General features: G+C 36.9%; 3 protein-coding genes across 3 annotated transcripts; 1 reads left to right on the top strand and 2 right to left on the bottom strand.

Annotated features, from left to right (window-relative positions):
* Nucleotides 1-1,989: 1,989 nt before the first annotated feature.
* On the top strand, nucleotides 1,990-3,114 carry LOC109172960 (protein FAR1-RELATED SEQUENCE 5-like). The gene has a single exon (XM_019322210.1). The coding sequence runs from the start codon at nucleotides 1,990-1,992 to the stop codon at nucleotides 3,112-3,114; it is 1,125 nt and encodes a 374-aa protein (XP_019177755.1).
* Nucleotides 3,115-52,680: 49,566 nt separating this feature from the next.
* On the bottom strand, nucleotides 52,681-53,310 carry LOC109172959 (actin cytoskeleton-regulatory complex protein PAN1-like). Its single transcript, XM_019322209.1, has one exon. It carries the CDS (start codon nucleotides 53,308-53,310, stop codon nucleotides 52,681-52,683), a length of 630 nt encoding a protein of 209 aa, XP_019177754.1.
* Nucleotides 53,311-63,695: 10,385 nt separating this feature from the next.
* LOC109172958 (WD-40 repeat-containing protein MSI1-like) lies at nucleotides 63,696-68,645 on the bottom strand. Its single transcript, XM_019322208.1, has 10 exons — nucleotides 68,382-68,645; nucleotides 67,719-68,045; nucleotides 67,480-67,629; nucleotides 66,977-67,088; nucleotides 66,774-66,870; nucleotides 66,400-66,576; nucleotides 65,873-65,927; nucleotides 65,416-65,742; nucleotides 65,177-65,326; nucleotides 63,696-63,890 (listed from the first exon to the last, which is right to left on the bottom strand). The coding sequence occupies exons 1-10, from the start codon at nucleotides 68,643-68,645 to the stop codon at nucleotides 63,696-63,698; spliced, it is 1,854 nt and encodes a 617-aa protein (XP_019177753.1).
* Nucleotides 68,646-72,089: the final 3,444 nt, after the last annotated feature.

Below are 72,089 nucleotides of genomic sequence, written 5' to 3'. Positions count from 1 at the left end.
ATATATGTTCTTCTTCTTCTTCGAGCGTTTTCAAAATTCACCATTGATTCCTAATCTTCTATATTTCCTAATCTCAGACGAATTTACGATCTCTACGGAATTGGCAATAAGATCTATTCTCTTCGTCGTTCAATATCATATTCGTCAAAATAAACCCTAAACCCATCAAAAACGTCAACCGAAGAACAATGGAAGAATTCGATCGAGGTATTACCCAAATTCTGTTGCTTTTCTGGAATTAATTTTATCTGCATTTGTATTGGCATCATTCTTGTCTTAATTACACGCACATTAAGCATGCAACTTAACCACCGAATTACTGAGCTACTTTAATTAATCCAAGCCTAGAACCTTACGCACGTAGATGATTAGGTAGCCGCATGATAATTTTTAAAAATGCACATATTACTGTTTGCCTCACACATGTTATACGTTGATCACACGCACATTAATTCCTCTCCAAACGCATGTTATGTTACTGGACTCTCTGACGCACGTTAAGTAATGACATAATATTTTAACAAACACTCACGCATGTTAACTGTTACACATGCGCACATTAACTATTACCCTGAAGCACGTTAATTTCTCACTTGCCGCACATACTCTAGTATTTTTTAAATCTTCCATATTGACAATGATCTGATTAACTTAACGCATATTAAGTATTCACATTACGCACGTAGAGGCTTGCAACAACACGATCGTAACTTCATGCTTATATGTTACAGTTCCAATTGACATTCAATCTACCAACAACCCCAGTTTGAGTCCCAGCAGCAGCAGCAATGGTCATACATTGACCATATCTCCTGGAATGACACAGTATTGGACTCCTCACTGTGAAGATGAAATAAAACCAGCAGTAGACATGATTTTTAAAACATTGGATGCTGGTATTGAATTCTACAAACATTATGCTGCCAAAGTCGGGTTTGACACAAGGTCTAGTTCTGTCGTTACAGCACGTGACGGGTTAAAAATTCAAAAGCCAATCGTTTGCAACAGAGAAGGATTTAAGAATACAGGAGCTCAACATTGTCCCTCGCACTTAAGTGCAGATGCAGGAGAAGGTCTTTCCCGTCCAAAGTGGCGAAGGGTTTCAAACAGAACTAGTTGCAGAGCTAGGATTATGTTTAAGTACATTGGAGCAACTGGGTACCAAATTACCACTTTTATTGAAAAACATAATCACAACATGTCTTCGGTTCTGTCAAGGCAGTTTCAAAAAGGAAATAGAAACATCTCCAGTGTTCACCAAAAGTTTATACTCGACTGCGCTAAAGCAAATATTAGAGCATCAAAATCACACGGTTTATACAGTAATATTGTGGGGGATTACTCTGAAGTTGGAGCAACTGTAGTGGACTTTAAAAATGTCAGAAGGGATCTCAGAGCATACATATTGGGAGCTGATGCACAAATACTGGTGCATAATCTTATTAAGAAACAAGAGATGTGCCCTGCATTTGCTTTTGACTACGAGGTTGATGAAGATTAGCAGATGAGCAGACTGTTTTGGGCAGATCCAATGTCAAAAAAGAATTTTGCTGCATTTGGAGATGTTGTCTCTTTTGATGCCACGTACTCAACAAACAGGTAGATACTATTCTATTCACATTCTTGCGTACGTTTCATTAATTAATACACATTTAGCATTGCCTGATCTGTTGAGACATGTTAAGATTTAGACACGTTCATTGTTCTATTGAAAAAGAATTGAAATACAAATGTGGAATTTCCAAAATTAGACCTCAATTACATACGTGTGCTATTTTAATACTTACTGTGCGTTACTATAATTCTCTAAGTGTGGCAGTTTGACACCTGCATACTGTGATGACGCTTTCTGTCTTGTAGGTACGATCTGGTTTTTACTCCCTTCACCGGAGTTGATAACCATAAAAATGTATAACATTCGGTGCTGGACTACTGTTGAAAGAAGACATTGAGTCTTATGTTTGGCTCTTTGAAAAATTTAAAAAGGCAATGGGTATGGAACCAAGAATAATTGTGACCGATCAAGATCCAGCTATGAAAGTGGCGATTCCAACAGTTTTCAAGCAAGCCAGGCATCGTTATTGCATGTGGCACATCATGTGTAAAGTTGGGGGAAAGGTGGGTCCTACGATGAACAAGGATGAGGAATTTAGGAACAAACTGAACTCAATCGTTTCGACGTCATCTTTGGAACCTCCTGATTTTGAGAACCAGTGGAGAGAGCTCATGGAAAAGTACAACTTAGTCGAACACAACTGGTTTAAAACTATGTTTGAGGCAAGAAAGCATTGGATCCCAGCGTATTTTAGAGATGTCTTTATGGGAGGACTACTCAGGACAACTTCTCGTTCCGAAAGTGAGAACTACACGTACAGCCGTTTTACTGGTCCCCAATCAAGCCTAGTTGAATTCATGATGAACTTTGTCACTGCTCTTAAATCACAACGTAACACAAATGCAAAGCTCAACAGTGACAACGAAGGGTACAATCCAGATACGAAGACGCCTCTGGGGATTGAAAAGCACGCTTCAATCATCTACACCATTACTGTTTTCTATCAAGTTCAGGAAGAAATATGTGCCTCCTGTTTCAAATGTATGGTGTTGAGTGTTAGAGAAGACGGTGGAATGTTGCACTATGATATTATGGATGGAAAGAACAAAAGATTTATTGTGGTGCACAATGTAAATAACCATGAGGCCAAATGCAGTTGCAAGATGTTTGACATGGTTGGACTGTTGTGTAGACACGTATTTGTGGTCTTTAGAGACCTTGAAAGGATCCCTCTGAAGTACGTGGTTAACCGGTGGACTAAGGATGCATCTTTAAAAGCTACATTTGAAATAGATGGTGTCATTTATGATCAGAACGGACCAAAGGATGAAAAGAAAATGCTGTTGAACAAAGTGTGGTCTGATATACACTGCTGTATGGATATGGCAGGTTCAAACATGGAGCAATTGACTGCATTTTCCCAAGTGATTAATGAACAGAAACAGCTGCTATTGTCAGGAAAAGAGAAATTGTCCCCTCAGCAAAGTAGGAGAACTGTTATAGAATCATATTGTGGATCAACAGAAATTTCAGAGATCAACATACTTCCACCGAAATAGGCAAGGAACAAGGGCAGCGGCAAGCGCATCAAAAGCAGCAAGGAGTTGGCAATGGAAAAATAAGAGGGCAGGAAGTGCAATTTTTGTGGTGTTAGAGGAGATCACCATGACACCAGGACTTGCCCACTTAACACCAAAAATAAGGACAAGCAAAAGGGTAAGAAAAAGGCAAAGCAGACTATTTTTTCAACGCCTTTACAGTCGAGAACGAAAATGGATAGCAAATATGAAACACAACTACTTAGTTAACTCATTTCAAAACGCTTTTTTCAGTTGAGATACTTGTTTTTGTTTTTATCACTGATTTGTTTTTACACAATCACTGCTACTAGCTTAATGTGCGTGTTATTACTACTTTACCTGCGTGCAGTTAATTCTTAATATGCGTTGATTACACTTTTAACGTGCGTTACATTAAACCTTAATGTGTGTAGTACAGAAACAGAATGTGCGTTGATTTATGTATAAAAACTTTGGTCCGTGGTAAACGTCTTTAATATGCGTACAAAGACAACATTTAACACTTTCTTTCTCTAATATGCGTTTAATTATTAGTTAATATACGATGCGTTAAAGATAATTCTAATATGCACGACTAGAAAACTTAAAGTGCATTTATTTAATTATGAAATAATTTGCAGACAAAATGATACAAGAACAACATCCGTGTAAATATAAATATAATTAATTTGCATCGAAATAAATGATTTTTTAAAGCCAAAAGTTTAAAGTGCATCGTGAAACCAATTAAAGTGCACGAAATACCAATCTAATATGCGATTATTATATATTATTAATAAATCCAAAAGTTTAATGTGCCTCGCGAATCCAATTAAGGTGCGCGAAATATAATTATAAGCTGAGTTTATTATATTTTATTAATAAATACAAAAGTTTAATGTGTGTCGCGAAACCAATTAAAGTGCGCGGAATATCATTCTAAGATGCGTTTATTATATTTTATTAAAAAAAAAAGCAAGTAGAATATGCGTTAATGATAACATAATAGACATAAAAGGATAATATATAAATTTTATTAATTAATAAATTGTATGACGAAAATAACAACAATTAGTCACATAATACACATAAAAATCTTGATATTTTCGTCAATATTCATCCTTATCACGCAGCCTCCTCATTGATTACATCCTCATTAGCCAAGTTTCCAACAGGAGCGTCAGGCACCTGTTCATCCATCAAATCGTGAAAGTTACTAAACTGTAAATACATCAATAAAATTATATAATAAAAAAAAGAGGGAAAAACAATGTAAGTATGCAGTAGATCACCTCTTGATCGAAATCATAATCTTCTCGATCATAAGCATATGTTGGGAACTCAGCATCGTCTTTCAGTAATACTGCACCAGTTCTCTCACAGAACATCAGCATATACCAGAAACTAGAGGTCTTGTTTCGGTAGGTACTATAGGCCACCTCAAATCTAATGAGTATATAAGCTTTTCCTTCCACAAATCTGTTGACGCGCCTTTGTGCAAACGGTTGTGGAATGTGCATATGAATAAACGTCCCCTGAAATTCTTTAAAAACAAAAAAAAAAAAACACAAAAAACATATGCATCAACAGTATATTTTATAAATATAAAATATTACTCCGTAAGATTTATATTACACTAAACAAAAATAATACCTCTACATCGTGAAGTACACACTCTATAGATCGGATTCTATCAGAACCTTTAGTTTCTGGCAAACGAACAACTCGTAGCACTCGAACCCTAATTAAATTCCAGCGCAGTCCTATGCGGAGTTGGTTTCCAACTATTTGGATGTGGGGTTCGGCTGCCATTGAAACTCTCTTTACAAGGTAGAGTAGAAAAGCAAAAATGTGTTTGAAGGAGACAGGTTTGGGTCGAGAATAATGGTGGATTTAAATAGCAAACTCTTAAACGAATGCGACTGTTCGTATGTGACAACTTTAAGTCTAGCAAAACGCGACTGTTGATATGAAAATGTTCGATCGGGTATTATTGAACGAAAATGCGTCAATTTATTCACTAATATGCGCACCTTAAACACGTTATTATGCGTATTATTGCTACTTTACCTACGTAAAGTTAATTCTTAATATGCGTTGATTACACTTTTAAAATGCGCTACATTAAGCCTTAATATGTGTAATACAGAAACAGAATGTGCGTTGGTTTATGTATATAAACTTTGGTCCGTGGTAAATGCCAACGTCTTTAAATGCGTCAATTAACATTTAACTTTCGTGACTTTAAAGGTTAATATGCGTACAAATGCAATATTTAACACTTTCTTTGCCTAATATGCGTTTAATTATTAGTTAATATAATGTGCGTTAAAGATAAGTATAATATGCGTGACTGCAAAACTTAAAGTGCGTTCGTTGAATTATGAAATAATTTGCAGACAAAATGATACATACATAAACGATTGCACATATTTATTTCTTCTAGTACTTTGAAAACATTTATTCTGGTTCCGGCATCATCCGACACATCACCAGCCACCCACAATTGCTCAACTCTCAGCCTTTGGATGTTGTTTGGAAACTAGACGATGAGCTTGAAGAAGAGAGTGACGAATGATGCTTCAGGTTTAGAATGTGTTATTTTTGTATTTAGTTAAAGTCACTGCAAGCTGGAGGGCGATGAAGATGAAAATGCCAGAGAAGATGAAGAATAAATGAAGAAGATTCTTCTCTACTTGCGGAAAAGTGAGAGATAGCCATTTCAATAACCTGATGCTCAGTTGTGTGTTGTTCCTTGTAATAATTTATATATAGGTGAATAACTTGGTCACATGCACTGATTTGAGATTTCAATGTTTCAAGATTTGCTTTAATGGGGGCATTTTTTAAGGCGTTGAATGACCATTCAATGTTATCCGTTTCCCCCACTAACTACAAATGCCTTAAAGTTCTGACATCAAATATCTTTGAATGTTACGTGGATTGGTATAAAAGACTTAATATGCGTTGCTTTGATCTGTTACATGCGCGACCAACAAGAACAACATGCGTGTAAATATATATCTAATCAATTTGCATCGAAAATAAATGATTTTTTAGAGCCAAAAGTTTAATGTGAGTCGGGAAACCAATTAATGTGCGGGAAATATCAGTCTAATATGCGTGTATTATATTTTATTAAACAAAAAACAAGTACGGAGTAAAATATAATAAAGACTTCAAATCTTTATGGGGGATCGATCCTGGGCGAAATCATTTTAATCAAAAACTTCTACCATTTCGCCAGTGGGCTCATCCATTACTTTAATTATAATATATTATTAATAACAACAACAGCGGCAGACATGAGAGCTTGTTTTTAATATGCGTAAGGCGTAGACATAATGTGCATTGGTTTTTTTATAAAATCTTTGGTCCGTCGTAAACACCAAAGTCTTTAGATGCGTTGATTACCGGCCAAAAATATTTTAAGTCTTTGGGGGGGAAGGAGGGGGATTTGATCCTGGACGGATCCGATATATTCAAAGACTTCTACCATTTCGCCAGTCGGCTCATCCATTTATTCCTTGTATACCAAAATATATGTTGCCTTCTTACTAATAACGAATCTAAAAGGAAGCAATATGCCTCTATTTAATTCTTAATATGCGTTGGTTTACACTTTAAAGGTGCACTACACTGCGGCTTATATATGCGTAACACGTAAACGTAATTTGCGTTGGTCTATGTATAAAAACGTAATTATTCAGACATTGCGTTGAAAATTAGTCCAGAATGCGCGATTGCAAAATTTAAAGTGCGTTTGTTTGATTGTGAAATAATTTTCATTTAAAATGACAAATACATGCTTTGAATTTAACATGCGCGACATATCAATTTAAAATGCGTGACATTAGAACACAATGAGCGTTGGTTTCTATATTAATAAAAATAATAATTTATAGTCTATTACATTAGTATTTGTAAATGTAAATATACATTGAAACAACACCAATAACATTCAATGCATCTTTTCTAGTGCTTTGAAGGCATTTCTTCTAGTTCTGGCATCATCCGACACGCTGCCAGCCTCCCACAAGCCTTGACAACCTCGATTTGGACATGAGCAAGGAGTGTGAATGCATGTAGGCTCGTGGTCTCTAAGCTTGCTGTGTATGATAGATTCCTGGCAGCCGTAGGTGTTATTTGGGATGTCGGATGTCCTCAACCCTCTCAGCCTTGAATGATGTTTGGTTGCAGCATGAGGAGCTTGCAGCTGAGGATGACGAGTTTTCTCTCAGGTTTAGAATGTGTTGTCTTTGTATTTCTTTACACTCACTACAATCTGGAGGGCGGATGGGGTGAAGAGGGCATGCAAGATGAGGAATAAAAGGAGATGGTTCTTCTAAACGTGCGGAGACGTGAGAGGTGGCCATTTCAATGAAAACTGATGCTCGGTTGTGTGTGTTCTTTCCAATTTATAGGCGAATAACTTGGTCCAATGAACTGATTTGAAGATTTCAATGTTGCGTTAATGGGGATAGATACAATATGCGTTCAAATATACGTTTAATTAACTTTTATCGAAAAACGATATTTTTTGAACCCAAAAGTTTAGAGTGCGTGGGGAAACCAATTTAAGAGCGCGAAATATCACTTTAACATGTGTTTATTGTATTTTGTTAAACGAAAAACAAATAAAATATAATAAAAAAATCAAGCCATTTTAATGGGCACGTGTTTTAAGGCATTGAATAACCCTTCAATGTTATCCCGTCTCCCCAACTACAAATGCCTTAAAGTTCTAACATCAAATATCTTCGAATATTAAGTGGATTGTTATAAAACACTTAATGTGCTTTGCTTTGCTATGTTACATGCGCGGAGGACAAGAACAATATGCGTTCAAATTTACGTTAATTAACTTTTATCGAAAAACGATATTTTTTGAACACAAAAGTTTAGAGTGCGTGGGGAAACCAATTTAAGAGCGCGAAATATCAATTTAACATGCGTTTATTGTATTTTGTTAAACCAAAAAAAAAATAAAATATAATAAAAAAATCAAGCCTTTAGGGCTTCGATCTTGGGTAGAATCGGTTTGATTAAAGACTTCTACCATTTCGCCAGTGGGCTCATCCATTGAATTAATTATATTAAACAATTCTTAAAGAGCCAATTCTTGAAAATTAAAAACAAAGAAAAAAGCTTGACATGCGCAATACGTACGCTCAATATGCGTAATACTGCAACAAAATTTGCATTTCGTTATCTACTTAAACTATAGTCCGTGGCAAAAAAAAAAAAAACTTAACATGCGCAATACAGTAACATAATGTGCATATTTTTTTTACGCATTGAATGACCATTCAACTTTAGAAAACTTTATTATTCATTAATTTTCTCATGTTAACACTTTATAGTGTGTATCTAAAATTCTTAATGTGCCTGAGATTGTAAACTCACTTACTTTATTATGCGTATCTATCATCATCTATTAATATGACAATGTGCGATGGGGTGATCTTAAAAGAAGATTCGTCAATAATGACATAATATATCACCATAATATATCATTCAAATAAAAATTGTTGGAGTACATTAATACAGAATAACAAAATAACATGAAAAACATAAAATGTTCACACATTCATCGTTATTCATCCTCATGCAGCCTCCTCGTTATTTCTGTCCTCATTAGGCAAATTTGCAACTGTGGCGTCCGGCACCTGTTGATCCATAAAATCGTGAAAGTTATGAAACTGTAAATACATCAATAAAATTATATTAAAAAAAATTGTAAGTATGCAATAGGTTACATCTTCGTCGAAGTTGTATTCTTCTCCATCATAAACATACGTTGGCAACTCATCATCTTTCAGCCGTCCTGCGCGAGTTCTATCGCAAAACACCAACATATACCTGAGAGGCGAAGTTTTGTTTCTATAGGTGTTATCCGCCACGTCAAACCTATGCATTAGATAGGCTTTGCCTACTTCAAATTTGTTGAGGCACCTTTGAACATGCGCTTGTGGAATGTGCATGTGTACAGCAGTTCCCTGCAATTATTAAAAAAAATGCATAAACACTAAATTTTAGAAATATAAAATATTAAAATTTATAATACGGTAAATAAAAAAATTCCTCAAAATCATGCAACACACACTCAATAGACTTTATGTTTTCAGAACCTCTTGATTCTGGCAGCCTAACAACACGAACCACCCGGACCTTCATGTAATTCCACCGCAGATCTATCCTAAGTTGGTTGCCAACAATTTGAGAATAAAGTTCAGCGGCCATTGAAAATTTGCCTAAAAGGGAAAATACAAATGCAAAATGTGTTTGTAAGTGACAGATTTGATACTAGCAGAATGGTGGGTTTAAATAGCAAAATGCGTAGATTCATTCACTCATACGCGCACCTAAACACGTTAATATGCGTGTCTTTCATCCTTAGTGTGTGTGATATTGTACGCTCGCTAACTTAGACGCAATAAAAAAAAAAATTCAATGGTTGCGTCTTTTTAAAATATTGAGTCACCATTCAACTTCGAAAGATTACCATTATGGGAAATATAAAAATCGCTGACACAGAAATTGACTTCTCACTTATTTCCAGTGCCAAGTACAAATCTATCGCAAATTATTGTTTTAATATGCGTTACATTTATACTTAACGTGCGTGTACGTGTATGGACAACATAAACTTCACGAAACAAATGTATATTTAAAATGCGTCTATTACTATTACAATGTGCGTTGGGATATTCTTAAAAGGATATGAGTCAATTTATTTATTAATATGCGCACGTTTATACTTTAATATGCATTATATTTACAATTAACGTGCGTGTACGTGTATGGACAACATAAACTTCACGGAACAAATACATACATAAAATGCGTCTATTACTATTACAATGTGCGTTGGGATATCCTTAAAAGGATATGAGTCAATTTATTTATTTATACATTGACTACTAACTGACTTAGTCCTAATAATATATATATATATATATATATATATATATATATATATATATATATATATATATATATATATATCAAATGGGTGCGTCTTTTCAAATATTGAATAACCATTCAACTTCGAAAAAGATTACCATTAATAGGTGGGTTTTTTTAGAAGTTGAATGACCATTCAACTTTAACAGATTTCCTTTATTGGAAATGAAAAAACTGCTGACAATGAAATACAGTTGTCACTTATTTTAACATGCATCGGTTCATTTCCATTTTCCATCACACCTTTGAAGAGCCTATATAAAGAATGGATCATCCATCAGTCCATCACACCTTATCATCTCAAATCAAAGATGGAAAAAACAAAAAATGCTGAGAAAGACAGCTAGTCCAGGCAACCCCTTAAACCACTTTCCAAAATACCAAAACACCATCTACCCGACCTGAAAAAGGATCTAAACAATCCAAATTTCAAAGAAAGGTTCAAGGCTTTTATTGATGACTTCCCTGGTGAGGACACCTCTGATGATTCCACAGGAACAGAGGTGTCTTACAACACCTGGAAAATGGAGGCTCTTGCCTACCTAGCAGCTGAGGAAGCTGCTGAAGAGGAAGAAGTCGACTCAAAAAACGGGCCAGTCTTCGTGAAGAAATAAAGGACATGTTAAGCTTGATCATGCATGTTATGGTGGACACATGTTATTAGTATTACGTTTTTATGTAATAAGTGTCCACTATTTAATATTTTAATAATATAAATTTTATGTTTATTATTGTGGTTAAGTTGGTTGTTTTCACGTTGTTTACATATGCGTTCATGAGCCCTTTAACTTGCGCAGCATTAAACCAACAAATGCGATAAAATATAATATATTAAAGAACAATTCTAGAAAATCAAAACAAAAAAAAGAAGAAAAATTGATTACATTTACTTGAAATGCGATACGAACGCTTAGGATGCGTAATACTGCAATATAATGTGCGTTGGTTTATGTTTTAAAAGTTTAGTCCGTTGGAAATACAAAAAAAGTTTAACATGCGCAATACAGTAGCATAATGAACTTTAAATAAGACGTACGTCTGGGTGTTTTTTTCCGGAGATATTAATATGCGTAGCATTTGATCTTAATGTGCGTTGATTGAATTTTGTCTAAAGGTACTCGGATTTGCATGTTTATTTACCCAATATGAAAAATAACCAATTGACCAAAAATGAATAAATTGCAATGGGATTTATTATTCACATTGCAATAACTTACACTTTGAACTGCTACTTCAACAAATATAATAATATTAATAATAACAACAACAAGAACATCAATAATAAAGGAAACATCCCACTTATTATCAACCACCAAACACAATAAAGAAGCCATGAGAGCTTATTTTAAATAACATAAAAAAAAAAAAAAAAAAAAAAAAAAAAAAAAAAAAAACCTAGGCAAACGACAGGATCCATCTATACCTTTAGAAGATATTTCTTTTGGATAAGCCTGCATTAAGGTACCAAAAGATATATCTACAAAAGGATTAGAGGATCCTGCCGTATGTCTGGGCTAAAACGATATATTCTAAACCTGAAAAGATCGACATTTGTGAAGCTAAAATCTAACCGATCCAACACATCCAAATCAGTTAGCGTTTAACTCCACAGAAGAAAATCTTCTCAGACATAGAATGTGCTGTTTTAGATGAAAACAACTAAAACATGTGCTTTGCGCGAAGAACGTCTGCTTCGCTCATATCTCCTGTAACTCCTCGTATAAACTTCCGGGTTTGTGGTATTTTGTAATTGATACATGGGATGTTTAGAATAAAGTTGCTATTGTTATCAACTACATTGACAAAAAAATAGAAGGAGGGCGAGTAAGATGAGAATATGTAAACATCGTTATGAATGCTCTGTAAAACTCAAATTACAACGTTTCAATATATATACAGTATGGTAATGAGATACTCCACTATTATAGGCGAATAACTCGAATGCGTACGTTTATTAACGAGTGGATTGCTTATCCGAAGCCTAATAACACGCACCCATTGAAGAATCTGTTTCCTATTATAATAAAGGGTATTATTATTATTCAAATAAATTTTTATTTTTATTTTTTTCGTTTTCAATTTATATTATTTCACATATTGAAATATTTTTGTTCCATTTTTATATAACTTTCTATTGTAATATGGCGTATGCATGTATTACTTAACATGTGCAGCAATATATTTTAAAATGCGCACGTTAACACGCTTTTGTGCGTGTCTTTCATACTTAATGTGCGAGAGATTATATACTCGTTTCAATATATATACAGTATGGTAATGAGATACTCCACTCTTATAGGCGAATAACTTGAATGCGTACGGTTATTAAGAGGTGGATTGCTTATACGAAGCCTAATAACACGCACTCATTGAAGAATCCGTTTCCTATTATAATAAAGGGTATTATTATTCAAATAAATTTTTATTTTTATTTTTTTCCGTTTTCAATTTATATTATTTCACATATTGAAATATTTTTCTTCCATTTTTTAAATACGTTTCCATTATTGTATGGCGTATGCACGTATTACTTAACGTGTGCAGCATTATATTTTAAAATGCGCACGTTAAAACGTTATTGTGCGTGTCTTTCCTACTTAATTTGCGAGACATTATATACTCGTTGACTTGGACAAAATAAAAATATAGATTAAAAAAAAATGGGTACGTCTTTTTAAAGATTGAATGACTAGACAACTTTAAAATATTCCCATTATGGGAACACCTTTGACGGGACTTATTGCCCTAATATGCGTTACATATGCACTTAACATGCGTGTTCTTTATGTATAACTTAACATATATTTTTGAGAAAAAAAAATTAAAATGTGTCTATTAATATTACATTTTGCTTTGGGGTGATCTTAAAATTAAAGCATATTTGTCAATTTATTCGTTAATATGCGAACTTTTATACTTTATTATTCGTGTTTTTCAAACAAAGTATGCATTAGACTGTATGCTAACTTACTTAGATCCAATGAAAATATAAAATGCGTTAACAAACCATAAAACTTGCGCAACATTAAACATTATCTGCGTTAAAAAAGGAAGACAATATGCTTATATTAAACTCTTTATATGCGTTGAATTGTATAACATGCGTATATAAATATTATATTGTGCGTACGAAAAATAAAGAAATAATATAAAATATATATATGTGTATATATTTAATTGGCGGAACATTAACGCTTAATATGCGTAACAAATAAACAATTTGCGAGTTGGCTTGTGTATTAAAACTTTACTTTATTAATAAATTTATCCAATGAAAATACATGCGTTACATAACATCTAACATGCGCAAACTGCCAAGATACAATATTATCCCCGTTCTTAATAAAAAAACACAAAAAAAAAAAACATTAAAAAAAAAACACCACGTTCATGTCCTCTGCGAGCTTGTAAGTTTCTTGGATCTGCTCAGAATGGGCGGGCAGACCACGTCTTTCAAACTGGAATCGGTGGCGGAGAACATCCCAAACTTCCATCGATCTCAGGATGGATGTTTGATTTCAGGTTTAGAATGTGTTGTTATTGAAATCAATTACAACGACAACACAAAGGAGAAGGAGGGCGAATATGATGAGGAGGGTACACACTATAAAGAAGGTACATAATACGACGATGAAGGACTGATGGTGGTTGTGGTAATGGAGTGAAAGACTCAAACAGTGCCATTATGACGTATGCTTTCTTGACGAGTGTTCCTCCCCTTTTATAGGCGAATAACTAGGTTAAATTGAATAATTTGAAAAATACAGTGTTACCCCGTTTTATAAAATAAATAATATATTCTTACCATCTTTAACACTGGAACCTATAATTGGTGTTGTATACAATTAATGATATAATCAAATATTATCCTTCCAAAAATAATAATATGTGCACCAAAAAATTATATAAAATGCGTATGTTAATATTTCAATGTGCGCGACTGATATTTAACACTATATTATAATGTCTGTCCATGAAAATATTAATGTGCGTGACCAGTTGTATAAACATGCGTGAATGCATACACCATTGACGGTACGCCAATACTTTAAAAAGCGTGCGTGATTTTCATCTCTAACATGCGCACAGAAATACTAATTTATTATGCGTAAGGTCAGGTCTTAGTGTGCGAACAAATGATCAAATACAATTTGCCTTATTGATTACTAACACTCTGAATTTCTTTATTTGAATAAAAAAAATTAAAGTCTTGTGGTGGGGGAAGGTTCAATCCTAGGCGGAGTCGATAAGGACAAACAACACTACCACTTCGCCGTTAGGCTCATCCGTCTATTTATTGTATCTTAAAACATATGTAACCTTTCAACTGATCACAGATTAATAAGCTTATGTGAAATGCACATTACGGCCTTAATGTATTTTATAGACTAACTTAATGAATATGCGTTAACTTAGTTCTTAATATGCAAACAGTAATATTTAGACGTTTAATAATTTAAGTATGCAACATTGTATTCTTATTGCATGCATTTAAAACACCAAATCAACGCATATTACAGATTTTGCACCACTCACGTTCAAAAAAAGGGTATTTACTCCTTCTGTGTTGATAATAATAATAAAAATATAACAATAACAACGCGCGTTTGAATTTTGTTATTTATTTAATGACTATCAAGTAAATAAACAGAAAAAATATATAACAACCAAAAAAACATTTATTATTTACATTGAACTAATTTATACATTGATCTGCCACTACCACTCACATAATGAAAATAATAATAAACAACATCCCCCTAACGATCTAAATCAACACCAACCAACACAACAATTCAAATTAAATGCCCGAAGATAGCTTATTTAATTGATAAAGAACCCCAGACAAACGGCAGGATCCGTTTACACCTTTTGGAGATATTTCTTTTGGTTAAGCCTGCATTAAGGTACCAAAGGATATATCTCCACGAGGAGTAGAGGATCCTGCCGTATGACTGGGCTAAAACGACACATTCTAAACCTGAGAAGATTGACTTCAATGAATGTAAACCCCAACTAATCCAAAAGTGTTAAATTGCTCCAACAGTTACATGCAACTTACTGGAGACCCACAATATCGGGATTTGTTACGGTTTAGACCCATAAAAGAACCTTCTCGGGTTTAGAATGTGCCCTCTTAGTTGATATAACCACACGGTCCGCCACAGCTACCACCGTCGAGCTCTACTCAAAGGATGTCGAAGCGTAGCAGTAACTGCTCAGCGACGTAAGGGAGTGGCAAAGTATGCTAACTTCCCGCTTTGGGGCCAGTGTGGGGAAAGATGGGGGCATCTGGGGACGGCTGAATTATTGTGGTGTTGTATTTCATTAATGGGATGTTTATTCTTAGGTTTAGAATGTGTTGTTTTTGTAACTAATTACAATCACAACCAGAAGAAGGGGGGCGAGTATGAAGAACATGAGGGTAAATATTATGAACAACATGAAGAACGCGACGAGGAAGAAATGATGCTTGTTGTTGAGATGGAGTGGGTAACTGAATTGATTCCATTTCAACATATAAAAATGTAAAGAAAACCCTTGATATTCAGTCGTTGAGTGTTCATTCTTTTTTATAGGCGAAATACCTGTACACATTCCCTGACTTGACACATTTTATTATTATTTTGACACTTCATAAACATTGAAATGAAATGGAGCTCAGACATTTAATGTGCTTCACATAAATTTATAAAGTGCGCCAAACATTAGTACTGCGTGCGTGAAAAAAATAATGTCCGTTTTTTTAGTCCTTTAAAGCATTGAATGACCACTATAAAAATAATGTACGTTTCGCCAACTACACATGCATAGTTAATAGTCATAAATGACAACTCAATGTTGGAAAACTCCCTTTATGGGGAAAAGGTAAACAACTGACACCGATTAGTCTTTTCACCTACCTTGCCCATACGACTGGTAATTGAATAGTGACAGTGTCCACCAATTTTTAATGTGCTTTAATTTACACTGTAACATGCGCGAATAAACAATACAATGTGCGTGTTGATAATAATTTATAATGTGAGATGACTTCAAAAAAGTTACATTTACCAAGATTTCCTTTATGGGAAGTAAATAAATTGCTGACAACGATTAGTCTTGTCGCCTGACCACGCAACCCCACCGTATGGGTGTGTGGTGAGCGAGGATTTTTAGGGGTGAGGTGGTTAATTTGCCTATGCATGACAATTATATATGTGCGTTGGATACACGCTTAATGTGCATGACAAAATACTTTAAAATGCTTTTATTGTTTACTTAATATCAGCTCATGAATACAATACAATGCGTATAGTAAACTTATATGTTGACGCACGCTGTATTATTTTGAAACGCACATAAGCAACTGAGTAAGCGCATGTTAAAATATGATGATCTATAAACACGAAAGTAAATGTCACCCACCCACACCCCGTACCATGTTATTATTGGATTATAAAAGGGAGGTAAGATGCAACAATCCAACATCAAAATTCATTACCTATATATATTGTCTATAATTGTTTATTACTCCTACTTGGTTTCTTTGCAATACATAGATATACACAATGCCATATGGTGACTCTTTCTCACCCACGCTGGATCCTTCATCTTTTCTTCATCTCCTTCTTATTCTTCGAAATCTTTATCCTCCTCATATTAACCACTCCCACCACCCCATCTCTTGTTGTTTTAAACATAATTAATAACTAAAGCGACACATTCTAAACCTGAAACAACCGACCTGGACAAAGAAGCCCAGGTGACGGTTTTCCCTACCCCGACAACGCTGGATTGTTCAAGTTGTGGAAGGGAATATCCACATTCCATTTTCGGAATTCAGCTTCCCAGGTATGAAGCATGCTTCGAAGGGTTATAATTACCAGATGGAAATCGGGGAAGAGCTTTATAAACGACTGGAGAAACACTATCGTGAGAGCGGGTTTTCCCAGTATTAGGCGCATGCGAGGCTATGCATCCCTTCCCACAATCAGACTGTAGCTTTTTCAGAATCTCGATGTGAGTATCCCCACCAATGTTTTAGCACAAGAACTCAAACCCCTCGTGTTGATGAAGATACACTGTTCCACACTGTCGTTCCACCATGTATTGAATTACAATGATTTCCAGAACCACCATCCAATCATTATTCAACTTTATATGCGTCTTGATACTTTGACAAATTGAAAACAAAACTATATGCCTGCATTTAATTGTTTATGTGCGTTACATTATTCTATCAATGCCTTTTAACAAAATCATTAAAAAATTCCATTACTTCGATTTATATTCATCCAAGTATCTCAATCGTAAAATGTAAAATGTACCCTTACGTATAACTTAATGATCGCCCGTATTTTAACGAGTGTACGTGAATTTAATTTTTAATATGCGCACACTAATACTTATATTCTGTTCTTGCTGTGCGAACAAACGGTAAGAAAACTTTTTAAGTCTTTTGGGGGGATTCAATCCTGGGCGGAGTCGATGTGTTCAAAGAATTCTACCATTTCGCTAGAGGGCTCATCCGTTTATTCCTTGTATACCAAAATATATGTTGCCAGCCAACTGTTCACAAATCTGAAAAAGAAACAACATGGCTGTATTTATTAGTTGTTTATGTGCGTTAGATTATTTATTCATTTCCCAAAAATACATAACCTTAATTAACAACTAATAACAAATTAATTATATATATCTTAATGAGCGTGTACACATGCATTACATGCGCGAGTCCACACACCACTGAACGTGCGCGATTACTTCAACGAGTGTGCGTGAATTTAATCTTTAATATGCGCACACTAATACTTTAATATGCTTATATTCTGTTCTAGCTGTGCGAACAAACGACCAGAAAAATTTTAAGTTTTTTGGGGGGATTCAATCCTGGGCGGAGTCCATGTGTTCAAAGACTTCTACCATTTCACCTGTGGGCTCATCCGTTTATTCCTTGTATACCAAAATATATGTTGCCTGCCAACTTTTCACAAAAATGAAAAGAAATAATATGCCTGCATTTAGTTCTTTATGTGCGTTAGATTATTCATTCATTTCCCAAAAATACATAACCTTAATTAACAACTAATAACAAATTAATTGTATATACCTTAATGTGCGTGTACACATGCATTACATGCGCGAGTCCACACACCATTGAACGTGCGCGGTTAATTCAAATAACGTGCGTGAAGTTTATCTTTAATATGCGCACACTAATACTTCAATATTCTTATATTTTGTTCTTGCTGTGCGAACAAACGGCCAAAAACATTTTAACTCTTTTAAGGGAGGGGTGCAGGGATTCGATCATGGGCGGAGTCGGAGTGTTCAAAGACGTCGATTAGAATTCCGATCAATTCAAATCAATTTCGTCCGATGTCAACGGAAATTAACTAAAATACGGGTATTAACTAAAAAAAAAGGAAATAAAATACGCAAACCTTTCTTCTTCCCCATGACCGGTTAGAAACTCATTATCAGAGCTTCTTACCTTTAACAACGCGATTTTCTAGTTTGTTTCACAGTCCCACTGCGCAACCTTTACAAGCTTTTACTACTTCGACGGTGCTTAACTACCAACACCTTGCGTGAAGCAAATATGGCGTCTGAAGAGCATCCAACCCACACGGCCGAATCCAGCAAACAGCGACCTTCTATAAAAGGTAAATTTCATACATTCATATCACATGCGCATCTTATATATTAATTTCATGCAGGTTAGCTCTTGTATGTATAATTTTAAGATTTCAGTTTCTCACGCATTGTGATTTTAGTTGACAATCCCTAATAAATTCGAATTTAGGAATATTATTTCGTTGAATGTATACTTCGCATGGATTCATCTTAGTGTTTTTTTTTTTTTGCCGTACATTGTTTACTATTTATACGCATATTCTATTTCTATGTTTTATGTTTAGCCCCAAAAATTATGAAATAATTATACGCATTTTGTTTTCATCTTTAACGCACACTAACTTGTAGACTGACGCACATAAATTATAAACTCGCACACCTTCGAACAATGAACACACATTCTGCATTTAGTCTCTTTTGCAGTTTAAAATAGCAAAAGTTTGTATTTGTTTGCAAATATAGGTTCCAAACGCAAGAGGGAAGCTAATATGCAGATTGTTGTGGCTCCAGTGGATGATGGACGTATACTATCTTCAAAAAAGAAACGATCACGAAAGCCTAAACCTGATGACATTCTTAGCAAATTTGAAGAAGCTCAGAACAGGGGGTCATCACCAATGTTGGTTAATGCCATTGCAGAATTTAGTCCAGAACAAAAAGCTGCAGTTCGGGAGATGGTATTTGGAAGTATTTTAAATCTAAAAATCAAACAGTTCCCGAACTACCTATGCTACTGGATCCTAACACACTATGATGGCATGGCAGGCAAGCTGACTCTACGTACAAATGAAACTTTGGACGTAACAGAAGATGATGTGGAAGCTGTATTAGGATTGCCTAGGGGACCCCTTGAGATTAAATACAAGGGAAAGAGGATCTCCTCTACTAATGCATTGTTCATCGAGTGGAAGAATAATATTGTGGCAGAAAAACTGTCGTCCGTTAAGTATTCTGAAACTGTAAAATTCCATTTTATTCTTCTATTCAACTCCATGTACATCGAAAGTACAAAAAATGGTTATATTGTGCCACATATTCTGGAAGTTGTGGACAATGTAGACAAAATTCCCCATTTCAATTGGTGCATATTCATCCTCCGAACCTTGAGTGCTGCAGCTGTCAGTTGGAGGGAAAACGAAACGGGATATTTTCCCGGTTGCATGCTGTTTATGCTTGTAAGTTTTGAAGCATATTAAATTTCTGCAAAAAATTTAAAAAGGCAAAATGTAGAAGATATTTATTTTAACGATCATTTCATTTGTATTCAGGTGCATTATGTTGATAGGGTGATCCTCCACTTCGACCGACCTGTCCAGGGGTCTATTCCGGCATTAGTGGGGTGGACAACTCGACTTCTAAAGCAGCGGCAGAGAGCAGAAGCTGTGGCTGGTGGATTTGGACGAGGAAGAGTCGAGCCACGCAATCCAGAATATATACCAACCCAACCAGCTTCTCACATTCGTGATGTTAATGCTCAGAGTATCCCTGAGGTACAAAATGTTAGGATTGATGCTGAGGAGGTATGTTCATTTTTTGTTTTGTTTTTTTTTTTAAACGCATATAAAGCTATAACCATATTCACATTTAGTATTTTTATCACGCACGTTAGGATTTACTGTGGCGCACACTAGTTGATAACCCTTTGCATATTACCACGGTTATATACATATCGGTTGAAAGCACATTAACACAATACAGGACGCACATTAAGGTCTGTTAGATGTAATTAATATTGATACACATCATATAATAATCATACAAACGTTCATTTCCCACACAGGAATACTGCAATGCATATGAACAGAGTTTAAAAAACTTCTGTGATGAGGTGAACAATCTTATTAAATACAACAGCAGATCATCCTGCATCATCCACAACACAGATAGGGTCAGGAATCTGAAAACTCTTGCACACAAAGCACTTGCTGCTGCAATTCCAGGGGTGGAATCAACCCTCTCCCAAGAGGAAAGAAGTGCATTTGACCCTGAAACATGTACTGCAATTGAACTTGCAATACAGAATAAGGTGAAATATATTAGGGAAACTTGTGATATCCCTGCTTCAGACTCTGCAATTAGCCCCCTTCAAACAACACCAATTCCAACACAACCACATACAAATACTCTGTATGATATTGCACATATTGCCTCTATCTACCATGAACAACAACAAGACGACGTTTCAGAAGAGGAGCATGAGGATTCAGACCAACAGCCAGACTGTGCTGAAAAAGAGGGTGAGCAGGTTGAGGCTGTTGTCAAAGAAGCTGTTGAACACGTCATAGAACAAACTATAGTTCAGCAGGTTGTGAGTGAGCAGGTTACATCTCTTGCCAGAGAGTCTAATGCGGGCGTTGAAGAACAAACTGGAGTTGATGAGGTTGCCAGTGAAGCTATAGCAAACGTTGCACAACAAACTAGAACCGATGAAGTTGATAGTGAGCACATTAAGGATGTTGCCACTAAAGCTTGTGCAGACAACGATGCAGAAAACTCTAGACTTAAGGAGGTTGAGCAAGCTGAGCTTCCAGAACAAGTTTCACTGCTGGACAGTGTGACACATGCTGATGGTGAGTGTCAGAAAACTATGACTGCTAGAAATGAAGAGCACCTAACAATCACACCAGACATTTCAGTATCTAACATAGAGCAAGGTGAGATTGAAATAAATCTTCCAGTGTCACCTATTGCTGCCGGGGCAAATGCGAAGGACGCTGAGGATGCAGTTTCTCTTTCAGAACTTGTAAGCATACCAAAGCCGTGTCTTAGTGTTCAAGCAGCTCATCTTCCTCTCGATGCAGTGCCTCCTGGTGTTCAAGCAGACATAGGGCAAGGTGAGATTGAAATAAATCTTACAGTGTCACCTATTGATGCCGGGGCGAATGCTGAACTTGCAAGCATACCAACGCCATGTCCTAGTATTCAAGAAGCTCATCTACCTCCCGATGCAGTGACACCTGGTGTTCAAGCAGACATAGTCCCAGAAGCAGCACCTTCAAAAAAAGCTGGAAAGGTTATATCAGAGCCGGCTGAAGATCATCAGCAGAGAGGACGGAGAACACGAAAACGGTTAGAAACAATGAAATCCCCGTTCTTTTTAAGACAGGTGCAACTCTCATCACCAATCACTAATGCTGAAAAAGCACATAAAGTTTGGATTGAAAAGGCAGATGAATCGATTGAGTAAGTTATACATAAGATCCCTATTTTGTTTTTTTTTTTTTTTTTGCTAATTGATCCTGCTAATATCTTGAATTTTTTATTTTATTATTTTTTTGTTTTTTCAAATCTGTATGTTAAATATTTTTATCTGCATATTTGTAGTTATCAGAATATGTTCCAGGATGGTGAAAAACTCCTATTCTTGATCAATATGAAATCACTGCTAAAGAAAACTTATGTTGAGTTGGCAGTGTTAGACACATGGAGTTTGATCCTAAACTACTTGGAGTATAACTGCAGTTCCAAAGAGTCAGTTAAGAGATTCTTTTTTACGACAAATCCAGTGGTAAGTTATTATTTGAACCAGTTATAGTTTCATGCACATTTAATAACATATTGAAGCATCTATAGGATTGAAACTGTAATTGTAAACTTTTTCATTTAGCCATTAACATATGTTTTCGCAGGCTTTGATTTCAGAAAAAGATATATAAAATAACATCACTTATTAATGAAATGTATAATTAATATTTAAACAACATGATTTTGTAGACAAATTGTATTGTGAATGCACCAACAGAAGAGATCACTGATAAATTCTACTATAAGTTCGAAAAAGAAGTCGATGGGGAGCTTGAAGCTTATGATAGTCCTTTGATCCGACGTTTGGTATATTACATTCCAAATTCTTTAAATACGATTTGTATTTATTGTTTCTCTATGCTAACACATTTAAAACAAATTCCAACTTGCAGTTCTTTTTTCCAGTCATCAAATCTGATCACATTTATGTAATATGCATTGATATGTACCCTGGGTATACAAGGGTTGATATACTTGACAATTCCTCTGTTGGTGGTACTAGCACAGAGAAATATGGCAATCTACCTCGTACATTGGTAAGTATTGACTCACACATTTTAAGTCATTATACAAACTTTAACATTTTATTATAATTTTTTTTAAAAAAAATAATTATCTATTTTATTGCATCAACAATATTTTGCACGATATTTAAACGGTAGGATGCTGCACACTTCTTCAGAGACACTTAAAAAAACTGTAATAACAAGATTGGAGATGAGATGTCGAGATATAACAAACAAGCATGACTGTGGTGTATTTACAATGCGCCACATGGAAACATACATGGGGACTGTGGCATCAGGAAGGGAAAGACAAAAGATCTTGATGATCTCAGGATCAAGTACATTGCAGCGATTTTAACTACTGAAAATAACCAATTGTCCGCTGAGAACAGCAAAAAAGCTGGTCTTGAAAAAAAATAGCCCACTTAGTATTAGTTTATGTAATTAGCAAACATTAATATATTTTTGTTATATAAAAATCCTTTTAATACGTTAAGCATATTAGGTTATATTTTAGCGCACATTACAACTTGCGTGACTGCATATCTTAATGTGCGTTCATTTGCATACTAAAAATAACATTGAAAATAATAATTATTAAAAACAAAAAAAAAATCAAGTAAATTAATGTGCGTTCATATTCATCATTACGTGCGACTTACTAACGAACACCGTGCGACACCTCATATCTTAATGTGCGTTCGTTTGAGTACCAATTGAGATAAATCATTTCTCTAATTACTCTTTTAATATGCGTATCACATATATTTAATATGCGTCTCGTATATCTTTAATATGCGTCTCGTATATCTTTAATATGCGTCTCGTATAACCTTAATGTGCGTATCATAACTCTTTGATGTGCGGCCGTTAGAATAATACTTCGGTATGCATTTGTGTTGGTTTATTTCGCGCATTCAAATTAAAAATATCACTGTTCTATCATTTCAAACAAATTTCGTGCACTCCGGTTCTAAGACAACTGAATTAGTACTCCACAGAAATCTTACTACATTCGCCTTCTTCAGATTCCAATATCATTTTTCAAACATTTTACAGATTACAGTCGTCGTTCTCCATTCCAAACTGTTTTTAACAACATCGCACGCATGGCGTCACCGGGAAATGCTCCACAATCTGATAAATCTACTCAAATAGCAGCTACTGCGCAAGGTAAATTCGACCCCTGTTCATCCCAATAATATCGTTTACTAATTAATTTCACGCACGATTTGATTTCCATGTTGATCTCAGAATGATACAAAAAAATAAAGTTTAGATGCAAACACAACGTCATGCTACTTCAACCATGCTATGAGCTAAATTGTTGCAATATATATACATATATATATAATCATTGACGCATACTAGTATCTAATTGCACAAACATGTTTTTTCAACGGACTAAACTTCAAATTCATACATTAGGTTTTTATTAAACACACACCTTAAGTAATGTTTCTATTCAATTTACTTTACGAACTAACGCATAATAAATACTACAATATCGCATAACCTGTACTCACCTGACGCACATTAAATTTCACACTCACTGAATAAGATATACTAACACGCATATAAAGAACTATCCTAACGCACATTAAATTTCAAAACTCCCATATCTTTATGTCACATAACTTATGTAGTTTTCCTTGTGCAAACTACATTCAACTTACTGCACATTGATCATGCATTTACACTTCCTTGCATTTATTTATTTTTTTCAAAAAAAAAACTATAGGTAAAAAACGGAAAAGCCAGCAGAAATTAGATATGGTTATTGCTACATCATCTGGGGGGGCTGGACAGGTTGGAAAACAAAGACAGCGATCAAAAAATAGAAACTAAGGAATTTATGACGGTGTGCCTGAAGTTAAGAACAGGGGATCATCAGCTAAGTTGGTTGATGCAATGAAAGATTTTAGCGCTGAACAACGGGTTGCAGTCAATGATATAGGTTTTGGGAGTATCCTTAGCCTGCAGATTACTGAATTCCCAATACGGCTGAGCTATTGGATACTCCATAACTATGATCCAATGGACGGAACCTTAACATTGCACTCTGGTTCAAAGCTTGATGTGACAGAAGATGACGTTGAATCTGCTTTGGGCTTCCCAAGGGACCAATTGAAATTGCATATGAGAAAGAAAGGTTGTCTCCTACTCTCCCACTGTTCTTGGATTGGAAAGCCAAGATTCAACCAAAGAACCCAACCAAAATCCTGTATGGTGAGGCAATTAAAGCAATGATGGAGTGCACTGATGGAGGAGACTGGTTCAAGATCCACTTCATGGTGATACTAAGCTCTATGTACATTGATGGCCCTAAGAGTGGCTACGTTGGTCCACGCATCTTAGATGCATTAAATGATATCTCCAAAATCCATGAATTCAATTGGTGCCGCTTCCTATTGCAGCGATTGAATACTACAGTACTTACTTGGCAACCAACCCCGACTGGTTATTTCCCCGGGTCCCTCCTGTTCATGCTTGCAAGTGTTACAAATGTATTTGTTCTATTTAAAATACAAAACATAGAACCATCTCTTGCTGATATTTGTCATTTGTATTCAGGTACATTATGTTGATCGTGTTCTATTACAATTCCATCGACCTGTTAAAAGAGCTATTCCAGCTTTAATAGGATGGACAACTAAACATTTAAAAGATCGAGAGTTGGAAGAGTTTAAGTCTGGGGCTTTTGGAAGAGGCAGAATTCATAACCGTAATCGACAGTTTGTGCCCACTCAAACGTATTCAGAAGAATTTGATTGCACTAATCAACCGGAAGTGGAAGCTTTTCCTGCTATCAATGGTCAACAACAGACTGAAGTACAACCTGTGCCACTTGAAAGGGTGAAGGTGTGTTCTTCATTCTATGACGTTTTTTGTTTATTTTTATTCAAACTACTTTCACTTATATTATTGTATAATTGTAAAGCACATTATGTTTTACCATAACACACACAATAATTCATGTGCTTGCAAATTTAAATATCCTATTCCACGCACATTATGACATAATCGTACGCACATTAATTCTTGCAACAGGAATTCTGCACTGGTTATGTACAGTCTATGCAGAGGTTTACTGGTGAGATGGTAACCCTGATTGACTACTCAAAAAATTCACCAGCCATGTTTGAAAACAATGAGAATCTAAAAACCCTGCATTCAATGGCTATGAAGGCACTCAGTCCTGTAGTTCAAGGCGTGCAATCATGTCTTTCCCAGGAAGAGCGGGAAGCATTTAGCAGCCAAGACTCCTTTTGGGGCGATCCAGAAACATATATTGCAATCGACCTTGCAATACAAAAAAGGAAAGAATATTTGTAAGAACAGCAGTATGAAATTCCTAGTTTCAACCTTTTAAAAACACCAACCCCAAGCCCCACTTGCAACAATGCTGATATTGCTACAGTGACCTCCGTTGCCACTTCAAATCCAAAGGAGGCACAGACAGAAACCAGCATCTCAGATGATGTTTTAAACATTGCTGCTTGCTACGTTGTTGATGATCTTCAGCAAAATACTTCGAATGGGAACAGGAATGACCAGTATAAGTCTTGTGACGAAGAGCACAATGCTGATAGTCCAAATAAAGAACATGTTGAAAAACATAACACTCAGAATACAAATAAGACAAGTGTTAAAGAAGCTGCAAAAGAAGGATCAACACCTGTTGGGGAGAAACTACAAACACACTGTGCCCAAATCAAAAAGATCTATTCGATGGACTATCAATGTTTTACAATGAACCTGAACTTCACTGCACCGCACACTCCGAATGAAATCATGCTCAACAACTGGGTTTATACCGCCAATAATACAAATAAGTAAGTTACATTTCAAATTCCTATGTGTAAAATGAGTTTCTTAACAAGTTAGTGTTTACTGTATGCTATTAAATGTTACTGATGTGTGTGAGTTTTATACTTAATATGCCTGAAATGTCTACTTAATGTGCGTCTATGTAATGCTTAATGTGCATCTATGTAATGCTTAATGTGCGTGTGTATTTAATTACTGATTTTTTTACTTCATATCTGAAAATTTTTGTAGGTGTGAATTTGTTTTTAAACATAAAGACAAACGTTTACTGATGATTGAGTTGAGATCATTGAGAAAGGGTGAAAATGTGGAAGCAGGTGTTTTGGACAGTTGGAGCTTAATTCTAAATAAAATCTACACCTTTAAGTATTGTAACAAAAGACGATTCTTTTTCTCAACGACACCAGTTGTAAGTTATTTTATTATGGATTTATGATTTCATGCACGTTAACAACTGTCTTGAAGCACATACTGCAATGCTAACAACATTATCATACTCGTGTAGGCATCTTCTATTGTGTATAAACCACCTGGATACAGTACTGATCAGCTGTATGAAAAGTTTCGAGAAAGCGTTAATAATGACATTGACACTACTACTGGTGACCCTATGAAGTGTCGTTTGGTAAATTAAATTCTACATACTTAAATTACATTTCTATTTATAATTTCTCTGAACTGAAAGAGTACAAAATGCAGTTCTTTTTCCCAGTGATTGCAGCTGATCAAATATATGTCATATGCATTGATATGGATGTCTATCATACATGCATACACATAATTGATAGCTCTTCTGCTAGTGTTGCTAGTACTGCCAAATATGGTCAAATACCATTTCTTTTGGTGAGTACTAATTAACACATTATAAAACATTTTATGAAATCTAGTTTTTCCTGTATTTAATGCTTTTCTATCTATTTGCAGAAAGACTACTTTGTAAGATATTTGAATGAAAGGAATTCATACAGTGCTGCAAACAGACTTAGAAAAGCTACACCTGAAAGAATGCTAATCCAATGTAGTGGCCCCGAGAAGAAAGGTGATTGTGGAGTACTTGCAATGTGCCACATGCAAACATACATTGGGGGTGGAGTGATTGGTTTTCAAACTGACAGCATTGAAATTTACACATCAGATATTGCAGACCTCAGGGTCAAATACATTACAGCAATTTTGACTGCTGAAATCAATGAATTGTCTGTAAAAAACATGGAAAGGGCTGGTATTAAGTACGAAAAATAATTAATATTTTTGATTGTTAAAGGATCTATTAATTTACATTATTCCAATCTTGATGTAACCTACTTTGTAAGATAATTGAAACACATTAATATATATTTTCACGCATCTTGTATGTTGCATGAATGCATATTAAAAATCAACTTATTAATTCATACAATTTATATTCTCAATATGCGTCCACTTAACCTTTAACGTGCTTTTGAAAAAACTTTAATGTGCGTTAATTTTCGTGACAAATGAAAAGTTGAAATATAAAATTACATTACACATTGCTTAAGTTCATATATTAATGAGCACCCTTGACCTCCTATATACAAGACCAAGGTGTTAACCACTAGGCTAAGAGTGTTTCTTGAAACCTCAAGGGAACACTTTCTTCTTAAAGCCCTACAAGTCCCTAAACCCACAAATATCCCCAAATCAAAAACCCTTCTTCTTCTTCTTCTTCTTCTTCTTCTTCTTCTTCTTCTTCTTCCACACCCTCTCTCTCTCCCTTCTTCTCCCTCTCACCCCCGCCGACCCAACGACACCCAGCAACCACCACCCACCCGTCGTCGTCACCGGCCGAACCATCGCCGGCCATCCAAGCAACACACCACCGCACACCACCGTCGCTACCCGGAGGCAACCCGCGACGCCGTCACCGTTCGCCACCCACCCGGACGAACCCCGCTACCACACGCCACCACTGCTGCCTCGACGCCAACACGCCGTCGCCTCCCCTTGCCGAGCCGATGCCGGAACTCAGCTCACCGTCACCTCCCTCGCAAACGAAGAAAACTGCCCGCCGGAAAACCTGCCTGAGCTCCACCGCCGTCCCACCGGAAAATCTACCGGACAATTTCGCCATCAAGGAAAGCTCCACAATGCCGAAAAAGCCCCTCGGAACCCGCACCCCGGAATTGTAACACCCCAGATTTTCAAGACATTTAAAACTTATAGACTAAAGGTGAAATCTCATTAAATCCCAAAACATAATACAAGAGTATGGGGTGCTATGCCACACCTGAGCTAGAGAACTCAGGTGTACAGGCTAACTACTAATATCCTCAATAATGTAAACGCATAAGCATGGCACGCAGGCCAAAAAGGGAACTATCTACTTCTACATTCCAAGTTCTAGCGCGCTCCAGTGACTTATTCTTCTGTGCCTAAAAGCCAAATATATCTGTTCAGCGAGAGATGCTGGTAACCCACTCCAACGCGTTGAAATACAATACATATAGAGATATATATAGATATACGAAAACCATTATGAGCATGAAGATATATCCTACGAACTCTAGCTTTAAAACCGGGAATGACTCGACAGATAAGGCCAGACACAAGCAACAGTTATAACGAGCATATGCAGTTCACAATAGATAAGGCAGATAAGGCAAGGCATAAACAATAATCATAACCCAACGTGAACAATCCCCAATATATGTCCCATAGTCACATCCCCCAAGACACTCATAATCACAACTCATCCATATCACAACACATAACACACTTTGTTGGCGCCACAGGACCAATCGCATGCCCATACATGAGGGTCAGCGCATATAGCTCTGACACGGCCCCGCAGCACCCTGCCCCGTATCGCAACACGGAGGGGTCGATCGCAACCGACCGATGAACCGCAGCTCATCATAGTGTTTGATCGCAACCAAACAGTGGACCGCAGCCCAAGAGAATGTCATCTGACCGCAGCCAGGAAAAAGGACGAACCGCAGCTTGTATAGAAACGTTTGATCGCAACCAAACGGTGGACCGCAGCCCAAGAGTATCAATCTGACCGCAGCCAGCTTCTGAACCGCAGCTCAGGATCACCAATCCGATCGCAACCGAATTGGGGTAGCACACACATAACACGTAGCAAGCACATGCAACCCACATTACACATTAGGAAGGGGGAGAAAGCGCATAACAAAACCTATGCGTGATCCATCACATACTAAGAACAGTCCTAAGGGGTTCATACTTCTTCCACCTAGGTCAACGGGGTACCAATTCAACCAGCATGCAATATAATAGACTCATAAACCTACGAACGGTACCCGAAACATCAAACTAGACATAGGCACGATAAACGGGGTCCGTTGGGACACCACGGGGAACGGGGGACGTCAAACGGGGAAGCCGGGGTCCCGGGTGGGACGACTTTCCAGCGGGTAGCCGGTGGGTGGTGGGCCACCCGCCGGCTGTCCGCCGGTTTCTACTGTTCCGGGCAGCGGGTCGCCGGCGGGCAGCTGCCCGCCCGCCGGCCACCCGCTGCCAGGCGGTGGTTTACGGCTACGGGTAGGTGGCGGGTCCCCTACCCCCCACTGACTCTTTTCACACACTTTACGCCCCGGGAACCGTTATGGAACCCGAAACCATGCTTATACACTTTACAACACAATTAACGACAACCCGTAGACAATTAACGAATCAAATACGAGGAACGAACGGCACATAACCTATCATGCTTTTCTAAGTATAATCAACACCCAAACATGCGATTTCCCCACCCGATAATCCAAGAATAAGATCATACGATACAACCTAGGGTTCTAATCACTTTTATATCAACAAGAATACGGTTCGTCTTCTAATTGCAAGATTCGGTAAGAATAACACATAATCATCAAGATCATCACCCAATTATCAAGAACAACACATAATCATCAGGAACTCCATATAATCATCAGGAATATCATAATTATCAAGAATCTCCCAATATCAAGATTATCAAGATCCCCCATGGGATCATCACATCAATCATCAACAATAATTATCACAAGTCATTAATACACAATAATATGGGGAAACCCTAAGGGGGAAATCATAGCTATGAAAATAGGTTTTGTTGAGACATGGGTTACCTCTTAGCCTTAATTAATTCCTTGGCTATGAAGGATCTTTCTTTAAGCTTTCTTGCTTTCTTGATTTCTTCTAAGGGAATTCTTGGAGCTCTCCTGGGGTGGTGGGGCGTCTAGGCGTGTGGGGGTTCTAGGTGCTCCCTAAGTTCTCTATTTATAGATCCAAGGGTTTATTTAGAGTTTAATCCTATTGGGGTTAGGGGTTGGGTTTATATATTTGGGCCCATGGGCTACGGTGGCCTTTTTCCCTAATTAATCATTATAATTTATTCTTTCTCCTGGGCTATTAATTAATTAATTAATCAATTGGTTTTAGGATTCGTAACACGGGGTGTTACACTCTCCCCCCCTTAACAGGAAGCTTCGTCCCCGAAGCTTGGCCCCAGGTGAGAAAAAGAAAGTTTTCTCTTAGTTACCTGGAGTGAACAGCTCGGGATACTGTTCCTTCATCGTGTCTTTAAGTTCCCATGTTGCTTCCTCGGTCCCGTGGTTGGTCCAGAGGACCTTCACCATTTCTATGACTCGGTTCCGGGTATTTCTTGTTTTGGTGTCCAGGATTCTTACGGGTTTCTCTTCGTACACTAGTGACTCGTCGAGGTCTACGGTCTCGTGTTGGAGTACGTGGCTTGGATCGTGTATGTATTTCTTTAGCTGAGAAACGTGGAACACGTTGTGGACTCGTTCTAGCTCGACGGGTAAGGCGAGGCGGTAGGCCAATTCTCCGATTCTCTCCACGATTTCGTAAGGGCCGATGAATCGGGGGCTGAGTTTTCCTTTTCTTCCGAACCTCATTACTCCTCGTGTGGGCGAGATCCTTAGCCAGACCTTGTCTCCGAGGTTGAATTCGCCTTGCTTCCTCTTTAGGTCGGCGTAAGACTTCTGGCGGTCTTGGGCGGCCTTCATCCTTTCCTGGATGTGTTTGACCTTAGCTATGGTGTCTTGTAGGTATTGGGGGCCCAGTGTTACCGGGTTGACCATATCTTTCCAACATAATGGGGTTCTACATCTCTGACCATACAGTGCTTCGTAGGGTGCCATTCGAATGCTCGCGTGGTAGCTGTTGTTGTATGAGAACTCGATGAGGTCTAGGTGTTCTTCCCACGTCCCTCGGAAGTCTAGTGTGCAAGCTCTCAGCATGTCCTCGAGGGTTTGGATGGTTCTCTCGGTTTGGCCGTCTGTGGTGGGGTGAAAAGCTGTGCTTAGCTTTAGGTGCGTTCCCAATGCTGATTGTAGTGATTTCCAGAATTGTGAGAGGAATCTGGAATCTCTATCGGACACAATGTTTCGGGGGACTCCGTGGTATTTCACCACTCGGTTTATGTAGGCTTGGGCTAGTTGCGTCATTGTCCAGGTTTCCTTCATGGCAATGAATCGTGCCGTTTTGGTCAGCCGATCCACTATGACCCAGATTTTGTCCTTGCCGGTTCTTGTCGGGGGTAGCCCTCCGACGAAGTCCATGGATATGGAATCCCATTTTCCTTGGGGTATTTCGAGGGGTTGTACGAGTCCTTTGGGCCTGCATCGTTCGGCCTTTACTGTTTGGCAATTCAGGCACCTGGCCACGAAATCTGCGATTTCCTTCTTCATGTTTGGCCACCAAAACGTCCTCCTTACGTCTTGGTATAGCTTGTCACCTCCCGGGTGGACTGAGTACGGGGAGTTGTGTCCTTCCTCCAAGATCCGTTGTTTCAAGTGGGGGTGTGTTGAGGGTACACACCACCTTCCCTTGTAACGGAGGCTACCGTCCGGGTGTGCTTCGAAGGGGCCTTCCTTCCCTTGGGTTAGGTCATGGTGAATCTTATCTAGTTCCGGGTCCTGATGTTGCCCTGCTTTGATCTCCTCGAAGAGGGCGGGTATGGCTTGCGTGTTGAGTAGGTAGGCATTAGGGCGGGTTTGTCCCTGCTCTATTATTTCTAAGTGTAGTTTTTGGAAGTCCCTGTATAGTTGGTCCGGTAGGACCCACGTGGTGTTGAGGGAATGGGTCGTCTTTCGGCTTAGAGCGTCTGCAACGACGTTGGCTTTTCCCTCGTGGTATTGGATGTCTAGGTCGTAGTCTTTTATGAGTTCTAGCCACCTTCGTTGTCTCATGTTTAGGTCCTTTTGGGTGAAGATATACTTTAAGCTCTTATGGTCGGTGTAGATTTTGCATTGCACACCATACAGGTAGTGTCTCCAGATCTTTAGTGCGAAAACGATAGCGGCTAGTTCGAGGTCATGGGTGGGGTAGTTTTCTTCGTGGGTCTTGAGTTGCCTGGATGCGTATGCTATTACCTTCCCTTTTTGCATCAGCACGCATCCCAACCCTTTCTTGGATGCATCGCTGTAGACCTCGAATTCTTCCATCCCGGAGGGGATAGCTAGCACGGGCGCCGTGGTTAGCTTGTCCTTTAATTCTTGGAAGGCCGAGATGCCTTGTTTTTTTTTTTTGGTTTTTTTTTTTTTTTTTTTGCTAATTGATCCTGCTAATATCTTGAATTTTTTATTTTATTATTTTTTTGTTTTTTCAAATCTGTATGTTAAATATTTTTATCTGCATATTTGTAGTTATCAGAATATGTTCCAGGATGGTGAAAAACTCCTATTCTTGATCAATATGAAATCACTGCTAAAGAAAACTTATGTTGAGTTGGCAGTGTTAGACACATGGAGTTTGATCCTAAACTACTTGGAGTATAACTGCAGTTCCAAAGAGTCAGTTAAGAGATTCTTTTTTACGACAAATCCAGTGGTAAGTTATTATTTGAACCAGTTATAGTTTCATACACATTTAATAACATATTGAAGCATCTATAGGATTGAAACTGTAATTGTAAACTTTTTCATTTAGCCATTAACATATGTTTTCGCAGGCTTTGATTTCAGAAAAAGATATATAAAATAACATCACTTATTAATGAAATGTATAATTAATATTTAAACAACATGATTTTGTAGACAAATTGTATTGTGAATGCACCAACAGAAGAGATCACTGATAAATTCTACTATAAGTTCGAAAAAGAAGTCGATGGGGAGCTTGAAGCTTATGATAGTCCTTTGATCCGACGTTTGGTATATTACATTCCAAATTCTTTAAATACGATTTGTATTTATTGTTTCTCTATGCTAACACATTTAAAACAAATTCCAACTTGCAGTTCTTTTTTCCAGTCATCAAATCTGATCACATTTATGTAATATGCATTGATATGTACCCTGGGTATACAAGGGTTGATATACTTGACAATTCCTCTGTTGGTGGTACTAGCACAGAGAAATATGGCAATCTACCTCGTACATTGGTAAGTATTGACTCACACATTTTAAGTCATTATACAAACTTTAACATTTTATTATAATTTTTTTAAAAAAAAATAATTATCTATTTTATTGCATCAACAATATTTTGCACGATATTTAAACGGTAGGATGCTGCACACTTCTTCAGAGACACTTAAAAAAACTGTAATAACAAGATTGGAGATGAGATGTCGAGATATAACAAACAAGCATGACTGTGGTGTATTTACAATGCGCCACATGGAAACATACATGGGGACTGTGGCATCAGGAAGGGAAAGACAAAAGATCTTGATGATCTCAGGATCAAGTACATTGCAGCGATTTTAACTACTGAAAATAACCAATTGTCCGCTGAGAACAGCAAAAAAGCTGGTCTTGAAAAAAAATAGCCCACTTAGTATTAGTTTATGTAATTAGCAAACATTAATATATTTTTGTTATATAAAAATCCTTTTAATACGTTAAGCATATTAGGTTATATTTTAGCGCACATTACAACTTGCGTGACTGCATATCTTAATGTGCGTTCATTTGCATACTAAAAATAACATTGAAAATAATAATTATTAAAAACAAAAAAAAAAATCAAGTAAATTAATGTGCGTTCATATTCATCATTACGTGCGACTTACTAACGAACACCGTGCGACACCTCATATCTTACTGTGCGTTCGTTTGAGTACCAATTGAGATAAATCATTTCTCTAATTACTCTTTTAACATGCGTATCACATATATTTAATATGCGTCTCGTATATCTTTAATATGCGTCTCGTATATCTTTAATATGCGTCTCGTATAACCTTAATGTGCGTATCATAACTCTTTGATGTGCGGCCGTTAGAATAATACTTCGGTATGCATTTGTGTTGGTTTATTTCGCGCATTCAAATTAAAAATATCACTGTTCTATCATTTCAAACAAATTTCGTGCACTCCGGTTCTAAGACAACTGAATTAGTACTCCACAGAAATCTTACTACATTCGCCTTCTTCAGATTCCAATATCATTTTTCAAACATTTTACAGATTACAGTCGTCGTTCTCCATTCCAAACTGTTTTTAACAACATCGCACGCATGGCGTCACCGGGAAATGCTCCACAATCTGATAAATCTACTCAAATAGCAGCTACTGCGCAAGGTAAATTCGACCCCTGTTCATCCCAATAATATCGTTTACTAATTAATTTCACGCACGATTTGATTTCCATGTTGATCTCAGAATGATACAAAAAAATAAAGTTTAGATGCAAACACAACGTCATGCTACTTCAACCATGCTATGAGCTAAATTGTTGCAATATATATACATATATATATAATCATTGACGCATACTAGTATCTAATTGCACAAACATGTTTTTTCAACGGACTGAACTTCAAATTCATACATTAGGTTTTTATTAAACACACACCTTAAGTAATGTTTCTATTCAATTTACTTTACGAACTAACGCATAATAAATACTACAATATCGCATAACCTGTACTCACCTGACGCACATTAAATTTCACACTCACTGAATAAGATATACTAACACGCATATAAAGAACTATCCTAACGCACATTAAATTTCAAAACTCCCATATCTTTATGTCACATAACTTATGTAGTTTTCCTTGTGCAAACTACATTCAACTTACTGCACATTGATCATGCATTTACACTTCCTTGCATTTATTTATTTTTTTCAAAAAAAAAACTATAGGTAAAAAACGGAAAAGCCAGCAGAAATTAGATATGGTTATTGCTACATCATCTGGGGGGGCTGGACAGGTTGGAAAACAAAGACAGCGATCAAAAAATAGAAACTAAGGAATTTATGACGGTGTGCCTGAAGTTAAGAACAGGGGATCATCAGCTAAGTTGGTTGATGCAATGAAAGATTTTAGCGCTGAACAACGGGTTGCAGTCAATGATATAGGTTTTGGGAGTATCCTTAGCCTGCAGATTACTGAATTCCCAATACGGCTGAGCTATTGGATACTCCATAACTATGATCCAATGGACGGAACCTTAACATTGCACTCTGGTTCAAAGCTTGATGTGACAGAAGATGACGTTGAATCTGCTTTGGGCTTCCCAAGGGGACCAATTGAAATTGCATATGAGAAAGAAAGGTTGTCTCCTACTCTCCCACTGTTCTTGGATTGGAAAGCCAAGATTCAACCAAAGAACCCAACCAAAATCCTGTATGGTGAGGCAATTAAAGCAATGATGGAGTGCACTGATGGAGGAGACTGGTTCAAGATCCACTTCATGGTGATACTAAGCTCTATGTACATTGATGGCCCTAAGAGTGGCTACGTTGGTCCACGCATCTTAGATGCATTAAATGATATCTCCAAAATCCATGAATTCAATTGGTGCCGCTTCCTATTGCAGCGATTGAATACTACAGTACTTACTTGGCAACCAACCCCGACTGGTTATTTCCCCGGGTCCCTCCTGTTCATGCTTGTAAGTGTTACAAATGTATTTGTTCTATTTAAAATACAAAACATAGAACCATCTCTTGCTGATATTTGTCATTTGTATTCAGGTACATTATGTTGATCGTGTTCTATTACAATTCCATCGACCTGTTAAAAGAGCTATTCCAGCTTTAATAGGATGGACAACTAAACATTTAAAAGATCGAGAGTTGGAAGAGTTTAAGTCTGGGGCTTTTGGAAGAGGCAGAATTCATAACCGTAATCGACAGTTTGTGCCCACTCAAACGTATTCAGAAGAATTTGATTGCACTAATCAACCGGAAGTGGAAGTTTTTCCTGCTATCAATGGTCAACAACAGACTGAAGTACAACCTGTGCCACTTGAAAGGGTGAAGGTGTGTTCTTCATTCTATGACGTTTTTTGTTTATTTTTATTCAAACTACTTTCACTTATATTACTGTATAATTGTAAAGCACATTATGTTTTACCATAACACACACAATAATTCATGTGCTTGCAAATTTAAATATCCTATTCCACGCACATTATGACATAATCGTATGCACATTAATTCTTGCAACAGGAATTCTGCACTGGTTATGTACAGTCTATGCAGAGGTTTACTGGTGAGATGGTAACCCTGATTGACTACTCAAAAAATTCACCAGCCATGTTTGAAAACAATGAGAATCTAAAAACCCTGCATTCAATGGCTATGAAGGCACTCAGTCCTGTAGTTCAAGGCGTGCAATCATGTCTTTCCCAGGAAGAGCAGGAAGCATTTAGCAGCCAAGACTCCTTTTGGGGCGATCCAGAAACATATATTGCAATCGACCTTGCAATACAAAAAAGGAAAGAATATTTGTAAGAACAGCAGTATGAAATTCCTAGTTTCAACCTTTTAAAAACACCAACCCCAAGCCCCACTTGCAACAATGCTGATATTGCTACAGTGACCTCCGTTGCCACTTCAAATCCAAAGGAGGCACAGACAGAAACCAGCATCTCAGATGATGTTTTAAACATTGCTGCTTGCTACGTTGTTGATGATCTTCAGCAAAATACTTCGAATGGGAACAGGAATGACCAGTATAAGTCTTGTGACGAAGAGCACAATGCTGATAGTCCAAATAAAGAACATGTTGAAAAACATAACACTCAGAATACAAATAAGACAAGTGTTAAAGAAGCTGCAAAAGAAGGATCAACACCTGTTGGGGAGAAACTACAAACACACTGTGCCCAAATCAAAAAGATCTATTCGATGGACTATCAATGTTTTACAATGAACCTGAACTTCACTGCACCGCACACTCCGAATGAAATCATGCTCAACAACTGGGTTTATACCGCCAATAATACAAATAAGTAAGTTACATTTCAAATTCCTATGTGTAAAATGAGTTTCTTAACAAGTTAGTGTTTACTGTATGCTATTAAATGTTACTGATGTGTGTGAGTTTTATACTTAATATGCCTGAAATGTCTACTTAATGTGCGTCTATGTAATGCTTAATGTGCATCTATGTAATGCTTAATGTGCGTGTGTATTTAATTACTGATTTTTTTACTTCATATCTGAAAATTTTTGTAGGTGTGAATTTGTTTTTAAACATAAAGACAAACGTTTACTGATGATTGAGTTGAGATCATTGAGAAAGGGTGAAAATGTGGAAGCAGGTGTTTTGGACAGTTGGAGCTTAATTCTAAATAAAATCTACACCTTTAAGTATTGTAACAAAAGACGATTCTTTTTCTCAACGACACCAGTTGTAAGTTATTTTATTATGGATTTATGATTTCATGCACGTTAACAACTGTCTTGAAGCACATACTGCAATGCTAACAACATTATCATACTCGTGTAGGCATCTTCTATTGTGTATAAACCACCTGGATACAGTACTGATCAGCTGTATGAAAAGTTTCGAGAAAGCGTTAATAATGACATTGACACTACTACTGGTGACCCTATGAAGTGTCGTTTGGTAAATTAAATTCTACATACTTAAATTACATTTCTATTTATAATTTCTCTGAACTGAAAGAGTACAAAATGCAGTTCTTTTTCCCAGTGATTGCAGCTGATCAAATATATGTCATATGCATTGATATGGATGTCTATCATACATGCATACACATAATTGATAGCTCTTCTGCTAGTGTTGCTAGTACTGCCAAATATGGTCAAATACCATTTCTTTTGGTGAGTACTAATTAACACATTATAAAACATTTTATGAAATCTAGTTTTTCCTGTATTTAATGCTTTTCTATCTATTTGCAGAAAGACTACTTTGTAAGATATTTGAATGAAAGGAATTCATACAGTGCTGCAAACAGACTTAGAAAAGCTACACCTGAAAGAATGCTAATCCAATGTAGTGGCCCCGAGAAGAAAGGTGATTGTGGAGTACTTGCAATGTGCCACATGCAAACATACATTGGGGGTGGAGTGATTGGTTTTCAAACTGACAGCATTGAAATTTACACATCAGATATTGCAGACCTCAGGGTCAAATACATTACAGCAATTTTGACTGCTGAAATCAATGAATTGTCTGTAAAAAACATGGAAAGGGCTGGTATTAAGTACGAAAAATAATTAATATTTTTGATTGTTAAAGGATCTATTAATTTACATTATTCCAATCTTGATGTAACCTACTTTGTAAGATAATTGAAACACATTAATATATATTTTCACGCATCTTGTATGTTGCATGAATGCATATTAAAAATCAACTTATTAATTCATACAATTTATATTCTCAATATGCGTCCACTTAACCTTTAACGTGCTTTTGAAAAAACTTTAATGTGCGTTAATTTTCGTGACAAATGAAAAGTTGAAATATAAAATTACATTACACATTGCTTAAGTTCATATATTAATGAGCATTCGTTTGCATACTAAAATAACATAGAAAATTATTATTATTAAAAACAACTATTAAAAAAAGAATATAAATTCAAATAAATTAATGTGCGTACAAAAACACCATTATGTGCGAGTTATTAAAATACATCGTGCGGGATCTCAATTCTTGATTCCGTACGTTTGAGTACCAATTAAAATAAATCATTTCGCAAAACTCTTTAATATGCGTCTCATATATCCTTAATATGCGTCTCAGATCTCTTTGATATACTTATCATATATCTTTAATATGCGTCTCATATCTCTTTAATTATGCATCTCATATCTCTTTAATATGCGTCTCGTAACTCGTTAATATGCGTCTGCGATCTCTTTAAAATGCATCTCTTATATCTTTACTATGCGTCTCATATCTCATTAATGAACATCCGTCCGTCTAACTCTTACTATGCGTAGATGTAATACACAATGTCCTTCAAAAATATAACTTATCATTCTCCATTTTCATAACCAAATAAAGCAGATCAAATTTCTGAAGAAAAAAAATGTATATCCACGATAACTACATACTATATAACAACACAAAATTGAAAAAGATTTGGAAGCAAAAACAATGGGCATCGCAATGCTAAACGATCGAGAAACGATAGACAACTGGGCGATTCTTTGAAAAGCAAAAACAACGGCGACGGCAATGCGAACGACGAAATAGAACAGCGATGAAAGTTACTTTAATCTAAATTACTAATTTGTCCCTCAGTACGCGAATACAATTAAAAGTACGCGAATTTCAAACTTTGAGATCAACGATCAGGATATTTGCGCTCATTAAAAACGAACGGCATCCTTGCAACCGCACAACCGCACCTAACAGTGCCACCCGCACCAGAACCCTTGACTATATATATATATATATATATATATATATATATATATATATATATATATATATATATATATATATATATATATATATATATATATATATATATATATATATATATATATATATATATATATATATATATATATTCCGTTTTGAAAATGGCTTTACAACTTATATCTTATCTATGTATGATATTTCACATGTATTGGTGGGTAACCAGCATTATTCGCTGACCGAGCATCGTCCCATGTTTTATTGTGTTCTTTCAGGTGATGTCTAGACGAGTGCGCGGTCTAGTGCTTGCTAGTTTAGCTTCTCCCTCTTGTTTTATGGCATGTGTGCCAGTTTAGTTGTAGCCCTTTGAGACTATGGTTTAGATGTAAACATTGCAGATGTTGTCGTAGCATTCATCCTTTTGGTGAACGTGGCATAACACCCCGTGTTTTGGATTTATGTTTATCTAGTTATCTTTCAGTCTTCCATTGTGTTTGTTGTTTAGCTCAGTTATCTGCATGTTTAAGGCTTTTAAATAGCTTTTTTTTAGGGGGTGTTACAGTTGGTATCAGAACCTAGGTTTAAGCCTAGGAAGGAGTTAAGTCTTGACTTGCTACGTGGCTAAGTGTGGTTTGAAACCTTTAAGCGACCTTAAGAATTAAAGTGTTAGGCTTAGGACTCTAGGTTCCGCGGCGAGCTGAGTGTTGCTTTCTGTTCTTTGCTTGTTTGCTATCTTTTGGTAACCGTGTTGTTGTTGTAGAAGTTTGCGATGCCTCCTTGTCCCCGAGCTCGCACCCTGGATACCCCAACAAATGAGCAGCTCGCTCAGAATCTCCACCAGTTAACATAGATGATGCAGACGTTCAGTGAAGCCTTGCTGAACAACAACCACGCTGTGCCGCCTCCTCAACCTGCTGGGCACCGCGATATAGGTCGCTTGGTGTCGGGACATAGGCCGCCAACCTTCGCGGGTGAAGAAGACCCGGTGGTTTTGGAAGAATGGATGAGGGTGTTCGACAAGATCTTCGCAGTTGTGGGTTGCCCCGAAGAGAGAAGAGTAGAACTGGCAACGTTCTACTTCTGCTAGAAGCTGATCTGTGGTAGGTCCATGAGGGTCCGACCTTCCTTGAAGAGCCTGATTTTGGTTGGTCCGCACTTAAGGATAGGATGCGCGAGAGGATTTACCCAGCACATGTGCGAGCCGCCATGTTTGATGAGTTCCGTCACCTGCAGCAAGGATCCCTGTCTGTGGTCGAGTACCACAAGAAGTTTTTGGAGCTGGCGCGCTTTGCTCGGATGCTTGTGCCTACAGAGCTTGCTAAGGTTGAGAGATTCGTTGCCGGTCTGAATTATGAGGCATGAAAAGCGTTGACGATGAGTAGGCCAAGTTCCCTTAAGGATGCGTATCTGAGTGCCACGGATCTGTATCGCGTTCAGCAGCTTCAGAAAGGATCTTATGAGCTAGCTAGGAAGAGGGTTGAGAGCGGAGGTTCTTCTACCTTCAAGAAGCCATGATCGGGTTTTCAAGCCAAGAACGTGGCATCCTTGTCATAGGTGTGGGAAGTTGCATGCTAGTCAGAACTGCAGCGGCTTCGCGTTGCGATGTTTTCGTTGTGGCGATAGAGGTCACAAGGTCGCGGAGTGTCCCCAGCAAGCCGGTCAGAGAGCGTTGCCACCACCCCCGGGAGCCGGAGGAGCATCGGGAGGTAGTTCGGGTCGTGGAGCAGTTGGAGCTAGGCCACCAGGGAGGGTCTTCGTGATGGGTCGTTCGCAAGCAGAGTCTGAGGGTTTGGTGGAGGAGGAGTTGGCAAGTAATCCTATCCTAGCCTATCCTTGTTTTTTTTTTTTTTGCGAATATTGTGTTCTTTGTTGTCTTGAAGTGTTACCTTGTGTTTCGTTGTTGTCTATTTAAGTTACTTGGCAATCCTTGGTATGCTTTTCTTTGGTAGTGGTTCTTTTGGAGTAACTGTAAGCCCTTCTTGTTAAGTGACTTCTTTATTTTGGTATATAAGTTTCGTTGTGAAGTAAGCTATCCATCTTTGGAATGAATTGTGCTTGGGTTAATTCTACAATCCTTATATTTGGTCATTCTTGCCACTATCCTTTTGAGAATCCTTTAAATTTTCCCAAGTATTCTTTGAAAGTTGAAATTAGTAAATCCATACCAAAAAAATCCTTTCTTGTGTAGCCTAAAAACGAAGCCAAAATATTTAATTATAGCCCTTAAATTTCAAACCCAAGCCTATTTTTTGCTAACCTAACCTCTAAACCACTTGAGCTAATTATCTTCCTTGGAAATTACTCAATTTTAATTCCATTTAAACCATAAATCCTCACTTTACCCAAATTCCCAAATTAAATCATCTTTTTCCCCAAATTTTTCCCACAATCCCTAATTTCCCAAATTCCCTTCTTCCTTCTTCTACCCAACCCGTGAACCACCGAGCACCCACCCCCACCCGTCGCCACCAACAATCCGCCACCCCACCGCTGATGCAGTAGCCTACCGACACACCGCCGCCACCATTCGCCGTCTGCCGAAGCTTCGCCGCCGTTCTGCTTCGTTGCCGCGACGCCGAGAAAGCAGCGGGAGATCGAGAGGCAGCGAGAAGAGAGAAAGAAGAAGAAAAAGAGGAGAAAAAGTCTTAGGTCCTTTTGATTGAGCTTTGGGTCATCATCAATCATGCCTAGAAGGTCAAGTTAGGCAAGAAAAGCGGAATGGGTGGATGCCCATTACCTCGTCCTTGAAGGTAAAGCTTTTGATCCGAAATCTTTTCCTAATTCCTTGTTGGACATGCTTAGATTTCAAGGTTTGTTGGATGGGTTTCTCGCCATAAAGGCCGAGACTTACACGAGTTTGGTTAAGGAATTTTATCGTTACATGGTTGTGACAAAGGAGGGTGATAAGCTTGAGATCACTTCCAAAGTGAGAAGTGTGAAGGTTGTGTTATCTGAAAAGAGGCTGGCTCAGCTTTTGAGTTTAACTACTTCCGGAGTTACTCAGTATAGTGGTCATTCATGGATTAGTACGGATACCATGGGGTACCGGGACTATTTGAGCTATCTGTTGGGCCGTACGAGTGGTTTCACTCAAGCTTCATGGCCGGAGAAAAAGTGGTTGTCTGCGGAGCAACGGATTTTGGTTATGTTGGTATCGGATTGTTTGTTGCCTAATAACAACAAAAGCAGGTTGTTGGGAAAGTTGGAGTGCACCTTTGCCTTTTGCCTCAAGAATATGGTTAAGTTCAACTTGCCAGCTTTGATGTTGCAGCATATGGTTTTCTGTCGGGATCATAACTGGAAAAGTCTACCGTACGGGATGGTGTTGAGCTGGATTTTGGTTAGAAAGGGTGTAAGCATGGATGGTTGTCTTCCGAAGGCCGTGGGAAAGTTGGTGTTGGATGCCACCAATCTTCGGAGTTCTAATTTGTTTCAGTTGGAAGATGGTGATTACATCACTATGGAAGAAGTGGCAAGGAAAGCACCAGGAGAAAGGACCGAGTTGGCAACGGAGCTTGGAATACATGCCGGGAAGTTGAGCCTCACAGTCCAGAGTTTGGGAGATGATGAAGAAGTTGAAGATGAGGCCGATCGTGAGGATGAGGTGGAAGCACCAGAAGCTGCCGAAGCCGAAGAAAGTGACTCATAAAGTGAAGAGAACCAGCGAAGAAGAGAAGCTCGCACGAAGAGGGAGCATGATGCCATGGTGCATGAGGAGCGCGTTGTCGCCTTGCTTCGCCAACAGAACAGTATGATCGCAGAAGGCTTCGCGTTTATGAAGGTGCAGTTTGTCGCAGTGAACCAGAGGCTAGACCAGATTGAAGCCAGTTCAAGCCGCAGAGGAGAAGATGATGAAGAATTTGAGGAGGCCGAGGAGTTGGAGAGTGAGGAGTTCTAGCTTGTGTTGTGGTAATCCCATTCGCCTTTTCTTTGTAGTTGTCTTCTTCTTAGCCGTTGTTGCCGTTTGTAGGTTGTTTGTGTTCGCCTTTGTGCTTGTTTTGCTTGTTGCTTTGTTGATTAGCTAGCTTAGTAGTTGGTGTTTGGAGTTAGTTGCTTAGTTCTTAGTTGTTGTCTAGAAGTTGGTGTTTGTGTTGGGCTAGAGTTCTTGATTTGAAACGCCTTCTTTCTTGCTTCGAATACTTCATTGCCTTGGAAATTTTGTGGAATCTTTTGGAGTCTTTGACCAGAAGATTTTGTTCTTAAATCTCTTTTCACAATGTTGTTTCCTACCATCGTTTGCCTTTAATTCGTCGTACCCAAGCTTCGGGGACGAAGCTTCTTTGAAGGGGGAGAGGATGTGACACCCCGAAATCCAAATTCAACTAAGGGATTAATTGAGTAATTAATCATATTTCAATTTGTAATTTAATTCCTTAAATTCCTGAAATTTAATAGTTGGGGACTAGTAATTGACTAGTCAACCCCAAAGTCAAAGTTGTACATTGAGCTTTGTAAGGAGTTCCCTTGTTCCTTACACTTCCTAGTGTTAGTAAGGGTATTCTTGACCTTTCACTTGTTGTTGGTATTGTAACCTAACCCAGTAGACTACCTTCATTCTCTCCTTACACTTTTCTAAAAATCTAGCTCCACCCTCTCTCTAAAAAGGTGAGTAGCTTTTCTTCCAAGCCAAGTTGGAACCTTGCCAAAACTTCAAGATTTGCTTCCAAGATTCAATCTTTCTTATATTTGGGCATCTAGGAGGGTAAGATCTAAGTTCATCTTGTGTTTTTGGTTTTATCTAAAGTGTCTTTTCTTAAAGATAGGATCTTTATGATCTTTTGGTATGTTCTTGAAGTGGGTTTGGAAGGTGGGCTTAGTGAGGAGCTTGTTGAGGTGTAAAGTGAAGTCTTTAGTCTACAAGAGGTAACCCATGCTCTACAAAATCTATTTTGCTTACCTATGTGAATATTTCTTGGATTCTACATGTGTTTTGCTATGAAATGTGAGTGTTTATGCATTGTCTTGTGAAAATGTATATCTAGAGCTTGTTATTAGGGTTATTGTATGCCATTGCTTGGCTATTACTTTGATTCAAGTCATTTTGTTGTATTTGGTGAGATTTGGCATGTTTTGGACTTGAATTTGAGCTTGGAGTTGAAAATCCCCGAAGGAATTATTTGTGCAAGTATACGTACCCGCGGGCGGAACGACGGGTAGAGCTCCAACCCGCCGCCCACCCGCGGGGAACATATGGCCGGTGGGTAGTGTACCCGCGGGCGGAACCACGGGTGGGAGCCTACCCGTGGGTCCACCCGCAGGGTACACTATGGTGTTGGATTGGGATTTGTTCCCCATGATTCTTTTGACTCGGTATTTGGCGTTTTGACTTCCCGTTGTTCTTTTGTGGAACTATTTGAGTGTCTTCTTGATGTTTCGTATGTCTAGAACTACATGGTTGGATTCCATGTAGGTTTTGGTGTCTTGAATAGTGCTAAGTGTTCAACATTGTGATTCGTTGAACCGTGGTGAGTCTTGTGTGTTCTTCGGAACTACGTTTGGTTTACCCGTTTGATAAGCATGCTAGCGTGTGTGTTGTTTGTACCTTCTTATGGGTTGATGTTAACTTGTGTTATTCATCATTGTTGTTGTTGGACTGTGATTCATTCCTTGATTGAGTATGGTTTCATATCTTCGTTGTGATCCATTGATTGATTCCTGTTGTGGTGTGATGTGTTTGGCTATACCTGGATTGCACGATTAGTGGTATGGGACAATAGTCACCAAGGTATTGCGGCGGTCCTCGTGGTGGCCGCGACGTGATTATGGAGTTGTGACCTTTGTGTAAGGTTCACGTGATTCTTGGGTGGCATGTGTTTCCGTGTGTGTGATCGGTACCCTCATGAATTATTAAATCGGTGGTTCTGTTGGAGATCTGTTGGAGAGGGGACGACGGTCCTCGAAGGGAAAAGGTTGGATTTGGTGTACAGGGGTCCTGGAGCTAAAGGTTGGAACTAGATATAAGGTTGGGGGTAGCCATAAGGTTGGAACCGAGCATAAGGAAGGCATATCAACTCGTGATAAGTGATGTCACGAGGGCTCATGTAGCCGTTGTTGTGAGTTCTCTTCTTGTGACATGTGTAGTCACAAGGGCATGTGTTGCCTAGGCATGTGTTGCCATCGGTCTTGTCTTTATCCTTTGTGTTGTGGTTATCCTTTGTGGTTTTGGGATGTGTTCCCGTATCCTTGTTGAGAGTGTTAAGTCTTGTGTTGACTATTACTCTTGGTTTTGCACTTATATATATATATATATATATATATATATATATATATATATATATATATATATATATATATATATATATTCTTTTTCGAAAATGACTTTACAACTTATATCTTATCTATGTATGATATTTCACATGTATTGGTGGGTTACCAGCATTATCCGCTGACCGGGCGTCGTCCCATGTTTTATTGTGTTTTTTCAGGTGATGTCTAGACAAGTGCGCGGTCTAGTGCTTGCTAGTGTAGCTTCTCCCTCTTGTTTTATAGCCTGTGTGCCAGTTTAGTTGTAGCCCTTTGAGACTATGGTTTAGATGTAAACATTGCAGATGTTGCCGTAGCGTTCATCCTTTTGGTGAACGTGGCATAACACCCCGTGTTTTGGATTTATGCTTATCTAGTTATCTTTCAGTCTTCCGCTGTGTTTGTTGTTTAGCTCAGTTAACTGTATGATCTATCATCACACAATAGATCAAACCCGACATGCATAACTCAAAAGAATAGGACACACCCAACAGCAACACATGCCAAGGCAACATATGCCTTTGTGACAGCACACGTCACAATGGAAGAACTCACAACAACGGCTACACAAGCCCTCGTGACATCACCCATCACGAGTTGATATGCCTTCCTTATGCCCGGTTCCAACCTTATGGCTACTCCCAACCTTATTTCTTCTTCCAACCATTACCTCCAGGACCACTGTACAACCAAGTCCAACCTTTTCCCTCCGAGGACCGTCGTCCCCTTCCGCCAACAAGACCACCAATTTCATAGTACACGAAGGTACCGTACACACACACGGCAACACATGCCTCCCAAGAAATACGTGAACCTGACACATAGGTCACAACTCCATAATCACGTCATGGCCACCACGAGGACCACTGCAATACCTTGGTGACTAGTGTCCCATACCACTAATCATGCAATCCAGGTAAAGCCACACACACATCACACCACAACAGGAATCAATCAACGGATCACAACGAAGATATGAAACCATACTCAATCAAGGAATGGGCCACAGCCCAACAACAACAATGATGAATAACACAAGTTATCATCAACTCATAAGAAGGTACAAACAACACACATGCTAGCATTTAAACACCAAACTAGCATGCTTATCAAACGGGTAAATCAAAGTTAGTTCCGAAGAACACACAAGACTCATCACGGTTCAACGAAACAAAAAGTTGAACACTTAGCACGATTCACGACACCAAAAACCTACATGGATCCCTACCATATAGTTCTAGACATACAAAACATCAAGAAGACACTCAAATAGTTCCACGAAAGAACATCGGGAAGTCAAAAGACCAATTACCGAGTCAAAAGAATCACGGGGAACAAATCCCCATCAACATCACAATACGTAGCCGCGGGTAGGCCCACGGGTAGGCCTCTACCCGCGGTTCCGCCCGCGGGTACATGCTGCCTGACCAATGTACCCCACGGGTGGGCGGCGGGTTGGACGCCTACCCGCCGTTCCGCCCACGGGTACATCCCTGTAGCACAATAATACACTTCGCGGATTTTCACCTCCAAACTCAAATTCAAGTCCAAAACATGCCAAATCTCACCAAATACAACAAAATGACTTGAATCAAAGGAATAGCCAAGTAATGGCATACAAGAACCCTAAATACAAGCTCTAGAATTTTCACAAGACAATGCATAAACACTCACATTTCATAGCAAAACGCATTTAGAATCCAAGAAATATTCATATAGGTAAGCAAAATAGATTTTGTAGAGCATGGGTTACCTCTTGTAGACTAAAGACTTCACTTTACACCTCAACAAGCTCCTCACTAGGCTCACCTTCCAAACCCACTTCAAGAACATACCAAAAGATCATAAAGATCCTATCTTTAAGAAAAGACACCTTAGATAAAACCAAAAACACAAGATGAACTTAGATCTTACACTCCTAGATGCCCAAATATAAGAAAGGTTGAATCTTGGAAGCAACTCTTGAAGTTTTGGCAAGGTTCCAACTTGGCTTGGAAGAAAAGCTACTCACCTTTTAGAGAGAGGGTGGAGCTAGATTTTTAGAAAACTGTAAGGAGAGAATGAAGGTGGTCTACTTGGTTAGGTTACATTACCAACAACAAGTGAAAGGTCAAGAATACCTTTACTAGCATAAGGAAGTGTAAGGAACAAGGGAACTCCTTACAAAGCTCAATATACAACTTAGACTTTGGGGTTGACTAGTCAATTACTAGTCCCCAAGTATTGAATTTTCAGGATTTTAGGAATTAATTCACCAATTGAAATAGTATTAATTACTCAATTAATCCATTAATTGAATGTGGATTTCGGGGTGTCACATGATGTGCCCTAATTAATGGATACAGATAATTTGTTAATTTGTGGTGCACATTCTAAAAGAACATTGCTCCTTGTAAAATATGATGGAGAGCAATAGTAACCTAGTCCACACTCTCAGGTTACTACTGCTCTCTTCAAATTAATACTCATCTTGCTATGCCACCTAGCCCCTTCTTATTAGTTGACGCTAAAAATGAAACCATTATGTATGTATAAATAAAGTGGTTCATGATGTGATATTTTCTAGTTGGTGGATACAAATAATTGGTTAATCTATGATGCACTTTTTAAAAGAACATTGCTCCTACAAAATGGGATGGAGGGCATTAGTACCTCAGTCCACACCCTCGGATTACTACTGCTCTCCTTAAATCGATATCCACCTTTTTATGCCACCAAATATTATCTTATTAGTCGATACTAAAAGTCAAACCATCATGTATGTATAAACTAGCCGAGATGCGCGCGTTGCGGAATGATTATAACTGATGCCCAATAGTTGTATAATTTATTTGTTTTCGATTAGAAATACATATGAATGCATAGTATAAATGTGTTCATCTAAACGTAAATAAGAATGACAGTAATAATTTTCAAAAACAAAAACTTTAGACAAATTGTTGTTTTCCATAGTTAGGCATTACGGAAGAATGAATAAGCATGACAGTAATAAATGGCAGAAACAAAAAATTTTGAACTGTACGTTGACAGTAATAGTTATTGATCTACTGTATGGTTCATTGATTAGAAAGTAATGTATGTTGAAATATTTGAGTAAGAGCAATTTAAAATGAATCTATCCATGAAATGTTATGTAGGTATGTGTCATATGTGTAGCTAATATGTAATACTGTAATAGAGAAGAAAAGTGAGGTTGGATTTTGTTTTGGATAAACTAAGTGCGGAAAAATTCAAGATCATGTGGAGACGTAATATTAATTTACGTATAACAAATAACTTGGTTGTTGTTAAAATTGCAAAAAAACAAATGAAAGCGTTTGTCTAACAAGTTGAAACTGAAGTGTGCGGCGATGATAGGTTATGAAAAGAAAACAAAAGTATACGCGTGGTTCGCAATACGTTTTCGGTGCCATATATTTGTGTCAATATTCTGCAATTTTGATGGCACATAACTACACAAGATTGCTATTAAAAAGTATATCACAAGTTTGGACTACATAGGGGTGACATAACAATAGACGCATTACAAATGTTGTTATCGTGATGTAAAAAAAATTGTACAGATTATTTAACTATAACAGCATTCCAAAGAGATATGTAATATATGTAAAAGTAAGGTTATCCAAGAAATGGTGTGTTTTTTTTTTAATATGAAATACGGACTGAAACAAATGGCTCAGTTCAGCATGGTGTTTAGGTGAGGTATGGACCGCATTTAATGCACGTCTATCAATAGTCATTTTAAAATGCGGAGAAGATAATGTTTTCCTTCCCGGTTATGTCAATAAGAGGAGTTCGTGCTTATGTCATTTCATCGGTTATCCCAAACGGGCAGCTTTCGGAACGGCAAGGGAAGAAGAAAACCCGGCAGTACTATTCATCATCTTTTTTCCTTGCCAATATCATCGATGGTAGTTCTAAATTCAAGGTACTACCTGGTAAGTTAGTTGACTTCATTGCATACGAGAATCAAGCAATGAAACCCGAAGTCACTAAGGAAGTGATCGAGTGTCTCCAAGTGACAGGACTTTACGTTTATCTGAGCAAATCAATAGACGGGTTTTCGCAGTCAACAGTGAGACATTTTTACGAGACAACAAGTACGATTGGAGGTAAGATTAAAGAAGTTGTGGATGGGAAAATGACGACTGTGACAGCGACCGGTTTGTGTCGGATCGGTTTGCCCGGCAAAGGCTACGCGGATTTGGAGTGTCATCCAGTAGATGGTAATATGTTGTGGTCTAAAATAGCTCGACCGGGTTATGCATATGATTTGCAAGCAAAGAAAAAAGTTTTGAAACTAGACATGCAGGCTTTATTTGCGATAGTCACTCTTTGCGTTAAAGGCAGGACAGGAAATGTGGACGGATTAACTTATAAGAAAGCAAGAGCTATGGAAGTTATTCTTCGAAAAGAGAAGGCAAATTTGGTCGGGCATATTCTGAATAGAATGATTGAAATAATTCACAATCTGCAACGACAGAAGCGTGCAAAAGTTTGTAGTTTTGGGATCATGATTTCTTATATGCTAGAGTGTCAGGATTTGGACTTTGTCAAAAAAGACTTCAGATTGACCAAAACCCAGTTCCTTTTTAGGGACAAAAAGCAAAGAACATCACTTATTGAAAAGAGACGGCGAGCTGACTATGCTCTTGGACTATTGGAAAGAACGAATCAAAAGGCGGATGCGATCCAAACCGGTAAAGGCAATGTTGTTGGTCACAATAACCGGGACATGCAGTCACTAATGTGTAACGGACAACAAAGCAGGCCGGAACAAATGGTGCCACAAGTGGAGGAAGGAGAAAACACATGTATCGTACCGGCAAATTGGACAGGTTGAAGATCGTTCGCGTCTGCTTCGTCTGGATCAATCACCGACTGATTCGACTTGTACGCTTGGCAGTAACTTTAGATTGGTACACTGTTGTTTTCTTAATTTAGCTGTTGATATAAATGAATTGGTATATAGTTACTCTGTTGTTTTCTTAATCGGCGAGGTTTATTGTCATTACAGAATTTACTCGCAGACAAAGCTGAAATTTTAAACTCGACGGAAAAAACAATTACCTGTATGAATACCAGTACGGAAAACAACATGGAAATGTAAAGGACAGGTATGGTTTTGTGTGATACGACTTTTTAATCATATCGGTATGTATATTTTGGCCGCTCACTATTGATGTACAAGCGAAGCAGTGGTTTTTGCTCATTAAAAATGCGGACTTGTTTTTTTTTTTTTTTTTGTATGAAAATATGTGGCACTATAAATATAATTTAACGGATAAGCGCAAGGTGCAGTGTACTGGAGAATGTTTTCTTTGAGTTGTCACGATTAGTGAACAATTGGATTGTTCTTATTGTTGTAACAAAATTCGTAAATAATTCTTCCAAGAAGAAGTTGTGATACAATTTAAATTTAAGACACAATAAAATGTAGCTGAAATCAGCTAACATATTCACATATTATACATGGTTTAAATAAGTCTTTATAATAATTAATAACATAATAACATATAATAGAATACGGTATAATAAAATAATGTGGTATAACAGATGAGATTTGGGAAAAAACAGAATGAGTTACGTATATAATTGAAGACCTATTACAGGTTTGGTTAAATTTGTTCATGATATAACTATAATATTGACAAGAGTTGAAATCATTAACCGAGGCGCTGGCGGAATCGATGATACCGATGTGGTATGAGCCGCATTTAATGCTCGCGTGTCAATCACGACAACAAAGTTCGGCCGAGTAATATTTTTCTTTCTCCGGAAAATGTTCAAAACCTATTAAACATTATTTTTGGAATCACAGTTTTCATAAGGTCGTGCTTTTCATTTTCATAAGCGATTCCAAGTGTCATTGTTACCGAGCTTATGATTGGCAAGAATAAACACGGGAAATTAGCGGATTTCGGTGCTTTGGTAGCCAATGCAGAAGACAAAGAAATTGGTAAGGAGACCGTCGAATGCTTAAAAATTATCGGCTTGTACGACTATCTAACAAAACCCCTAGATGCGTACTCTCAAAAAACTGTGGCTGAGTTTTATGCCACCGGCCAACCAATCGATGAGACTGTGAAGGCGAATGTGAACGGAAATGAAATTATTGTTACAGGCTTACAGCGGAAGATTTTGCTCGAATCGCTGCAACTCGCGCATATGCCTGCGCAATTGTTCCATCTCGTCGCGCTGGGCGCTCTGAGGTCGGCCTCTTGTCTCCCACGAGCGCTCCACTGGTGGGGTCGGCTCCCGTGGCCCCGGAACACGAGGTTCATGGCTCCGGGACCTCCGTGAACACTACGACTCCGCCTGTCTGGTGTTGGTGGCCGACCTCGGCCCTAGGCGGTCTTGTGCCAGCACCCCCGGGCCCAACCACCCGAGCGCGAATGTGGTTCGGGTTGGCCGAGTCCACCTCTCCTCCCGTTGCTCGTGCCGGCCTCGGCTGGCCTCCGCTCCGTCTCGTCTCTCAGATGGTCGCGGTGAGTTGACTTCCCCATCGACCAACGTTGCGGGTGCCCGGGGCGCGTGAGTGCTGGGGCCACTGCGCACCCTCGGAGGGGGCGGAGGTGGAGTTGGAGGTGGAGGTGGAGGTGGAAGTGTCAGGGCACCACGTCGCACCCCCGCCGTGACGCGGTTGAGCGCGGTCGCCGCCTGCTCGAGTGCGGCGGCCTCCTCTTGGGGAGTCAGGATTGGTGGTGGGACGGGTGGCGCCGTCCCGCTGAGCGGGCGATTGTTGGTGAGCCGCCCTCGGAGGTCCTCCGCTGTCCCCCGCCGACTCCCATTGATCAGATCTCTGAGGTCCCCTCCTGCCATTATGGGCACGGTCTGCCGACTTGTCGTGGTCCCGTTGGGGTGGTTGGTGAGGGAGAGGTCACGTGTGTTGCGTGAACCCTGCGAGTTGTGGGTGTTCGACCCGGATCTTGTCATCGCTGCGGATGAAGGATAATAGGGAGAGCGCTTAAGCTTGTACAGCCGCTCTCAACAAGAGCACCAATGATGGATTATATGAATCCGGGGGTCCGAATTATACAACCCGTATAGAATATTGAATATGACGAACAAATAATAAAGTGATAAATATTGTATTAATAGAGTGAACAATGCTATTACAGAGGTTCAGGACGTGTAATAATGATACAAGTGTTGTAGGAAACGTAGAAGATGATTGATTAGGACACTGGGGGGTGTTTATATACCCCGGCCGCTACGGGCCCTAGGTCAGCGGGAGGAGCCGCGGCCCGCGCCGCGAGACTCGCTCCAAGCGAGGACCCGGTCCTTGGCCAAGCACGGAGCTCGGCCAAGGGGCTGACCATGGTCTCCGCCGAGCCCATGGGGCCGAGGCCGAGCTCGTGGGGGTCGGCTCGACGCCGAGCCGACCCCACGCTGGGCCGACCCCGGGGTGGTTGGCCAACCCCGGGGCGGTTCGCCACGCGTCGCGAGTAGTCCGTGGAAGCCGGGTCCGACCCGCTCCATGATTATTCCATCACTTCATATGCCAAGCTACATCCTCTTATGCCATGGAACCGTGTTCACCATCCATGGTGAACACGGTTCCAACGTTGTTAGTACACCGTTATCTCTTTTTTTTTCTTTTTTTTTCCTTAATTAATTGCGTGACTTTTCTTCTTCACTTACACATTTTGCGGTTTCACTTCCTCTTCGCGCAAGCTTCTTCAACATAATCTCATAAAAAGAAAATTCATAATTTCATAACTGCACATTTATATATCCATGCCTGCACATTCATAATTGCATGGATTTATGAATGTACAGTTATGAAATTATGAATTTTCTTTTTATGAGATTATGAATTTTTTGTTATGAGATTATGAATTTTCTGTTATGAGATTATGAATTTACAGTAAATTCATAATCTCATAACAGAAAATTCATAATTTAATAAATGTTTTTCTTTTATGCGATTATGAATTTTCTGTTATGAGATTATGAATTTACAGTACATTCATAATCTCATAATAGAAAATTCATAAGCTGACCAAACGCGCGCCGTTAATACCACATTAGCGAAATTTTTTTTTCCGTAAAAACGGCAGCGTTTGGACCCGTATTCACCATTCATGGTGAACACGTTTCCAGGGCATAATTTGCCCAACACATCCATCATGAATCTATTAGAACATCATCATAAGAACTGTTTATCTGCATTAAAAACAATATGAGAAACTTAAATGTTATGAAGTTGGGGATTACTCACACTATCTGATGAGGAAATTTCCAATATTATGTTATCTTACTAATTGTTTATTAAAATGCATTAATGAAAAATATCTCACAAAATTGGGAAATACACAATGATTATGCAAGTAAAAGGAACTTGATAAAACACATAAGGCATACTAGCGCTTATATATATAGTTAATGCTGATACATACACTAAATATATGCATGACCTCAAGTGTCTTAAACGTTGGAGTGGCATTAACATCCCACATGCAAAATTGACCATCCTCTGAGCCTCTTAACAAATGAACCTGCTTAAATGGACTCCACGACAAGACATACCCTTGATCGCTGTGACCAGTTAACCTCAAATCAGGGTAGCAAACACCATACTTATTAACTACTTGAGGGATTTGTTGACAAAGAGAGTATTCAAATCACACAACAAATTGAAGTGAGAATTATCTCGCAATGTCATTATTTGACAATCAGCAGTTAGCGGTTAGTGACAATCAGCAGTTAGCGGTTAGCGTTAATAAATTATGTTATCAGATTTGACCAGCGAATTGCAGTTAGCGGTTAGCGTTAATGAATTATGTTATCAGATTTGACCAGCGAATTATATAAACGATTGGTAAAAAGATATTTGAAAAAATTAACTTTTTAGATTAACATGTAAAATGACCTAAGGGTAATAATAATAATAATAATAATAATAATAATAATAATAATAATAATAATAATAATAATAATAATAATAATAATAATAATAATAATAATAATAATAATAATAATAATAATAATAATAATAATAATAATAATAATAATAATAATAATAATAATAATAATAATAATAATAATAATAATAATAATAATAATAATAATTGTTTTAAAAAATTAAAATAATAATAATAATAATAATAATAATAATAATAATAATAATAAATTAATAAAAGAAATAAAATAAAACAAATAAAACATATTGGGAGCTGAACTTTCGGCTCCCCTTAGTTTTGTCACTTTTCTCACATCAGTGCGAAAAGTGGCATGGGAGCTTGAGGCTCCTATAAAAGGAGCCCTAAGGCTCTAATTTCAAAATTAAGCTTGCCCATCCGTTGATGGGCAAGCAGTGAGCCAACGAAACTGGCTCTTATTATTCAATAAGTCGAAATGGCTTTACAGTAAATTTTTATTTTTTATTTTATAAATATAGAGGTGTTTTGAGGAAATTATTCTAAAAAACGCTAAGTGAAAATATTGTAAATTGCGATGTTTGTATTTTTAGTGGTTTGGAACAAATCATTGCTTCAAACTGTTGAATAACCATACACTTTTTTTAGCATTTCGATGTTTGGGTTACATCATATTACCAATCGTCCAATATCTTTGGGTTACATTATAATTTAAAAATTTCAATATCTTTGGGTTACATTATAATTAAAAATTTTAAATTTTTACTACATCTAAATTCCTTACATTAAGAATTTCTTTATCCATAATAATTTATTGAACAATAATGGTTGAACTAATTGAACACTGAGCAAAACACCTAAAGGACTTGTACCGTTGATTCATTCATTGATCTTGTATATATGTGCATTCATAAAATATATTAGAACCCTTTGCAACAAAAATACTTGGCTACTATTTAAAAAACGTTTAGTAACAATTATAATGAATCTCATATATTACATTGTATTCATATACTATGAGTTACATATTTAAATAAACAAATTCAACATTAAATTACTTATGTATGAACTTCTCATATATAATCTTGTATTGATATACTTTCAAATACCTATTTAATTATAAACATTGGGTAGAAAAAATAAAACAATGACCGTCAAAGTATTAAATCAAATGAATGTTTCTGATTGTTCAGATTTTCATTTTTTCCTTGAGATTTTCTAATTTATCCTTAAGTATATGATTAGCCGTTAATATTGAATCCTAATATAAAATTATAATATATATAACTACACCATTAATCTAATTCTAATATTAAAGTCTTAATAGAACTCTTACCACAAATCCTACTGCTAGAATCTCCGCAAACAATATTAGTATATATTTAATATTTTATGCCCTAATTTTTATCTGATCTCCCTTATGTCCCGTATTTGGTTTCAACCATACCCATATAATTATTTTATTGACAATTATAATTAATCTTGACTATATTATCTTGCATTTGTAAACTTAGAATTATCTATTTAAATACGCAAATTCAACATTCAATTATCTATGCATGCATTAGCCATTTCAATATAATCTTGCTTTGATATACTTTAAAGTACTTATTAAAAAAATATATTGGGCATTATCTCAATCGCGCAATGTGCGTAAAAAACTAGTATGTAATAATAAAACCTAATTGTACTATTTTTCCGAATTAGAGGACACTTCCCCAAATGCATTTGAATAGAAATTCCTTTTATGGAAGGTCCTATAAATGAAATGAATTAACTCTAGATTATGGTTTTTTTTTCAATAACATTATAGTTTGGTGGATCTATGATATTTTCCATGGATTATTGATTTAAAAAATCTAAAGATCTATTTAATGGTTGAAGATTGTTTTTATTCAACATTTGTAACATTGAGATAATAATGATTGATTAATTGTTTATTTTTTATTTTTTGTACATGTGATGTGATCTACCTCAATATTTACATCAACTTTTTATTGAAAACTAAGGTGTGTTTAGTTCATGGGTTTACATATCAGGAATGAGAATCAAAATCATAGTTAGTGTTTAGTTGACAATTTTTTAAAACACAACTATGAGATTTGATTACCCATTCAATTAAAATCCTTATTTCTAAATGGGAGGTCACAAGTATGAACCGTAAGACATTGACTCTCTGTGCTTCAATATATTGAGAAAGTATATATGGACATATACTACATTGTAACAAAGTCAATAATACTAAAAAAAGGTTTGGATTAATGCTTTTAGATTTTTGTTTTGATTTTTTTTTTTTTTCATATTAGTGTTTTGGATGTCATCATATTAGAATCAATTGCCTTAATGTTTTAATTTTGTATTTTTAAAACCTTTATTCCCCTTATAGGGTCATACATAACCAAACATCAATAAGGTCCTAGGGATGGCAACGGGGCGGGGCAGGGTGAGGACTATACTCCCCGTCTCCCCGTCCCCATCCCCGGTAAGGAGTAGAAAAAATTCCCCGTCCCCGTCCCACGGGGAATCCCTGAAATATATATATATAAGCGCAGCACACAGTGATGTTGAAACTGACGTTGTAACACAAACGATCTGTAACGCAGTTTGGGCAAACAACCCTAATCTGCGAGGCACTTCTCAATTTGAGAATTTGCCTAAATCCACTAAAAGCTTAATATTTAAAGTACACTGTTTGGAACCTGAGATTACACAATAGAATGATCTTTCCTACCAAACTATTGAAACCTAAACACATGTACTACTTTCTAGGGGAATTTAGTATCCTATTCTCAAAGACTCTCATACCTCACAAGATCAATGTTGAATGCCTCATTTCTACAATAAAGGACAATCCCTATTTATAGTAACTACTCCTAACAGATTCGTGAATAACAAAGCTATTTCTAATCAAACTAGAACTAGAAAAACTTCAATAACAATTCCCTTTAGAACTAGTATTCTTCATTAGCTATTCCTTTTATGACTGGTATTCCTTTATAGAACTGGAATTTTTTTTGCACATAACTTTGACAAAACACTTTGAGTCAACATTCTCCCCCTTTGTCAAATTTTTGGCAAAAACCTTGATTTCATAAAAAGCTTTGACTTCTGACTCATCTCCCCCTTAATTGATTCCATGTATCTCTATTATTGGTGAGTGCTATCGTTGAGTATGATTTGTTTAAGAAAAAATTCCCAATTAAATCATCCTATCATAGCTAATTTCTCCTCTGATTTTTTCTTCCTCTGTTATTACCGCAAACGCCTTTGATTTCATCACTTCTCCTCAATCACGACATCCCGAAGGGAAATTGCACATCGGAGGAGCGCGACGCCAAAGCTGAGACAATCTGTCGAGAGTTCTTTTAATCGGAGATGTATTCTAGCCATGCAAACATGAATCCACTGAGATTCCATCAATCGGTCTCTTCTGCCTTACAATCGCATCTAGATTTCCTGACCGAAATTTCAAACGTACTAACTGTGCGCCATCATTAATTTCTGGAAATAGCACAAAATCCGGTGAAAGCACTTCCAAATGATCTCCAAAATATCCGATCTGATCTTCATGGGATAACCTAGACGAAACTGGAATTTCTCCAATTTCCGGTGACATAATCATCACCGGAAAACGCTCCGTTGCCACCGCCAGACCACCCTCGCCCTCCAGGGCTGTCTCGCACAAATAGGCTGGAGGTGGTTCGCGTTCGTCTTGAATATTTTGGTAGGGTTCCTGTGAAATCAGAATATGGCTCATAATGATCGTTGCAGAGCCATCATCCTTTTCTTCATCTGGTTCTGTTTCTGTTTTGTGATTCTACATAAAACACAGTGCAATTATCTTTAGAGAATTCTACTTTGAGTTTATCTTCACAAAGCTGACTTATGCTGATTAGATTTGTTTTTAGACTTTGTACTAGGAGGACTTTTGGCAACCTAGGCAGCCCATGGATATTAGAGATGCCACTTGCAATGATCTGGCCTTTTACTCCATCTCCAAAGGTAATATGTCCTTCATTCTTATACTGAATGTTTTCTAGATTTTCTGGATTTCCAGTCATATGCCTTGAACACCCGCTGTCAAAATACCATACGTTTTGTTCTTTGCTAGTTTTTGAGGTGTAGGCAACATTCTGATCTTTTCTTACCCAGATTTTCTTGCTTTGTACTGACCAATCTTTGTTGATTTGTCTGTAATACAGATCATTTTGTCTTTTGAAGCAGTATGCTTTTATGAGCCCCAGTCTGTGACAGTAATAGCATTTGTTCCTTCTTCGGTGTTGGAAGTGATGTTGCGACACTTCAGGAATTTCAGAAGAATGACTATCATTGGATGCTGGATTTGGAGATCTAGGCGTCTCAGTTAGTGTCTTGATCTCTTGTAACAGTTTGGCTTCTCTGCCTTTCGACTCCATTAATTCATTCTGAGTATCTTTAAGGCGTTTTTCATTACTCTCCTTTTCATCTTTTAGAAACTAATTTTCATGTATGAGTTCAAGATTTACTTTGATGATTTGTTCTCATTTAGCATGCAGCTGTGTATATGACTCTAGCTGTTCTTGTATATCATTTTCGTTTCCGTTGTCATTCTCATGATTTGTGGTGAATGCTACGATATTAGTGTTGGTACCTTCTTCACTGTCTGAGTCATCGCTTAGTGTTGTCACATATGTTTTGTTATTCCTTTTAAAGTATGTTGGACATTCTGACTGGATGTGTCCAAACCCTTTGCACTCATAGCACTGTATCCCTTCTGTGTTTGATAGTCTTCTCTTGGAAACTCCATTAGGATCCTACTAGTAACTTAAGCAGTTTGGCTCTGATACCAATTGAAATATATATAAGCGCAGCACACAGTGATGTTGAAACTGACGTTGTAACACAAACGATCTATAACGCAGTTTGGGAAAACAACCCTAATCTGCGAGGCACTTCTCAATTTGAGAATTTGTCTAAATCCACTAAAAGCTTAATATTTAAAGTACATTGTTTGGAACCTGAGATTACACAATAGAATGATCTTTCCTACCAAACTACTGAAACCTAAACACATGTACTACTTTCTAGGGGAATTTAGTATCATATTCCCAAAGACTCTCATACCTCACAAGATCAATGTTGAATGCCTCATTTCTACAATAAAGGACAATCTTTATTTATAGTAACTACTCCTAACAGATTCGTGAATAACAAAGCTATTCCTAATCAAACTAGAACTAGGAAAACTTCAATAACAATTCACTTTAGAACTAGTATTCTTCATTAGCTATTCCTCTTATGACTGGTATTCCTTTATAGAACTGGAATTCTTTTTGCACATAACTTTGACAAAACACTTTGAGTCAACAATCCCCCTCACCGGTCAACCCATAGTTAATTAAAATGTTAAACTAATATAATTTTTAAAAATAAAAAGAGAAAAATTAAAACAGTACATACTTTATGCTATGAAATAATGTAAAATTCAAAACTCAGATACAGTACATAGTTACATACAAAACTCACAGTAATGTACGTTCAAAAACTCAATCACAGTAAACGCACATGCATTACATATATTTGACACAGTACATGCTGATTTCTATTTCTGATTCTAATTTCTAATATCTAAATTCTAATTCTAATAATCTAAATTCTAAATTTCTAATAATCTAATGTGTGTATATATATATATATATATATATATATATATATATATATATATATATATATATATATATATATATTAGATTTTAAATATTTAAATTATTCTAAATAATAATAATAATAATAATGTAAATCATTTTTATAAATTTGATATTTATATTTCATGTAATAATTAACATATATATATAACTCAAATATATAATGTGTATATGTTATTATTAATGAAGAAGATAAGAAACTACATGGTGGATGCATGTGCATGGTAATAATAGTGGAAAAGATTAAGGAAGTTATAACGGTAGTGGTATGTTTGTCCAAAATATTTTAATGTACAACCTTTATAGCATAATGTACAAAAAAAAAAAAAAAAAAAAAAAAAAAAAAAAAAAAAAAACTTAACGGAAAAAACGGACATAAATCAGGGGTATAACTTTCATTCACACTTATTATGTTTTTAGATATATGTTTAATTAATCGGGGACGGGGCGGGGACGGTTATCCCCGTCCCCGTCGGGGATGGGGATGTGGCACATTGTCATCCCTAAAAGGTCCATTGTCTTTGGTGGCAATTTCAAATTTAGTCCCACACTATCGTTTTTGCAATTTAACATCCCAGATTATTATTTTTTGGACACTTTTAGTCCTTCTCATGATTTTTTCTATTTTTAGTAAGGGCATTTTTGTCTATTCATATTTTCATTTTTAATTTTTCCGATTTCAATCGGTTTAATTTGTTTAGAACTTTACTAAAAATCAGTTAAAATATAGTTACTACAATTTACCTAAAGTTTTAAACTGATTGAAACCCGAAAAATAACTAAAGGAAAATATGAAAAAACAAAAATGTCCTTACTAATTCTAGAATTTCCTTATATACAATTTTTGTATACTTTAACAATAAAATTTACTTTTTTTGTTCTCTAAATTATAGAAAAAGAATATTGTTACTCTCTTACATTGTCACTATTTTTTATTCTTTAAGTATCTATAAAGTATCTTTTTCGTCCTTGAATTATTCCAATGTGGTTTTATTAATTCAACCGTAATAGAATTTAATGATGAAAAAGTCATTTCACAGTCAATTAAGACTTAAGAGAGACAAAAATGTCAACATGTATAAATAAATTAAAGTATGGAAAGTACTATTTTTCAGAAAAGTGCAATTTCCCTTATGATCCCATTTAATAAGAAAATACAACGTATTATAGCGTGAAACATTTATTGCAGTATATTATACGCGCTTCATGAAGAATCAAACAAAATTATTGCTACCTTGAAAATATGTCGAATCATTAGACGTCCAACACAACAAAGATCTTATACAGAGAGTTTGGTTGGGAGGAGGGAATAGGGGACAGAGGGAGAAAATTGTAATTTGATGGGAAAAGAAAAAAGTGGAATAAAGAATTGTGTTGTAATTGCATTTCAATTCATGTCTACCAAATAACTTGTTAAGGAGTAGAGCAACAATGCCTCAACCCAAATAGTACATAGTTGTGACAACCCACCTCTTATTAATTGAGGCTAGAGTTAGAATATTTTATATGTATAAGTAATGACTAAAGAGTTTTTACACTCAATAAGTATGCAACATCGTCACTAAAACATATGAAAACTCGATCTACCACCACTAATTCAAAAGCTAATGAAAGATGTATTTACCAAACAAACTAAATATGAACTTTTATTTTAATACATAGGTTTCCCACTTCATGCCAAACTAATCGATCATAGTCTTTAGTTTCCCATCTCAAGAACAACTAGAGGATGTAAATTTGAGTCGCATAAGCGACATTTCAATTAGTCCTAAACCCTACTCCAACATGTGGAGCCCAAAATAAAATAATGTAGGTTAAACGGGCCAACCCGTGTAAACCACGTGTTGGCCCGTTTGAACCCGTATAACTGTCGGGTTATACGGGTCGGGCCCAATTCAGGACGGGTCGAAAAGTGTGTGGCCCAACCCATCTGAAAAGTGGGTTAAACGGGCCCAACCCGACGGGTTGGGCCCGTTTTGACAGCTCTAAGTCCAACTCTAAAGATGTTTGAGGTGGGATTTGAATCCCCACTCTGACACCTTCCGTTGTGACTTGAAATCAAGTGATCAATCTCTATGCAAGCCTCGAACGCAACTAAATATGAACTTTTCATGAGCTATAAATGACTTAAATCTCATTATTTTTCATAAGCCCCGACAGTAGTATTTTTGGCACAGTTGTGCTGGATGAAGCTGTTGATTAAGTGCATGGTGACGGGTTTGTATTGTTTGCTTAACTGATCTAGAAAGTGTTAGCAATCAATTACAATGATATTTGCCAAATATGTAAAGAGTATAATATTTAGTCCATGATCGTAAGATTTGTATGTAGGTGGATACTGGATAGATTTTCTTTGTTGAATGACACAATTGTTCTTGCTTCTTCATGGATGCAGTGATAGGTTGGGGTATGAAAGATAAGGAGGCAGATACAATATAATGTTGCTTCACCTTTTGTTCTTCTTCTCTCTTTTATCTAATATTAGAGGCACAAAAGGCTTACAAACACAACAACCATTATCATCAGTAAGAAATGTTGATTGAACATGAATACAAATTGTTTATATACACATGCATTTGAGCAAAGAATGAAAATAGTACTATTGATGATGCATATATGCATATAGGAGTCTCAGCTCAGCCCAATAGAGGCTAAAACAAGTCTAGTAAATCCATAGTAACACCAGAAACAATACTTTGGAAAGAAAAGATAAACCACAGCTCAGAATTAACAACACCAAAGTTGGAAAAAGAAGCTATTCTACTAACTCAAAACTAATTGAGTCAAGCTCTAACTCAAAGGTATCCCACTCTTCAGTTAAATAATGTAGTTCCCCGCCTTCCATATCCCAGAAGCAGGCTCTTAATCCTCCTACTTCGATAGTGTCGTTGTTTTCCACCCCCTCCATAAACTCCATGGGCTCCAAAGGGATATACGAACAAATGGAAAGCTGCATTATTCGGTAGAAAACGACCTTATCATTGACTAAAAAGTCCCTTAGAATGTACAGTAATCTTTCATCTCCGTCAGCATCAATATAAATTCTTGGCCCATCATTGTGACGTTGCATCACAATTTTATTTAAGACTTCTCTAAAAATTTCCCAGCCAACATTTAATGGGTTAATAGGTATTTCTTCTTCCCCGTTTAGATGCACATACGTGGCCCTAAACTCTGGCCATGGCCACAAAATATGTGGTATTATTTGATCCTGTCCGTGATCATAGCAATTGTACACAATTTCAACAAAAGTCGAAAACCCGCCAACATGTACAACGACGTGAGCCACCACTTCGTCCATTCCTTCATGTCTGATTACAACAGGAATGGTATTCTCAACATCATTCCTTTCTTGCTCTTGTACTTGGGGTTGGAGGACTTCTTATTGTGGGGGATTCATAATCGTCCTAATTTCCTCAATGAGCTGGTTAGACTCGGTAAAACCTATTTTATTCCTTTCTCTTTTGCAACAATGATCAGCCTCAATATTTGAAACCTGCTAGTCAATATAAAGACATTTGCAATACAACATAATTAGGTCAAAGCAAAACAAAAAGGAATTGCAATATTAGAGGCACTCAAGGCTTACAAACACAACAACCATCATGTAAAATATTGTTGATTGAACATGAAGACAAGGTTGAACAACACAGTACACATGCATTTCAGCAAAGAATGAAAATAGTTGGTAACAGAACTGTTTATGATGCATATATGCATATAGAAGGAGTCACAGCTCAGCCCAATAGAGGCTAAAAGAAGTCTGGTAAATCCATAGTAACACCAAAAACAATACTTTGGAAAGAAAAGATAAACCACAGCTCAAAGTTGGAAAAAGAAGCTATGGGGCCTTCTCATCATCAATCATCATCTTCCTCTTCTTCAATAAAACAATTTCGTTTAAAGAATAAAACAATAAAAGTTAAAGAACATAAAGTGAAATGAAAATTTAATTTCGTTTACAAGCTACTAGACAATAGACTTGCACTTCCAAGCCTGTGCCACGAAATTGACTTGTCTGGATCAAGGGCTATGCAGATTGTTCAAACTCAGAATCTTCTTTTACCAACTTAGAAATGGACTTGTCTGGATCAAGTGCTATGCAGATTGTTCAAACTCAGAATCTTCTTTTACCAACTTATCACACAAATACAGATAAATACACGTAAAGATCTGAATGAAACATACCACCCTCTACACACATATATGACTCCATTTCTGTACTCAAATACTCACCTTAGCATCATGACAAAGTACAGATTGATTAAAATTGATTGCTGGAGTGCGTATATCCCATATATGTAGATGTTTATCTTCTCCAACTGTACCAAATAAGTTCCCATCCTTCATATGCCAAGCTACATCCTCAATACATCCATGCTGTATCTGTTAGAACATCACCAAAAGAGCTATTTATCAGCATAAAAAACAAAATGATGCATAGTAGTTCTTATATAGTTAATTCTGATACATACATCAAATATACGCATAGCCTCAAGTGTCTTATCCGTTGGAGTGGCATTAACATCCCACAAGCAAACTTGGCCATCCTCTGAGCCACTTAACAAATGACCCTTCTTAAATGGACTCCAGGACAAGCAATGCCCTTTGTCTTTGTGACCAGTTAACCTCAAATCAGGGTTGCAAACACCCTCCTCGGGATGTTTTGATGGATGTTTGGTACAATCAAAAATGAAAAACTCAGCACTGCCTGTCTTGGTAGCAATAATACTTGGGTTTTGTGGCATGTAACGAGCCCAGTTAACTACCCCATCATGATTTATTTTCTGCACTCTTCTTGTCTGCAACAGAAATATTTAGTGTTACATGAATAGGGGAGTTACCTCAAATAGCTGCTAAATTTGTAAAATAGGCAAGAAAAGATACTATAGGAAAATGAAGTTTCAAGACAAAACTACTATAAATGTATACATTTGAAGTTGAAGATAAGTACAGAGTATATGTTTTCTGAAGTTTCACAACAAAACTACAGTTAGAATTGAAGGAGAGGGAAAAATGAGATTGTAAGAAGTCTGATTTATGCAAATAATACTTGATCTATCTCAACATATTTTGCAGCTTTCTTAATACAACATAATTAGGTCAAAGCAAAACAAAAAGGAATTGCAATATTAGAGGCACTCAAGGCTTACAAACACAACAACCATCATGTAAAAAATTGTTGATTGAACATGAAGACAAGGTTGAACAACACAGTACACATGCATTTGAGCAAAGAATGAAAATAGCTGTTGATGATGCATATATGCATATAGAAGGAGTCTCTGCTCAGCCCAATAGAGGCTAAAAGAAGTCTGGTAAATCCATAGTAACACCAAAAACAATACTTTGGAAAGAAAAATAAACCACAGCTCAGAATTAACAAAACCAAAGTTGGAAAAAGAAGCTATGGGGCCTTCTCATCACCAATCATCATCTTCCTCTTCTTCACAAATTACATGAGTTCTCGCATCCGCAATACCTCTAGATTGTTGTCCTTGGCTACACTAGCAATAGCCAAGTCGTAGGTTGGGCTCCATGAGAAGTCTGTAATGCTATCCGTGTGGGCAGAGTGAAAAAAGACAAACTCCAGGGGTCCTCTATTAGCCTCCTCACTGGTTTGTGCGTGCCCCATCCTGAATGGCAAGAAAGCCAAAAGAGTGAATTACATACAGCTCTGTTTTCTTCTTGCATCTGTATATCTATCTTTGAATTTGGGGACATTTTTTACAGAGAAATTTCAAGAAAATTAAAAACTCATATAACAATGCATTCTTTTCTTGAATTCTTCACAGATATAGCTATGCACCATGTAACAGTAGTGAAGAAATACCTGCTAATATCCCAAACAATAATCTTCCTGCCAGAGCTTGAAGCTAAATAATTCTCATGCTTATGATTCCACCTACCATGGCCAACTTCCTCCCTGTCACAAGGTTCAGAAAAGCCTTTAATACTTATGCCCTAACGATTGATAAAGAAAGCAAAGTTTCCTCAAGAAGAAAATGGGAAGTAGAATAGCCTCTTACTGCAATAGACATTCCAAGGTATGGAGGAAAGGGGAAGTCTTGCGCGGATCAAACACTTTGACTTTCCTATCAGATGATCCAGTTGCTACAATCGGTCCACAAAATGCCAGGGAGTTAACCTGTATTAATAACAAAGAAATAATGTTAGGAAAGTTACATAAATCAACTAATGTAGTCACAAAGAATAAAACAATAAAAGTTAAAGAACATAAAGTGAAATGAAAATTTAATTTCATTTACAAGCTACTAGACAATAGACTTGCACTTCCAAGCCTGTGCCACGAAATGGACTTGTCTGAGATCAAGTGCTATGCAGATTGTTCAAACTCAGAATCTTCTTTTACCAACTAAAGATATACAACTGTTTGAACGAACAAGTACACTAATGTATTCCAGACATAGTACTGATTTCTACAATGTACTCAGTTGAAAGACGCTTGTAAAGATCTGAATGAAAGATACCATCCTCTACACATATGTATGACTCCATTTCTGTACTCAAATACTCACCTTAGCATCATGACAAAGTACAGATTGATTAAAATTGATTGCTGGAGTGCGTATATCCCATATATGTAGATGTTTATCTTCTCCAACTGTACCAAATAAGTTCCCATCCTTCATATGCCAAGCTACATCCTCAATACATCCATGCTGTATCTGTTAGAACATCACCAAAAGAGCTATTTATCAGCATAAAAAACAAAATGATGCATAGTAGTTCTTATATAGTTAATTCTGATACATACATCAAATATACGCATAGCCTCAAGTGTCTTATCCGTTGGAGTGGCATTAACATCCCACAAGCAAACTTGGCCATCCTCTGAGCCACTTAACAAATGACCCTTCTTAAATGGACTCCAGGACAAGCAATGCCCTTTGTCTTTGTGACCAGTTAACCTCAAATCAGGGTTGCAAACACCCTCCTCGGGAGGTTTTGATGGATGTTTGGTACAATCAAATATGAAAAACTCAGCACTGCCTGTCTTGGTAGCAATAATACTTGGGTTTTGTGGCATGTAACGAGCCCAGTTAACTACCCCATCATGATTTATTTTCTGCACTCTTCTTGTCTGCAACAGAAATATTACCTCAAATAGCTGCTAAATTTGTAAAATAGGCAAGAAAAGATACTATAGGAAAATGAAGTTTCAAAACAAAACTACTATAAATGTATGTATACATTTGAAGTTGACGATAAGTACAGAGTATATGTTTTCTGAAGTTTCAAAACAAAACTACAGTTAGAATTGAAGGAAAGGGGAAAATGAGATTGTAAGAAGTCTGATTTATGCAAATAATATTTGATCTATCTCAACATATTTTGCAGCTTTCTTAATACAACATAATTAGGTCAAAGCAAAACAAAAGGAATCGCAATAAAAATCACAGAAGAATTCACTATGTACCATCCCGATCTCAACGGAGGAACTGGATTCTTCACCAACCCAATCTTCGCGACTCAGCTTAACTTGATCGAGCATAAGGATGCTTTGTTCATTCTCTGGCGCGCAAGTTCCGACGATCAGTTTCTGGATAGTAAGCTTTCCCTCCAGCTCCTCCCCGTCGGGGAGCCATTCCACGGTGGGCGTCGGCTTGTCGAGGTTGTGAGTGACGAACTTATCGTCCACCGTGCGTGATTCGCTCGTGGTTGCCCGCGAACTAGAACTCATCGCGTTTGATCTTCAACGATTTGCAGATTGCAGAATTCTTAGCAATGGTGGAGAAATCAGAAATGGCTATCTTGGGAGTTTGTTGTGTTTTGTTAAAGCTTTTCAGCAGAGTTTTGGAGGGAAATTGCAACTGCTTCAGGTCGTTATAATAGGGAATCTTTTCCGCGTAAAACATGGAGTTAATTTATTATTTTCCCTAACGATATTCAAATTTTTTTTTTAACCATATTAATATATTATTTAGGCATGCTTATCAGTCAAGAAATCAAATTTTTTTTTAATACTATTGACTCTATTAGAAAATAATATATGTTATATATATACTTTCTTTATCAGTTTCAACCTAAAAAATTAATACTCTATCATAGAGTTCAATCAAGAAGAGTCACGGAGGTATCAACTGAGCACAAAATATTTTGTAAGACATCAATTTAAATAAACTTAAAACATTTTTAACACATGTAATAAATTTTTATTAACATGTAATAATGTTTTAATGACTTTAATAGAATCAACGACATTAATACAAGATTTAATAAAATAACATTTTTGTTTCATCAAAATAATTGATAAAGTGTTTCATTTAGAGCATCCATATCAGTTGAGTTTATTTCTCAGTTATTTGTGGGTCCCAGCATCCACCTCATCTTCTATCATCTCATTCAATTACAAAAAACCCTTATCCACATCAATTTTGAGTTATTTTTCAGTTTTTTATGCACCCACCATTTAACTCACTATATTTTAATTATTTCTCTTACTTATTGGGACCACAAATATACCATACTTTGCATAAGAAATAATTTTGAAATAACTCCTCCCCACATCAGCTATTAACTTTGAGTGGAGAATTCATATAGAAATAACTCCTAAATAACTACTAGTGTGGATGCTCTTATGGAAAATGCATTTAACATAAATGAATATTTGAATAGAAATTCATAGACAGGATCAAAATGATGTGGTAAATAAACCGAATCACGTTAAAAACTCATGTCAGGATCTCGACATGTTAGCCACACCTGCATGCTCCAACTTTGAATGGAACGGTCTCAATTGGTCCACAAGTGCTGGTAAATAAACCGAATCACGTTAACGGACTCGCTTTATTTTTAAATTTTTTTTATTAACATGTAATAATGTTTTAATGACTCATAATAGAATCAACAAAGTTAATACTAGATTTAATAAAATAACCTGGAGCAGCAAGGAGAATGAGTTTTTCCAGTTTGTCGTTTTGAGTAACAGAAAATGGCGCGCGTGTGAGTAAAATGAAGGAGACTGCGTTTTCTTGAAGATCATACGTGTATATATATAGATACAGTCTGTGAGCATGAACGCTATAACTGCCACTAACAAGCTACTGGTTGGTAGAAATGAAAAACACTAATTATAAAAATTTAGTAGTGTAAAACTACATATTTGTTGAATTAAAAATGAAAACAGTAATAATAATGTAATTTTATACTAAATGCATCATTATTAATTTATTATTGTGAAATAAGTGAAAACAGTAATGGTATTAATGTATTATAGTTTTAGTAAAAAAAAAAATGTTTATGAGATTGTATTATAATTTTAGTAAAAAAAAAAAAGGGTAATGTTTAGGAATTATAGTTTTATTAAAAAAATATTTAGGAGAAATTTGTTAAATTTATTAGTTATATTGTTTGACTTATTACCAAAGCTATAATACCATTATAATTTAAAAAAAAAAAAAAATAGAAACAATAGCTAGCCATCCATGACTGTTTTTTTTTTTTTAATTTTATAAAAAAAAAAAATTGTGAAACAAGGAAGAATGAAGTTAGTGGCATTTCCACCCATATGGAACACATGAGTACACGTATTGGTACGTATATGTAACTGCAAGTTCATGCTCTGTGAAGGACAAATGCATTTTTATTCTATTGTAAATTTTTATTACGATAAACTTTGTTATTTATTGTGTAAGGATGTAATTTTTTTTTCTTTTTCTTTTTTTTTTCACTTTCTAACTCTACAATAATGATGGTCTATACTTGTATAATATTATTATTTGTTCTTATTATTATACTTAGAAAGTTATGGATGTAGCACCATTTAATCCTAGACCCATTGACTCATCGATGCTTGTGTTCCAACCGAGGCATCGTTGTCTTTCAATATGAAACAATGTAGAATATGATGCTCGAATAAAATTATCCTGATCTAATCTGCTGGACTAAGCTAGCTTAGGACTTGATATGAGCTCGCTCGATCAGGGAGTACTTGTTCTGGACTACTGTAATTGATGGATATATTATAGGTCGACCCGAGAGCACGGAGCAAGAACGAAGCCCCGGGACAATGCTACGTGCCTGACCCGTTCGCTTCGGCGGACACCTCGACAGCCGCCTCGACACGGGACCTTCGCGTGAGGCCTCGGCAGGGGGTCAACAGAAGACCTCGACGACCTGTCTCCGGACCGGACGCGGTCAAAGCGGGGATCAACCGCTCCCTCAGTTCAAGAGGACAGTTTGGAGGTCCGCGGCTTGTATAAAAAGCCATTCCTTTGTCCAATTAAGACACATTCAATCTACTTTAGCTACAATTGTCTTAGCAAATCATTGTAATAGCCAACTTACGTCATTCAATATAATATACGGTCTCCGCGACCTTTATGACGTCATTTTGTCTATTTCTTATTTACGTTCTTATCCGGGTTTAATAATTCGGGCTACCCCGAGTTAATTAAATCCATCAGTAATGAATATTTATCATGAGAGATATATAGATGGATATCTTAGCCAAATAATTGAGGAATGAAAAACATAATATTAACTCCTGAATTCAATTCCCCGGTGTAATTAAACCTGCAATCTGTTTTTATGCATATATAGTAGGGAAAATCCTATTGCTACTACAAAAATAACATATAATGTCGGTTTTTCGAAAAACCACGACATCAAAACAACAAATAAAATTATATATTTTTAAAAAATATATAACGTCGGTTTTCTTAAAGAAATTTAAAAAATTATTATATACGAGGTTATTAAACGTATCACGAAAAAAAATCATGATAAAAAAAAATAAAAAAAAAATAAAAAAAAAACTTAAGATGCTTTGTTCATCTCTTAATTACTACCTCGACGTTGATGTTACTACTTTCATTAGAAAGCTTTAGAAACTGCCTGTTTTGTTTGTAGTTACTACAGGAAGAAACTGCGAGAACCAGAATGATAGTCAGGATAGTTTCAGAAGCGTGTTTTTTTTTTTTTAAATAATTTTTCTTGATTTGAGCCGTTGATCTAAATTAGATCAACGACTCAGATTTCACCCCATTTTTCATCGAGAAGAATTTTCTCACAATCCCTATATACATATTGGTGTTGTATTAAGACTACGGTAAGTATAAAATGAAATTCAATAATATATCTCATTGTAATAAGACTATTGTATGTATAAGGTTGAATGAAAGTG

The sequence above is a fragment of the Ipomoea nil genome, unplaced genomic scaffold (genome assembly GCF_001879475.1).
Source record: "Ipomoea nil cultivar Tokyo-kokei standard unplaced genomic scaffold, Asagao_1.1 scaffold0457, whole genome shotgun sequence".
Classification (NCBI taxonomy): domain Eukaryota; kingdom Viridiplantae; phylum Streptophyta; class Magnoliopsida; order Solanales; family Convolvulaceae; genus Ipomoea; species Ipomoea nil.
The sequence above is the reverse complement of the archived record's forward strand: the minus strand, read 5'-3'. Positions and strand labels throughout refer to the sequence as shown.

What these genes read in the sequence shown, in the direction of transcription:
- LOC109172960 (XM_019322210.1), top strand. Translation starts at nt 1,990, where the DNA reads ATGGGTATGGAACCAAGAATAATTGTGACCGATCAAGATCCAGCTATG.
- LOC109172959 (XM_019322209.1), bottom strand. Translation starts at nt 53,310, where the DNA reads ATGACAAGATCCGGGTCGAACACCCACAACTCGCAGGGTTCACGCAAC.
- LOC109172958 (XM_019322208.1), bottom strand. Translation starts at nt 68,645, where the DNA reads ATGAGTTCTAGTTCGCGGGCAACCACGAGCGAATCACGCACGGTGGAC. An exon ending in TACTTTGTCATGATGCTAAG is followed by an intron (nt 67,089 to 67,479) that starts GTGAGTATTTGA and finishes TTATTAATACAG; the next exon opens with GTTAACTCCCTGGCATTTTG. An exon ending in CCTCCATACCTTGGAATGTC is followed by an intron (nt 66,871 to 66,976) that starts TATTGCAGTAAG and finishes CTGAACCTTGTG; the next exon opens with ACAGGGAGGAAGTTGGCCAT.